Source organism: Zea mays, chromosome 9, assembly GCF_902167145.1.
Source record: "Zea mays cultivar B73 chromosome 9, Zm-B73-REFERENCE-NAM-5.0, whole genome shotgun sequence".
Taxonomy (NCBI): domain Eukaryota; kingdom Viridiplantae; phylum Streptophyta; class Magnoliopsida; order Poales; family Poaceae; genus Zea; species Zea mays.
Window position 1 is genome coordinate 105,664,229 of NC_050104.1, and position 72,089 is coordinate 105,736,317.

The following is a 72,089-nucleotide window of genomic DNA, read 5'->3' on the forward strand; positions in this document are numbered from 1 at the left end:
GTTGGAGTCCTCTGGTGCACCGGACATGTCCGGTGCGCCAGACCAGAGGTGCCTTCGGTTGGCCCTTTGCTCTTTTGTTGAACCCAACTCTTGGTCTTTTTATTGGCTAAGTGTGAACCTTTAGCACCTGTATAACTTATACACTAGAGCAAACTAGTTAGTCCAAAGATTTGTGTTGGGCAATTCAACCACCAAAATTATATAGGAACTAGGTGTAAGCCTAATTCCCTTTCACCCGGCATACCGAGGTATGTCGTCGAGCACTCACTGGACATCCGAGTCGGTGCCCGACCCGTGAAGCAGCACCTGCGCCATTTTGATGAAGAAAAGCGCAGGGCCATAGGCGAGGAGATCCACAAGCTGATGGCTGCAGGGTTCATCAAAGAGGTATTCCATCCCGAATGGTTAGCTAACCCTGTGCTTGTAAAGAAAAAAGGTGGGAAATGGAGGATGTGCGTAGACTACACTGGTCTAAACAAAGCATGTCTAAAGGTTCCCTACCCTCTACCTCGCATCGATCAAATTGTGGACTCCACTGGTGGGTGCGAAACCCTGTCATTCCTCGACGCCTATTCAGGTTATCACCAAATCAAGATGAAAGAGTCTGACCAGCTCGCGACTTCTTTCATCACACCTTTTGGCATGTATTGTTATACTACTATGCCATTTGGCTTGAGGAATGCAGGTGCAACATACCAAAGGTGCATAAACCACGTGTTTGGGGAGCACATCGGCCGAACGGTCGAGGCTTACGTCGATGACATCGTTGTCAAGACGAGGAAAGCCTCCGACCTCCTCTCCGACCTTGAGACGACATTCAAGTGTCTGAGAGCGAAAGGCGTGAAACTCAATCCCGAGAAGTGTGTCTTCGGAGTCCCCCGAGGCATGCTCTTGGGGTTCATCGTGTTCGAGCGGGGCATAGAGGCCAACCCGGAGAAACTCGCGGCCATCACCAACATGGGGCCTATCAAAGATCTGAAAGGAGTACAAAGTGTCATGGGATGCCTTGCGGCTCTGAGCCGCTTCATCTCGCGCCTCGGCGAGAAAGGATTCCCCTTGTACCGCCTCTTAAGGAAGGCCGAGCGCTTCACTTGGACCCCCGAGGCCGAGGAAGCCCTCGGAAATTTAAAGGCGCTCCTTACTAATGCGCCCATCTTGGTGCCCCCCGCTGCGGGAGAAGCCCTCTTGATCTACGTAGCCGCAACCACTCAGGTGGTCAGCGCCACGATCGTAGTCGAGAGACGAGAAAAAGGGCATGCACTACTCGTCCAGAGGCCGGTCTACTTCATCAGTGAGGTGTTATCCGAGACCAAGATCTGCTACCCACAAATCCAGAAGCTACTGTATGCAGTAATTTTGACGCGGCGAAAATTGCGACACTACTTCGAGTCTCATCCGGTGACTGTGGTGTCATACTTCCCCCTGGGGGAGATCATCCAGTGCCGAGAGGCCTCGGGTAGGATAGCAAAGTGGGCAGTGGAACTCATGGGCAAAACGATTCCATTCGCTCCTCGGAAGGCCATAAAATCTCAAGCCTTGGCGGACTTCCTGGCTGAATGGGTCGACACCCAATTGCCGACAGCTCCAATCCAAGCCGAACTTTGGACCATGTACTTCGATGGGTCGCTGATGAAAACAGGAGCAGGTGGTGGCCTGCTCTTCATCTCACCCCTCGGGAAACATGTGCGCTATGTGATGCGCCTCCATTTTCTGGCATCAAACAACGTGGCCGAGTACGAGGCTTTGGTTAACGGGTTGTGCATCGCCGGCGAGCTAGGGGTTCGGCGCCTCGACGCTCGGGGCGACTCGCAGCTTGTCATCGACCAAGTCATGAAGAACTCCCACTACCGCGATCTAAAAATAGAGGCCTATTGCGACGAAGTTCGGCGCTTGGAGGATAAGTTCCACGGGCTGGAACTCAACCATGTTGCTCGACGGTACAACGAGACTGCGGATGAGCTGGCTAAAATAGCCTCGAGGCGGACGACGGTTCCCTCGAACGTCTTCTCCAGAGACATATATCAACCATCCATGAAACTCGATGACGCGCCCGAGCCCGACGAGACCTCGACCCAGCCCAAGGTACCCTCGGCCGCTGAGGGTGAAGCCCTACGCGTCGAGGGGGAGCGGAATGGGGTCACGCCAAACTCGAACTGGCAGACCCCGTACCTAGAATATCTCCTCCCATGAGAGCTACCCCTCGACAAGGTCGAAGCTCGGCGACTGGCTCGGCGTGCCAAGTCGTTCGTTTTACTGGGTGATGAAAAGGAGCTCTACCACCGCAGCCCCTCAGGCATTCTCCAACGATGCATATCCATCGCCGAAGGACAAGAGCTGTTGCAAGAGATACACTCGGGGGCTTGCGGTCACCACGCAACACCTCGAGCCCTCATGGGGAACGCCTTCCGACAAGGTTTCTACTGGCCGACCGCGGTGGTCGACGCCACTAGGATTGTACGCTCCTGCCAAGGGTGTCAATTCTACGCGAGACAGACGCACCTACCCGCTCAGGCCCTGCAGACAATACCCATCACCTGGTCATTTGCCATGTGGGGTCTGGACCTCGTCGGTCCCTTGCAGAAGGCACCCGGGGGCTTCTCGCACCTGCTGGTCGCCATCAACAAATTCTCCAAGTGGATCAAGGTCCAACCCTTAACCAGCATCAGGTCCGAGCAGGCAGTGGTGTTCTTCACAAACATCATCCATCACTTTGGGGTCCCGAACTCTATCATCACCGACAATGGCACGTAGTTCACTGGGAAGAAGTTCCTGGACTTCTGCGAGGACCACCACATCCGTGTGGACTGGGCCGCCGTAGCTCACCCCATGACGAATGGGCAGGTGGAGCGTGCCAACAGTATGATTTTGCAGGGACTAAAACCAAGGATCTACAACGACCTCAACAAGTTTGGCAAGCGGTGGATGAAAGAGCTACCCTCGGTGGTCTGGAGTCTGAGGACGACGCCGAGCCGGTCCACGGGTTTGTCGTCGTTCTTTCTAGTCTATGAGGTCGAGGCCGTCCTACCCACGGACCTAGAATACGGTTCCCCGAGGACAAAGGCGTATGACGACCGAAGCAACCAGACCAGCCGAGAAGATTCATTGGACCAGCTGGAAGAGGCTCGGGATGTGGCCTTACTACACTCGGTGCGGTATCAGCAGTCCCTGCGACACTACCACACCCGAAGGGTTCGGCCCCGAGGCTTCTAGGTGGGAGACCTGGTACTTCGGTTGCGACAAGACGCCCGAGGGCGCCACAAGCTTACTCCTCCCTAAGAAGGGCCGTTCATCATCGCCAAGATTTTGAAGCCCGGAACATACAAGCTGGCCAACGATCAAGGCGAGGTCTACAGCAACGCTTGGAACATCCAACAGCTACGTCGCTTCTACCCTTAAGATGTTTCAAGTCGTTCATATACCTCGTTTTCTTTACATACATAAATAAAGTCTAACCGTCAAGGAAGGATCAGCCTTGCCTCGGCAAAGCCCGACCCTCCCTCGGGGGCTAGAAGGGGGGAACCCCCTATGCGTAAAAATTTTCCTCGAAAAAGTTTTCTACCAAAGGAAATGTTTTCTACCAAAACAACTTTCGACTATATCGATAACGGAACCCTAAAAACGAGCGAGAGAGCACGTAAGCGGTAAGGCCGACCGAGCCGAGGGACTCCTACGCCTCTGGGATACGGATACCTCACTCATCACCTTCCGCGAAAAGTGACTCACGCTCGGATAAGCGGTTCTGTTATCAAACAAGTCCTAAACGCTCGGGTAGAAAACGACTTCCGTGCTTTCGAGTATATCGATAGCAGGGTCCTAAAAACGACGAGAGTACACGTAAGCGGCAAGGTCGACCGAGCCAAGGGATTCCTATGCCTCCGGGATACGGATACCTCACTCATCACCTTCCGTGAAAAGTAACTCACGCTCGGATAAGCGATTCTGCTACCGAACAAGTCCTAACGCTCGGGTAGAAAACGACTTTCGTGCCTTCTCGACTATATCGATAACAGAATCTTGCAAACAAGTGAGAGTGCACGTAAGCGGCAAGGTCGACCGAGCCAAGGGACTCCTACGCCTCCGGGATATGGATACCTCACTCATCACCTTCCGCGAAAAGTAACTCTCGCTCGGATAAGTGGTTCTGCTACCGACGAACAAGTCCTGATACTCGAAACAAGAGGAAAGAAAACCCAGCTTTATAATACGACGATAAAAATGTTTAGGCCTCAACGGCCGCGAAAAACATACACGTGCTTCAGACAAACTGTTCCTGCAGGTTCAGACATCGGCAGGGGGAGGAGCAGCACCCTCGGCGTCATTTCCACCCTTGGCGGAATCTGGCCCGGCCTCAGACAGTGACACGGGCGGAAGGATATCCACCTCGAAGGAGAACGCCAGCACCGCGCTTGGGCCCTCACAGCCAGGCTCTCCGCAAGGGCCCCGGCCCGAGCGGACGCCTCGGCTGGCCGCTCCGTAGCCTCAGTCAGCTGTCCCCCGAGGACCTCAGCCCGGCTCATGGCCTCGGCAGCGTGACTCTGGGGTTGGTCCCACTCACGGATGACCCGGCCAAGCTCCAGCCGCCGCTGCTGCACCTCCTCGGCCTGGGAAGCCACCCGCTCCCGGGCCGACGAAGCCTCTATTCGAGCTGACGCTGCCTCCGTCCACGCCGACACCGCTGCCTCCGGCTTCAGCTCATCACAGAGCGGCCGAAGGTTCTAAAACTGAGCAAGAGAGGCCTTGAGCGGCAAGGTCGACCGAGCCGAGGGACTCCTACGCCTCCGGGATACGGATACCTCACTCGTCACCTTCCGCGCAAGGCAACTCATGCTCGGTTAAGTGGTTCAGCTAGCCGACAGGCGAGTCCTAGTGCTCGAAATGAAGAAGAAACACGACATTACGCTCAAATACCCAAATATTCAGGCCTCAGCAGCCGCAAAGAACAAACACCCATACTCAGGGTACCATCACAAACAGGACTCCGGTTCCACTCCTGCGGGTATGAACAACCTCCACACCAGAGGGCCTGCGGGACAACAAACTCCAGGTGGCTCGCCGGTGACCCCTGCACCAGCAGCGCGACAACGACCTCCGCCTCAGGTGGCTAGACAGCAACAGCGATGGCCTTAGGGCGAACGCTACCGCTGGAAGGCCCTCGTTCACGTCGCCTCACGGGGGACGAGAACCAGCCATTAAAGCCAAAGAGCCGGAGGCCTGGAGCGCAGGTGGCACTGATGGCCTCGTCGGCGGAGGCAACCGCTTCGGCAGAGGCAGCCTCACCTATGGCGACCACCACCTTAGCACCGACGACAGCGGCCACCTGCCCACCAACACCGCACCAGCGAGCGGCGGCCGCCCCAAAGCGCACCGGCAGGTCCTCACTCCCGTTCTCGCCACAAGAACGAGAACGGGACCGTCCCAGAACACGAGTATGACGTGTTGTGCGACCTCCCAGTACAGCCAACAGCGCAAGGAGGACCTGGACGTGGTCGGCCCGCGCGCGGCACGACCGTTGCCCGGGTGGAGGACGGACAGCTGCACCCTGTCTAGGCAGCAGCAGTTTGCCTTCCCCCGCATGGCTGGAGGACGCCTCCTCCGCAGAGCTGCCAGCGCCACAGGCGGCGAACGCCCTTCTCCCCCGATCACTGAGGGAAGGAGCGGGCCGCTACCCATGCGGAGGCAGGCCCCGGCTCGGCTCGCCCTCCGCCACAGTGAGGATGATGAACATCCTTGAAGCTGAGGGCAGGAGGGAGGCCGCAGCCCGGCTTGCTCTCCCCCACCGCGAAGCTGGTGGTCATCATCTTGGATGACCATTGGTGAGGGACTGCAGCCGGGCTGCATGATGAAAATCCTTGAAGCCGAGCGGTGGATGAGGAGCACCAACCCCCACGAGGTCGCGCTCCTCCAACAATAGCAAGAAGAAGGCAACACGGGTGCACCCCATCTGGGGGCTCGGAAGGTGGAAGGGCGCAATGCATGCGAGAAGTGTGAAGGCATGGCTACTGCCCAGGGGATCGATCCCTTTTTAAAGGCGGCTCTCCCCACTCGCATTCCAAGCATCACGGGCAAAGTCTCCACCGACGAGCTCCAGAGTTCCCACCCTCCGACGCGGGGGCTGGGTCCCACATGTCATGCGAGCGGACCGGAAACAGAAGAAGCCAAACCGCTGCACGCGAAGCAGGTAACCGCCCCGCGGTTATAAGCGTTCCCCCATCCTCGCCGAAACCAGCGGGCGAAAGGGCGGGCCGCTATGCAAGAGGCGTGCAACCGCACCACGGTTGTGCACCCTTTTGGCTTCATTGCATTCGGTGGGCCAGCGTGAAGGCCTGGGCCCGCATGTCATGCAACCGGCGCAACGGTTACTGCGTGCAAAGAAACCGCACCGCCACTTGCGCTAATGCCACGTCTTCTCGACTGCAGAACCAGTGCCGCGACTCGAGGCAGCCCTGCGCATGACCCAACAGTGCCAATTGAGTGCAACGATCACGGGTCAGTCAGCCGCGGGAGGAGGCGCGGCGGTTGATATGGCCAAAAGTGGGCCGGCAGTAATTGCAGCAGCAGACGGGCGGAAGCAGCGGTCAAATCGCCTGCAGGCTCGCGTCCCCTCCTGAAGCGGCAGGAGAGCCCTCTCCCACGACATAAAGACGATGTGCCCGTGTTCCGTTCCTCGAACGGCTCACGCACGCGCAACAGACGCCCCGCGAATCGCCCGTCCTGTCGCATTGACTCCTTGGCAGGGCAGGCGACACCTCCGGCAGGAGAATCGGGCGACGTCTCGCCTCCGCCATGATGACCGCGTCAAAAAAGGTGCGCCGCCTTATTTAAATTCATGTCCTTTCTCTTTCCCTCTCTCTCTCTCTCTCTTGCCACAGGGACCGGAAAAGGGGGTATTTCGAGAAAGGATCCTTCCCAGCGAAGGAAATGGGCCCCGAGCCCTCCTACTGATCAGGGGTTCGAAGGTTGCGCCCTCCGGGGTTCGGCGATCGCCCCAGAGCACTCGGGCTCCGTGCCCTTTACTGATCAGGGGTTCGAAGGCTGGCCCCTCAGAAGGGTTCGATAGCCGCCCCAGAGCACGCAGAGTGAGGGATGACTCTGGGTACGTCCGTTACATGGCCGAGGCTCGGGCTATGCTCCCGAGGTACCCTAGGACATTTCCGAGACCAGCAGGAGCGATTTTGTAACGGAATCCAACCAGAGGGAGGCATCGAGCCCTCGGACCCTATCGAATGGGTTCGGGTCCGGCAAATCACCTGCAGGTACTTTTGGAGCGCGCCTCTGGGCCACTAGCTGACCCTTATCGAACGGGGCTCGGGCGTCCACTCGGATTACCCGTTAGCAACTCACCGGAAACACCATGTCCGGCGCCCTCCGAGGGCAACATGGCGCTTTCCCCCCTTCCTCCTTGCGGAAAGGCGACGAAGGGGCATATAACAAAAGTCGAGACGGTCCTTGATCGTCCTCTCGCTCCGTGTAGAGGCTCGGGGGCTGCTCTCGCACCAGGCTACGGCCAAACTGTTGACAGCGTCAACAAACCAGCCTAAAAACTCGGAACCTGACCATGCACCCGGGCTACGACCAAGCCACATGAGGGAACAACTAGGCCGGCTGAGGCATCACGAAAAGCATTAAGACCTTAGAGGAGTCAAACCACTCCTCCGAGGCCTCGGGGGCTACACCCGGCGGGTGCGCTCGCGCGCACCCACCGGAACAAAATATAACCGAGAAAGGCCGGTCCCCTCACAAAAAATGCGGCAAAGCCTCCAAGCGAGTACCAACACTCCCTTCGAGGCTCGGGGGCTACTGTCGGGTACCATAATTAGGGGTACCCTCAACACTCCTAAACACGGCTGGTAACCACCCTCAGCACAAACCGCAAAGACTGATGGGCATGGTTCAGGTCAAGGCCTCGTCTCCCAAGGGACACGATCTCACCCGAGCCCAGCCTCGAGCGGGAACTGTAGTCCCATACGAATTCATGCCTCGCCTGAGGGCCTCCTCAGGCAGTGGGCGCACCCTCGGCTCGCCCGAGGCCTAGCTCGGGCAGGCTTCGTTGAGAAGCAACCTTGGCCAAATCGCCTTACCAACCGACCGTATCGCAGGCGCATTCAATGCGAAGATCGCCTGGCACCTTATCCTGACACGCGTGCCGTAGTCGGCAAGGTCGAAGTGACCGTAGTCACTTCACCCCTTCACTGACCGATCTGACAGGAAAACAGCGCCGCTCGCCCCGCTCCGACTGCTGTGCCAACCACCCGAGTAAGGCTGACAACAGCCGAGTTCAGCCTCGGGCGCAACAGGAAGCTCCGCCTTGCCCGACCTTAGGCCTCAGCCTCGGGAGGAAGTCTCCGCCTTGCTCGACCTTGGGACTCAGCCTCAGCCTCGGCCTCGGGAGGAATCGCGTCCTCGCCCGACCCCAGCCTCGGCCTCAGGAGAAGTCTCCGCCTCGCCCGACCTTGGGCTCGGACTGACCGCGCCACAGGGGATACATCATTACCCTACCCCTAGCTAGCTCAGGCTACGAGGGAACAAGACCGGCGTCCCATCTGGCTCGCCCCGGTAACAGGTAATGATGGTTCCCCGCGTGCGTCCATGACGTCGGTGGTTCTCAGCCCCCTACGGAAGCAAGGAGACGTCAGCAGGATCCCAGCCGCACCGCTAGCTGTGCTTCTACAGGGTTCAGGCACTTCTCCGACGGCCACGTTATCACGTACACAGGGCTCAAGCACTTCTCCAACAACCACGTTGGCATGTACACAGGGCTCAGGCACTTCTCTGCCAGACACGTTAGCGCATAGCTACACCCCCACTGTACATCTGGACCCTCTCCTTGCATCTATAAAAGGGAGGTCCAGGGCCTTCCTGCGGGAGGGTGGCACGGGGGACGAGCAAACAAACAGGCTCACTCTCTCTCGTGACGCTTGTAACCCCTACTACGAGCACCCCCGGTGCGAGATAATACAAGCCGCATTTCCCCTTGTGTTCCATCTTGCGCCAACCCATCTGGGCAGGGGCACGCAACGATAAATTCACTGGTCGGCTCGGTTGAGGGTCCCCCGGGTCCGAAACGCCGACAGACACGTCGCTGACCGCTGTGTCGTCCACCTCGCCGAGTCGAACCCAAGGTATTGCTCATCACGAGAAGGCTCTATGGTTCGTTGCTGTTTAGTCTCAAATAGGTGGTAGGCACCATAGAGGTGTTGTCCACCTTCATGATAACCATCTTAGGTACATCAAGTAATCATCCCCTTGACTCTAAGGCTTTCTTTCAAGACCACATTCAAGATAGTATTATTTGTCTTACATCTTATTTACTATATCGCTCCCCAAGGTCTTGATCCTCCATGGGCAAAACCTAGGGATCATCCCCAAGGTCCAAACTCACTGTGAGGACGACATAGGGATCACTAGTGTTTGGTACAAAAAGACGTCGACACTTATATGGCCTTAAGACACTTAATAGTGTTAAGTGAGAGGTAAAATTACTATTTTATCTAATACGAAAAGTGGTTAAAGTGCAGAGTTTAGTTTGCTTTAGGTTTTGAGTAGACCCGATTATGGGCCACTCGACCCAACCAACCCGGCCCCATCCGACCAATGCAATGGGCGGGTAAGGATTGTAATCTTTGACCCGCAACAATCCACGAGGTGGATATAGGCCATCATTTTGACCCAGAACCCGACCCAACCCGAAAAAACCCGACCCAAAGTGAAAAAAACTCGAGCCGAAAAAACTCGACCAGACACGTCAAATAGGGAGGCATGGGCCAATCCGACCCGACAGTAGGCACATGTCGGGTACGGCAGTACTAAATGGTAGGGGTGGGCGTTCGGGTTACCCGAAAATTTTGGGTCGGGTAATTCGGGTATTTGAAATTTCGGGTTTTGAGAATCGATACCCGAAATTACAACGGTTTTACAATACCCGAAACTTCGGGTACCCGGAATTTCGGGTTCGGGTTTGGGTATTTCCGAACTACTCGAACTGTTGTCTCAACTTCATAAAACACATGCACCCTATTAAATTAGTATAAAAATATAGTTTGAATAATGATATACATGAACATAAAAAACACAAACATTCTACAATCACAAGTTATGCACAGTTATACATAATTATAGATGTACAAACTAATAATTAAGAATGACATGAGTACATCACACATGAAAGTTCGGGTAATTCGGGTATTTCGGGTACCCGATTATGATACCTGAATTACCCGAAATAAATTCGGGTTTTGCAAGTTACTACCCGAAATTCTTAAACCAAATTCGGGTTTCGGGTATTTCGGGTTACGAGTTTTTTTTCCACCCCTACTAAATGGCCCACGACTCGACCTTGACCCGACCCGACGTTTGAACAGACCTAATTTTGAGTAATATTGTGCATGTTTAAAGTTTCTTATAATTGCATAAAACTAAAAAAATATTTAAAAATAAACTAATATATTATTGCAAAAATATACATTATATTTAAATTAAATATATTATTGTCAAAGTATCGCTTTATATTTAGAATATTATATTTAAAAAATTATGCAGTTATGGAAACTTCAAACCATATGTAATATTGCTCCAAATCTAACATAGACCAACTAAACTTTGCGCTTCAATCATTTGTTTAGGGATAATGATCATTTTACTTCAATACTCCTCACTTAACAATGTTAAATGTCCAAACTAATGGAAAGGTCATACAGATAACTGAAATTAGTTTTTAGTTTTTTAGCCTCGTTGAAAACTTTCAAAAGGACTATAAAATGAAGCTGAATTTTTTATGGCCTCAGATACTCCTCACTTAGCACTTCCTCATAAATCCAAAGTCATAGACGACACCAAACAAAATCGCATGAGGATCTCGGGCTAGAGTTAATACTAGGGAAATGGAAACTGAGTGTTCTCAAAACAAATGGTCCAAAGAGATGTGTGGCAGAACCTCCCAAGTTATTGGACCCACATGCACATGTCCTTGTCTCAAAGACCTCAGACTGCTATGCATGTGCACCAGATAACTTAACAGGATCCGTCCGATTGCCCTAAGGACATCGGATAAACCACTTACAATCAGAATCGCGGGATTAAGTAACACAAATCACACACACCAATATTGTTGCAGCGGAAATCTTACTACCAAATTTTACAGGTTACAAAAATTTTACATTAGTTTATCAGAGTGATTACAAAAGTATAAGTTGGAAATATATGCTAGCTCAAGGGATCATCCTCAATAAGAAGTATAGAAGGGTTACTTAGACTTATAAGAAGGCCGAGCCCACCGGCACTTAACACCATCAACAACAGCACAAAGTTAGAACCTGAAAAACAACAGGGAATAAAACCCTGAGTATGGAATTACTCAGCAAGTCTTACCCGACTAAGGAAAAGACTCTCAAGGGTATGCTGGATAAATAGGAATCAAGGAGAGGCTTTAGCAAAAATCAACTTAGATACTTTTGCAGAAATAGCTTACTAAAGTGAGTCCTTACTTTCAATATTTTAACGCCATGTTAAGTATTAATAGACTCTATTTGCATCTAGTCTAATTTCACCATCTCATCAATACAACATCATGTTGATCCATAGTGTTCACATCCTGACTTAGGTTGTAGAAAAGTGACCAAGTCTTCATAACCGCGAAGGTACGGCGATCCGAATCGATTATACTCAGCTGAGGATCTCCAATCACACGACATATGTAGCACTTAACCCTTGCATATGTCAACCCGCCACCGGGGTTCTTAAGACCAGATCAGGTTCACGCAAACCGAGAGCACAGATACACCACCGTCCAGCCTCTTGCCACGGAGGGTACACGCTACTCTCGCCACCGCTCCACGCCCATTTCGTGTTATCTTATTCTGGCCTTAGTCTGCCCGAGGCAAGGCTTACCCATGACGAGGCATGTGACCAGTTAAAGGGTCCTCGGTCAGCACGCCTACATACGCATTAATCCTTAACCAACCTGGGTAGAACATCACCTGTTCCTAACCCAAGTCTCAATTTAAGTATTTCCATCCTTAGGATTGTGTCTATTCCTTGGGATGAAAGAGCATCATAGGGAACTTTGCAGTAAGATCCCACTATTGCTCCAAATGAAAATATTCTTGCAGGTAGAAGCCATCCTCTCCCGGGTTAGACTGAGGACAACCTCTATCCACAAGATCTAAGCAAGGCTAAGCATTTTTGTAAATCATATTTTGATACTTCACAGAAGTATCTATAAAGGTATGGATATCAAGGAAAGCAATGCATCAAAGGGTTTCAAGCAATTCCTATGAACCTAATGCACATTTCACTAGACTTAAGTGTGCGAAAAGTATTTAAAAACACAAGGAAAGGGGTTGCATGCACCGGGGCTTGCCTGGGTAACACTAGGTTAGTGTTGTTAGACGACGTCCACTTGATGATTATCCTTGTTGTGATACTTGTTTCATCTATCCGTCTTCAGATTAGTTCATCCGCTTTATCCTGCGGATTAGCCCGCGCTTGGGGTCGACTTGGGTCGTCTTCCGCATCACGCGAGTAATTATCGTACCTAATTGAAATGCACGATGCACATGAATGCATAGCACTGACTTCACTGTACAACTAAAATTCTTCGCAAGAAATACCGATAGTGCCTACCGGCAAGGCACTAAAATTACTAAGCGAATAAATTTAGCTTACCAGCATCAAACGTGACTCACTACTCGCGAGAATGCTGATAAGTCCTGGTTCGGGCTTGTCATCGAACATCATACAGGGTAAGTCCGATGCAGCGCTGCGTGGTGGAGATTGACAGCCGGGTGCCGACGAGTGCGCAGAGTTTTATAGAACCATGATGCTGAAGATGGCGTGGTAACGAGCGAACACATGGTCGAGTGTCGACAAGGTGTCCAAATCCTGTGAGGCATTGACGTGGTTGAAGAAGACAACCAATATCATGCGATATCGATGGCAGGGCTTCCATCGACGGCGACTAGGAAAGGGAACCTGGCCACACAGCTTAAGCGAGCACTTGGGATTGAGCTCAACTAGAGGAGAGCAGGGACGCATGGGTGGAGATAACCGGCGGCAGGCGCACCAGGGGCACGATCAGAGGCGAGGACGATGATGAGGCAGAGGTCTCGCGAGCTCACCACAGTAGTTGGCTAGAGAATAGTGTCCCAGCGAGCACGACCAGGGAGGTGAGCAAGGGACATAGGGTATTGATGTCCTTCGACCAGAGACCGAAGCACATAGCACGGCGGATGGACTTAGCCGCGGCGAGGTGGACCGACGAGGGAAACAAGGAACACGACGGTCAGCCGATTGACGATCGGAGCATGACGCGATAGACTGGGGATGTCGTGACGGCCGGCGAACACTGATGGCCAAGCACACGGAACAACGGCACCCGCGAGCTGAGGAACGACGGCGAGGTCGCGGCCGGGGTGAGCGCAGGATCCGGTGGTCTGAAGAGCAGCCGGATGCAGAGTACCATGGCAGACAACCTCCACGGCGAGCTGAGCGACGGCACAGGGGCGAGCAGAGCCGAGCCAGGGGCGTGACGGCTAGGTACCATGACCAAGCAGGGGATGGCTGGGTGCCGAACAGGAAGGAATTCCAAGGGAAATCACCATGGGCAACAGGGGCAGCGACGACAGAACGCCGTAGCCGATGGAGGCTCTGCGCGGTCATGGCAGGGGACCGAGCAGGAGCAAGGAGAAGGGGGCGAGCTCGGAGGGAGCTAGGGGCGCGCTCCCGCGGCACCAGAGAGCTCGACCACCATAGAAGCAGGGAATAAGCGCTGGAGTCGAGCAGGACGCAGTGGCGGACGCGCGCAGGAAACTGGAGCTTGCAGGGAGAAACGACTGAGGGAGAGAGAGGAGGGGCCGCGCGGTACAGAGACTGGGCGTGAGCAGAGAGAAACGCAGCAGCCATGGAGCTCCACGAGCGAGAGAGATGAGCGTGCAGTGGAGCAGAGAGGGAGCGCCCAGGAGCTCGCACAGGGAACGGGGCGCGGCACCGGAAATGCCCTGCGGTCAGCAGAGAAGCTTCAACGGGCGCTGAGCAGCTGGAAGACGGCGCGCGCAGAGGAGCTGGGGGTCGCGAGCTGCAACAGGAAGGGGCCGGGGCGAGTTCGGCCGGGCAGAGGGAAATCCCACGGCGAGGGAGCACGGCTTGCAATGGCGAGCAGAGGATGGAAGCCGCGGGGAAGAGAGAAGCAGGGAGGATTGCCGACGAACAAAAGCTGGAGGAAGCGCTGCGGAGGATAGAGATAAGGAGGAGTCACGCGACGATAACGCTGAGCGGAAGAAATATCAGAGCATACAGCGGCTGAGCGGTCGGGCGGCAAGATTTCTTCTCCAAGCACGGCGGCGTGGCGTGGAAGAATAACAGGGGAGGCTGCGAGAGGGATAAGAACGACGACACAGGAAGAGATAGGAACGATTCAAGAGAAGAAAAATCTATGAAGATATTTTCATTTCTTCCCCTTTTTTAAATAAAATTACAGATATTTTGAATTGGTATTTTTAGCGATGATTAAAGGGTCGAATAATTAGGATTGACAACAACAATTGGGTAGGATTTGATTTGGCGAATTTTCCGGAATCAATTGAGTTTTCACCCGTGATTTATATCCGGAGATTCAGATCGAGACGAGAACACACCGACCGAACTACACTGGTTTCAGCTTTGGTATTTTAATTTACGATTGATTTCGTTGAAGTTAAACCGATTAGAAATTATTTGAGTCCGGCTCTAATTCCCTTTATCTGTTTTAATCGATTTATTACCAAATATTCCTGATTATTAATCTCACGCATAATTTCTCTCGGATGATGCGCGATTCGAATTATTTTGCTCCGAACATTTTAGTCGTTGAGTGCGAATTAATTTACTTGGGATAAAATGCGTAAAAGCACATCGAGCTTCCGAATTTGTATTCGTGCGAGCGATGAATAATCACCGAACGCACCGATTTTCGGAATAACTAGGTTCCGAACATCACGAAAATTCAGGAAGAGCCCAAATAAATAAAAACGATGTCGAACTCGCGACAAACGGAACAGATGCGATATTAAAATCGCGATAGGCGAAGATAAGTGAAATTTTGCATCCGTTTTATCCACTGATTACGTGCTTATATCCGTACTCGCTGTCGAGCGGAATATAAACACCTGGGGTGTTACAAGATGGTTGCACACAATAGCCCTCACATCTATTTATAGGGGTTATTTTACTAGTCTAAGCTACCCCTAGATACATAGATCGAGCTTATCCACTTAATCGAGTATTAAATGGACCAACTCCTAGGTTTTACATGTGACGTCCATGCACGCTTCATGAAGTTGTTTTGCCTTGACACATCCTTCGTGATAATGCCACGTGCCACCTTCGATTCCTGCTAGAATCGCACCACCGGGTTTTGAGGCCCAAACACATTAAAAACAGGTGAACTGAAACAATGGGTGGTTTTCAGGCTCAACCACTGAAACCGCCGCGAGCAGCGCACCACATGCGCATCCCTAGGGATGAAAACGGTCGGAAACGGTTCGGTAAACACAAACCATTACCGTTTTCATTTTTTTATCGGAAACAAAATCGAAATCGGTTACTCCGGAAACGGAAACGATATCGGTATTTCGGAAACATCGGAAACGAAAGTTTGGTGCGGAAAATACACCGGTAACGGTCGAAATCTAAAATACGACCGGTAAACATATCAAACTTCACAATACAACAAAGTTGACAAAAGATCACAAAGACCACAATTTCACAATTCGTGATATAACAAGTTCACAATATAACAAGTTCACAAGGATCACAAATTTATAATATAAAAAGTTTACAAAGATCACAAGTTCACAATATAACAAGTTCACAGTATAACAAGTTTATAAAGATCACAAGTTCACAGACTAAAAGTTCACAATTCAGAATATCCACTCAATCTAGCTGACATGGCATGCTTACTTGTGAAATATTTTTTCCTCACATAAAGAGTTTTTCACAACTGAAAGGATCACGATGCCCAAGAGGGGGGTGAATTGGGCTTTTCTAAAAATCAACACTAATTAAAACCTAAGCAAGAGCCCAACTTCACCCCAACAACTAGCACTAAGAGAATAATACTAGAAATACAATAATGCTAAGACAATACTTCAAATACTTGCTAAACAAATAAACAATGCAAAATTCTTGAATTAAGTGCGGGATGTAAAGCAAGGTTTAGAAGACTCCTCCAATTTTTCTCGAGGTATCAAAGAGTCGACACTCTCCTCTAGTCCTCGTTGGAGCACCCGCGCAAGGGTATCGCTCCCCCTTGGTCCTCGCAAGAACCAAGTGCTCACTACGAGATGATCCTTTGCCACTCCAGCGCGGTGGATCCCCTCACGACCGCTTACAAACTTGAGTCGGGTCACCAACAAGATCTTCACGGTGATCACCGAGCTCCCAACGCCACCAAGCCATCTAGGTGATGCCGATCACCAAGAGTAACAAGATGTAGACTTTCACTTGACCAAGAGAAGCCTAATGCATGCGGTGTGTGCTCTAGGTGGCTCTCCCTAGCGCTAAGAGGTCCAAATGCGGGATTAAGATTCTCAAATCACCTCACTAGGCTTTGTGGTGCTTGCAATGCTCTACCATTGTGTAGGAGTAAATGTGGACAGCAAGACAACGAATATGGTGGGTGGAGGGGGTATACATAGCCCTCACCCACCAACTTGCCGTTACTAGAAAGCTGCTGCGCATGGGCGCACCGATGCGCCACCGGTGCGCCAACGGTCGACACCAATGGCTAGTTCTGACAGCTAGCCATTGGGCAGATGGCACACCGGACAGTGAACAGTCACTGTCCGGTGCGCACCGGACAGTCCGGTGCGCTGTCCGGTGTGCCACTATAATTCAACTTCCAAACCCTGCGCTCTCGGGTCTCTACGAGGGGGAAGAGCTTCCCCGGGCCAACCTGGTCCCACCTGACAGAGGACGCACCGGACAGTCCGGTGCACATCGGACAGTCCGGTGCTCCACAAACAGAAACCCTGATTTCTATTTTCTGCTGTTTTTCAAATCGGTTTTCGTTCTAACTCGTGAGTATGTTCTAGAGTGACACCTAGCACTATATGTGAGTGTGAATATGCACCAACACTACACTAGAACTCTCTTGGTCAAACTACTCATCGACAACCCCTCTTTATAGTACGGCTAAAACAAAATAAAAGACCTAACTATATCACGAGTGTCCGCAACTCCTTGACACTCGGAATACGAAGACCTTCACTTTTTGTTTCGTCGCTTTTAGCCGTCGCTTCAAGTTCTTATCTCCGGGATTGTTTTCACCGTTGTAGTACATCTACCTGTAATGCGACCTAACTTACCATTTGCCTCTGCAAAACACATGTTAGTCACATATAATATTACGTTGTCATTAATCACTAAAACCAACCAGGGGCCTAGATGCTTTCAATCTCCCCCTTTTTGGTGATTGATGACAACCCTACAAGATTGTGAGAGTAGTTTGTTTTGAAATTTTTGTCAATAGAGAAGATGGTTAGTTGTACTCAATACTTTTTGACAGAAAGAGTGTGTAACATAATAATAAGAGTGAGCGCATACACATTGTAAGTTTCTTGTTCATATAAAAGTAAAATCAAATCGATGAACAAAGACTGGTGATAACATATAAGGTAAAACACAATACACACACAGTCAACATAAGCATCGAGAGTATATAATAGAGTTTGTGAGCCAAAATCGCCATACAAAAGTGGAGCTAGTACAGAGAGTATCAAGCACATATATTACATCAAACTGACTCTCTACTAACTCCCTAACTCCCCCTAACTCTCACAACTCTCATATCTCTCCCCCTTCGGTGTCAAACACCAAAAGGGAACCCGAACCTACAGACTAGAAGAGGAAGGAGGTGGCGGGGGCGCATCCGGTCGTGGTCGTGGCAGAAGAGCAAACGCCAGCTGAGGGACAGAGTCAGTCTCGGATCCAGGATCTGCCATAAAAGCTGGAGCTAGTACTGACTCGGACGGAGGCTGCGCAGCAGGAGCTGCCGGAGCTGAAGAGGTCACAGACACCACCACAATAGCAGTGGTAATAGTAGGAGCTAGTGGCACTATCGGCTGAGCGCTGACAGAGCTCATGACTGGCGACGAGAAAACCAGGGTGACCGACCGGAGCGGAGAGGAAGAAGGACCAACCAAAGGAAGAGGGGGTCCTGCCTGAATGAATGGCACAACAGCTGCCTGAAGAGCTGGAGGGGTGCAGACTGAACTAGAGGGATCTAAACACCGGTATGCTGAAGAATGTGAGTCATGAAGGCCTGGTGCTCAGCCCTATCTGCCAAAAACTGCTGTTGCAGAGTGTCCTGCATGTTCTGAATAGTCTGAAATAGTGAAAGCATTCGCTCGGACATCTGCTGCTGGACCGCTTCCTGACGAGCCTGCTCGGCTGCCTGTCGAGCCTGCTTGGATGCCAGTCGAGCCTGCTTGGATGCCATAAGAGTCTGCTGTTGTGTAAGAGCCTGAAGGATCGCAGGAGGGGCAGCAGGAACAACACTGGAACTTTCGGCCTCATGATCATGTGAGCGGGGAGGCAGAGGCGAAGGCGGAGGCGGAATCCCAAAATCATCATCATCATCGTCATCATCATCATCATCATCATCATCATCATCATCATCATCATCATCATCGTCAGGAACTGCTGTGCCCTGAGTCTCGAACTGATGAAAGGTCGTATCCTCTGCCTGAGTGTCTGTCACGGGATCAGGTGCCGGCACTAGGTCCTCAGGGGTTGGACGGTAGGAGCCAAAGAGGAGGCGAGAGGCCTCAAGAGTGCCCTGGAACTACGGTGACCGGATCAGCTGTGCGAAGATGTGGCAAAGATAGTGAGCATATGGCAGCTGTCGCCGGGCACGAAGTCCATCCAATATCGTGTCCTCTATCTCACAGATAAGGAAGTCAACAACATCAAACTCTGAGTGAGAGATCAGGGCACCAAGTAGCCAGAGCTGGATATGAGTGGCAGCCTCTCTATAACCCATCCACTGCCAACTCATTGTTGAAATCATTGTTCTCAATGGCAACCTTTCCTCTAGTAGTTGCATCAGTCAAGTATCTCTTCAATTTTTTATTGTCTAAAGTCAAGACTTCAACTTTTTCGGTCAGTTCATCATGTAGACTAGTTTGATCATATTGACTCAAATCATCACATGAGGTTGCTACATCAATCTTAACAACATGGTTAATAGCCTCATGTGTTTTTGCAAGATAAAAGTTCATTTTCAACAAGAAGATTATCATGATCAAATTTAATCTTAGTATAATCTTCCTTAATTTTTACTAGTCTATCTTTCAACTCCCTATTAGCTTCACTTAACTTGTCACATTTATCCTTAGCATCTTTTAGGGAGGATGTAAGCTCATTTACAGTGGATGACATAGTTTTATTTTCCTCTTTCATTTCATCACTAGCTTTCATAACTATGTCATATTTTGCATTTAAAAATTCATTTTCATCCTTCAACTTATCACATTTAGCTTTTGACTTCCTAATGATTTGAGTGTATTCTTTAAGCAAGTCAGCTAGTTCATCATAGGAAGGTGAAGCAAATTCATCATCACTATCATCAATAATATCATTATCATTTTGTAGCTTCCGTTCACCTCTAGCCATGAGGCATAGGTGAGAAGTCGATGATGGTGATGGTGGTGGTGAAGAGAAGTCCCCAGCGATGGCAGCAACTTTTTCATCATTTTCTTCTTCACTTGAAGAAGATCCACTTGATGACTCAATGTCAGTGAGCCATTCGCCAACAATGTATGTCTTTCCATTTTTCTTTTTGTGGAACCTCTTATGCTTCCCATCCTTCCTCTTGAAGAATCTCTTTTCCTTTTTCTCATCATCACTATCAACTTCTTTCTTGCCCTTGAACTAGTAACACTATAAAAATCACCAAATAAAAATAATACAGTTAGTTTATTAATGATGTTTATGGTAATGAATTTTCTTTTAAGAGTGTGTCATTTATTTGGTTTTGGAATAATTTTTGATTTCACATGATTGGTTTTTGAATATTTAGTAGCATTTCTTCTTAAATGAAAATCCTAGTAAATAATAATAATATAATTATTGGTCCAAAAATAAAAATATTTAGGAAACCATTTATTTTGATATGGTTAATCATTTTGTATATAAGTATTTGCAAAAATCTCTCTTTTATTGTTTTATTGTGACACACGCTTGATTTAAATAGAATTTATTCGAAAATTATGTATTTTATTTATAAACTATTATTTTTGGATTTATTATAATTCTTAGAGAGTATATATATATATATTTGTTACACTAAAAAGGAAATTCGAAAAAGAAAAAAACAAAACAACACCTAAACCTAACGGCCCATTTGGCCCATGAAGCCAACTAGGAGCCACCGCTCTTACCCTAACCCTAGCCGCGCCTCCCACTACCCTGCTCCCTGTCTCCCAGCCGCAATTCCTCCTTCTCTCTCTCCCACACCCTTCCCTCTCCCTCCTCTGCTGCGCATCGCACCAGGTCGCCGAGCAGCCCGCGACCGCGCCCAGCACGCGACCCAACCCTGCTCCAGCCGCCGACCGCGCGCCACCCCACGCCAGGAGCAACCGCAAGGGCCGAGCCACGACGCTCCTGCTTCCCCGCGTCCCCGACCACACGCGCCATGGACCGAAGACGATCGCCCCTGCCCCAACCTCGTGCCCGCGCCGAGCCGCGCCCAGCGCGCGACGCAGCTGCAGACCGACGCCAGCGACCCCGAGCCCCCGCGCCAGGAACGACCGGCACTTCTGACCCGCGCCGAGCCCCTGCACCCGACCGAGGACCGTGCCAGGAACACGTCGTGCCCAAGGACCGAAGCCCAACCTCGCGCCGTCCGTTTCCTCACCGAGTTAATGGAGTTCATTACGTCTGCTTTCCTCCCCCATTACCTCTCCCCATTGATGGACGCCATCAATAGCAGCCTTAAGCCATGGCCGGCCCTTACTCTCCCCTCCCTCTCTCTATAAAACCCCAGCCGAGCTCCTCTCTTCCTACCCCAAGCTCGCTCCCTCCTCTCGGTTCTCTCTCCCTCGCCGTTCACCGTCGTGAAGTTCGTCGCCGGACCGTCCGCGCAGCACCTCGCCGGAGACGTGCCCGAACCCCGTCCAACCCTTCGCCTAGACACGCGCTCGAGCCCGTTCGCCGTCGTCCGTTCATCTCTGTACATGAGCGAACTCAAGGTTGAAGACAACCCCAACCCGTTAATTTATTGTCTAAATCATGTGTTGAATTAATTTATGAATTTGTGAATTATTGTTGTAATATTGATGCGATTTGGCGATTTGTGTATGATTTTAGAGATTCGATATATACGTGTAACCAAAATCGAACCCCGATTTTAAATATACGTACGATTTTATAATTTTAAAAATGAACACGATCACTATTCACTAACTTAGTTATTTTCATACTAGAAATGATTATAATTAACTTCGTTTTAGTGCGTGGAGCGATAATCGGTTAGTATTGATATAAGTGATATAAGAAATTGAAATAGGTATTGAGCCACGTATTTCCGGTCAAATGAAAATATAGATTTCACTATTCATGATAAATGTATTCATAAGTATAGCACTTAATTACTTAGAATTAGTAAGATATTTATCTATGTCATAACAACCATGAATATATTATTAAAAGTCCCGTTTAGTAATATACAATTAATTCTTAGAATATTAATGTTAGAAGAATTAAATAAACAATTTTTAGTTATACGTATAAATTCTATTTAGAAAATAAAGGAGAAAACCGAAAGGATAGAATTTATAATAATGTTAAAATAACCTAATTGGACGCTCATACTTTTCTAATAAAGAAAATGATAGTACGTTGATAAACATAGGTTTCTTTCTAATGAAGTAGATAATTTGTTTCTAGTTTAAAATAACCTTTTAATAGATATCATATTTAACAAGGTTCGTTATAGATGTTTAAGTATAGCCGTCTTAAATAGAAACTTAAAAGAATATATAGACCATATGTTTATTAATAAAAATAGAAGATAAATATATGTCCAATTAATAGATTATTATAATTTCTTAATTAAAAGATAACATGGGTCATTGCTTTTATAAACTAAAATGATAGTTTATACATAATTTTCTTTCTAATGAATTAGATCATTTGTTCCTACAATAGAATTAAAGATAATTAATAGATTAATTATCCTTTATCATAATTTATTAATCAAATTGATAGTCAATTTGTTCTTAACTAGATTTATGGCATGATTAATGATTTCATAGAATTTAGTCCACATTATATACAAATCACTTAGCTTTTCCTAAAGGATAAAATAAAGTAATAAGAGTTTAAGTTCCTTTATAACTTAAAATGTTATTTAATATTGACTTCAAATATAATAATATAGGGTATGTGTTTTCTAATGAAAATAAAAGATTGTTATTTGTTTATTATTTTTTGCATGAAAATCCACTTAAGGCCCATAACCTAACTCGTCTTAAATAGGTGAATAATAATATAACTATGATCTTTTCACATAAAAAGTTGTTTAAGCTATCTATGAGCTTGTTATAAAAGTAATGTTTAATAATGTGTTTTATAACTCATTAACCTTAGATATATAACATAAAATTTTCTCTAAAAAGTTAAAAGGTTTAATATTGTTATTACGTGTTTTATCATCTTATAAACCCTTTATCTTAGACGTATCACGTATGACGTTTTATAGAAGATTAAAATTGATGAACCTAATATTTGTATATTTTAATTAAGATATTTTTAAGCTCATGTCTTGTTTTATAAAGTATAGATCACACTTTTTTTGAAAAGAATACCCTCTTATTATAACCATTACTTGCGATGTTCTTTAAAAGCGAACGCTCTTTTCGTTAGGCTTTATTTTAGCTTTACGTATGGTGAATGTGGTATGTTATTGAGTGGTGTTTGTTCTTCTTGTTTGTTTGTGTGATATTCAGTGGTTGATCTAGTAGTTAAGAATCAAGATCTATTCCTATCCATGGAAGAACCTCAAGTTTTCAATAAGCAAGGCAAGTGGACTTCTCCCTCTGCATACTCTATTTGATCCCAAACAATACATTTAATAAAGTTTATTCTTCTATGAATATATGCATAATTTTATGAGTTACCTATTTAGATACCCCTAACCTTTCCAACCTTACTCCTTGTTTAACCTGGGATTATGATCTAATCAAGTAGCTATGCTATTGCTACAACTTTAAATTTATGTAGTCACTCCCGCTTATGATATTAATGTTCCAAATGGTAAGTTTACATTATTGTTGTTAACCCGATGGTTAAACAAGATTATTGCATATTAATTGGAACATGGAGTGACCACCCGGGAAAACAGTGCTACCATGAGAACTATCATGGCTCTAGTCTTGGCTAAATAACTAGGGAAGTCTTATGTTGGGTGTTGGTCATGGTTGACAGGAACGGGGGCACCTGACAAGCTCTTATAGTTCCGGCTCAGGCAGATTGGATACGGGCATAGTTCCCAAAGCTTTACCCTGCAGTCTAGGCTATAAGTTGGTTACGTTAGGTGTGCTTTATGCAGTTTGACCATTTCCAGCATTTGTGTAATGAGGACTCTAGGGAGAAGCCTCGTAGTGAGACCCTGGCCATTCACCTCGGAAGTGAATACGGGTCTAGCTAACCCGGGATAGAAGGGAATTGCGACTCATGGGTAAAGATGTGCCACCTCTGCAGAGTGTAAAACTGATATATCAGTCGTGCTCACGGTTATGAGCAGCCTGGACTGCTCACATGATAATTGAACTTGAAGATGGAAATAAATCGAGATCCGATGATCTACCAATGGTTTGCTTAAGTGGTTTCACTTAAGTGTTTTTGATATACTCTTATATCTTTGTTTAAAGGGAATACTTGGGATTCACACTTATTAGTAAGACATGTGTTGTTAATAAAATGTTGACCAACTAAAATGCTTACTGCTCAACCTTAGCCTCACCTTGTTAAACTTGCATTAGTTTTTCCCCCACTTGCTGAGCCCCGACCATAAGTGAGCTCACCCTTGCTTAATTTTGATCAGAAGTTTGTAGATGAAGATATGATGTTGAACTCCATGGATGCTAGTCTAGCGATACCCTCGATCATCTTCCTGTGGATGGATGTCCTTGTTTCGCTGTACTTTGATGAATAAAGGTTAAGACATTATGTCTGTTCGAAGTGTAATATGTTAATATAATCGTTATTTACGCTTTTATGCATTGTTCTTTTGATATATTACACTTGTGACGTCAACATATGTGTGGAAATAGATCCTGGCACAGATATGCTATGCACCCGGCTCTGCCCCTTAGAAACGGGTGTGACAGAAGTGGTATCAAAGCAATGTGACCGTAGGTCGCTAGATTAGTTAGAAATGGATAACCCAGTCAGTCGTTCAAAACTTGACTTAATTGTCTCCATAAAAACTTACGTTATATCAAAACTCGTCTCTTTTATCTTCAACCCTTCCTGTCTGATTCTTCATCTATCAGAAGGTTCTAATGAGAAGCATTGCAAGATGATCAAGCTAGGATTGCGGAACTTGAAGCGAAGTTTGCCAGAAGAAACCTTTTCGAAGCTATCAACGATGCCCTATTATCTATCTTATCCCCACTCCGTAAGAAGTTTTGTTATGGATCCCCTAGATCTATTATTTGACTTCTTGGCTAAGGTGATAGGATTGTTCTTTAGTATTAAGATTTTCGACTAGATCGGTAATGGCGATATTATATTATATTATAAGTGGTTTTCTAATCCCTAATATTGCTATATAACCCTTGACTTCTTATACTTTTGTTTTCTTACCATTGTATTGCCACCCTTGCGCAATACCTACCTTGATACATTAAAACTATTGCCTCTCTACTTTTCTCATTGATAACGCTTTCTCCCTAACTCACTTCATATCCTTGGTTGTATCATTTATCCTCACTTTAAAAGTTCATGGTTATCTTATTTCACTTGGCCACCAACAAATATGTCTTGTCTACTTACTTGCTATTTCTTACCCAACTCCCTAATGTTATAATATCTTGCTTATCCCAAACCTTGTCTCACCTTTTGTTTTGGTTGATTGAGTAGAATTGGATTGTGTTGTGCTGGTATGCTTGAGTTCATTGTCCTTTGTGTTCATGTTTGATTTGCTTCTTTGAAATGATTGTTGGTGTATTGTGTGACTTTTGTCCACAATGACATCAGTTAGCTAGGTAAAATCTTAGATACATGGGTTTTCTCTGCTCCCTACAATCTATCTTTACTCAACCCTTTCATCCCTTCCATTCTTCCATACCCATACAGATGTCAGACCTTGGAATGTCAACTACAAGTGATGTCACTAAATGCAAAGAATGTGGTGTGTTGGCAAGTCAAAACAACACTATAAATCAAACAACTGATGAACAGACATTCAATACACAAAAGGATGCACAACTAAACCAACAGACAAGTGACCTTGGAACATGTTGTTGTTGTGAGTACTATGGAATTCCTTGTCGCCAAATCAATGCAAACGAAAGTGAAACTACAAAACAGAAGAATCAGATTTTATTTTCTGGCATAAACAGACAAATGTCTCCCCAAGAACAACTAATAGCAGATTCTCTCATACCTAATGCACTGTCAGTTGATGAATTACAAAGTATTCCAAAAAAGGAAACATCACAAGGATGCCCAACCCCAAGAAGAAACACAGGAGTGTTACATTGATGGATGGACTATTACTTGCACACAATTTCAGCCTTGTCGTCGCATCAGGTCCAAGAAACGAAAAGGGAAACATGGAAAAAGTCAAGAAATAACTTCAAGAAAAGCTTGCTATCAATGTGGACGTGAAGGTCATTACTTCCGTAACTGTCTTGAGAAGAGTTCACTACAAATCACCTCCGAGATGAAGCTATCTCAGTCTTTAGACATGGAATATGAACAAAAATGCACGGAAACTTCTACCAACACCGTAAAGACAACTCCACCATGTAACTTATCAAGTCGTGCTTGCTTTGGCTGTGGTAATACCGGCCATCTTGTTAATAGTTGTCCTAAGAAAGATGTGGAGATCAATAAGGTCCAAAAGAAAAGACAACACCCTCAAACTCATGCATCAACAAAGAATAAACAACGGAAAGAGACCACCAGAAGGATAAGTTATGCAGTGACAGGAACTATTCCATATGATAATGCAGTGATTTTTGGAACACTAGTCATTCACACAACCATCGCCACCGTGTTGTATGATCCTCATACAACACATTCTTTTATCAGTGCCGAGTTTGCAACAAAGTATGGTATCTTTAAGTGTCCCTTGAGATCAAGTAAGACCATCAGTGCACCCGAAGGAAAAATGTTAGTAAACTACATATGTCCAAATGTAAGTGTTAAAATCAATGGGATAGATTTTCCAGCTGGTCTTATAGTGATAGAAACAATGGGAAAGGATATGATTCTTGGAAAGAATTGGTTACAAAGAACTAAGGCAGAAATCCAACATACTGAGAGAACCATGTGTTTGGAAACCCCATCTGGAGAAAAAAATAGTAGTTGAAGACAACCGACCTCCAGCTTTGATTGGTGCATCTGACAAGGAAGAATCATATATCATTTAGCTAGAAGGAGTATGTCTCACAAAAAAAATGTCAAAGTGTTCCCCCTTTCAAGATTTGTAATTGTGCTAAGTGATATATGAATAAATTTGGAGAATCTCTCGCACCTATTGTGTTTTGCCTCTTTATAAAGAGAATAAAGTGTGGTGTCATCTGCTATATGCAAACAATGTGATGCTCTATTCTAGTTGCCCTAAAAGTCCCGCTCAAGTCTTTCTCTCAATTTGTCCTCAAAGAAATACTCTTGGATCAGAAAGATGATTTGGATATCATGCTCTAAAATCTATAAAGTTCAAAAGATCTTTGTTAAGGGATATAACACCTGTAAACTCTTGTAGTATGATGAAGCTAGGCGGAATCAGAAATCATCCTTAATTAATCTTATATTGGAAATCGAAACGTTGTGTTAGCTCTTTATCTTAATGTCATGCAAGCCTCTTATGCAGTTTGTCTCACTAACTCTTTTACCCTCTGACTAGATGATGAACCCCAATGGAAATGAAGTAAATGATTCCAACGACAATATTCCTACCTTAACAACTATGAACGAGAAAAACGAGTCACAGAAATATTCGATGAATGGAATGAAGAACAACAAAAGGAATAGAAAAATGTTTGGATACATGATTAGTCCACCTCAATCACAAGCAAAAGCCCCGAAACACATGGATACCCAAACAGAAGAATCAAGTCAGGCTCAGCTATATGAGATACAGACACCTAATCAACCCTCACCCCATGTTGGTCAAGCAAAGTTGACTCGCAAAGAACTCAAAGCAAGAGGTGCTTGCTACTACTGCAAAAATGAAGGACATATTATTCGCCAATGCCCCAAGAAGCGTCTAGACCGACTAGAGAAGAAAGCTGCCAAGCATGACCTAAGCAATAGTTCAGAAGACCCACCATTTTATAAGTATGATGATGAAGGTCGCCTGATTAGTATTCATTACGAAGCAAAGAAGTAAGGAAGTTACTTAATATTAGAAGAGTTCAATGAAAACTAAGAACCTACAATAACCATGTATCTCCTTTGCTTTCGTGCTAGCCTTCCTTAATCTCGAGGACGAGATTCTTTTTAAGAGGGGTAGATTTGTAATACTATAAAAATCACCAAATAAAAATAATACATTTAGTTTATTAATGATGTTTATGGTAATGAATTTTCTTTTAAGAGTGTGTCATTTATTTGCTTTTGGAATAATTTTTGATTTCACATGATTGGTTTTTGAATATTTAGTAGCATTTCTTCTTAAATGAAAATCCTAGTAAATAATAATATAATAATTATTGGTCCAAAAATAAAAATATTTAGGAAACCATTTATTTTGATATGGTTAATCATTTTGTATATAAGTATTTACAAAAATCTCACTTTTATTATTTTATTGTGACACACGTTTGATTTAAATAGAATTTATTCGAAAATTATGTATTTTATTTATAAACTATTATTTTTGGATTTATTATAATTCTTAGAGAGTATATATATATATTTGTTACACTAAAAAGGAAATTCGAAAAAGAAAAAAAAACAAAAAAAAAAAACAAAACAACACCTAAACCTAACGGCCCATTTGGCCCATGAAGCCAACTAGGAGCCCCCGCTCCTACCCTAACCCTAGCCGCGCCTCCCACTACCCTGCTCCTTGTCTCCCAGCCGTCATTCCTCCTTCTCTCTCTCCTCCTCTTCTCTCTCTCCCACGCCCTTCACTCTCCCTCCTCTACTGCGCAACGCACCAGGCCGTCGAGCAGCCCGCGACCGCGCCCAGCACGCGGCCCAACCCCGCTCCAGCCGCCGACCGCGCGCCACCCCGCGCCAGGAGCAACCGCCAGGGCCGAGTCGCGATGCTCCTGCTTCCCCGTGTCCCCGACTGCACGCGCCATGGACCGAAGCCGAGTGCCCCTGCCCCGACCTCGTGCCCGCGCCGAGCCGCGCCCAGTGCGTGACGCAGCTGTAGACCGACGCCAGCGACCCCGAGCGCCCGCGCCAGGAACGACCGGCACTTCCGACCCGTGCCGCGCCTAGCCCCTGCACCCGACCGAGGACCGCGCTAGGAACACGCCGTGCCCAAGGACCGAAGCCCGACCTCGCACCGTCCGTTTCCTCACCGAGTTAATGGAGTTAATTACGTCCGCTTTCCTCCCCCATTACCTCTCCCCATTGATGGATGCCATCAATGGCAGCCTTAAGCCATGGCCGGCCACCTCCCCGAGCGTCTCTTACTCTCCCCTCCCTCTCTCTATAAAACCCTGAAAGTCCCCTAGAGGGGGGGGGTGAATAGGGCGAATCTAAAATTTACAAACTTAATCACAACTACAAGCCGGGTTAGCGTTAGAAATATAAAAACGAGTCCGAGAGAGGGCGCAAAACAAATCGTAAGCGAATGGGAAGTGTGACACAAGGATTTGTTTTACCGAGGTTCGGTTCTCGCAAACCTACTCCCCGTTGAGGTGGTCACAAAGACCGGGTCTGTTTCAACCCTTTCCCTCTCTCAAACGGTCCCTCGGACCGAGTGAGCTTCTCTTCTCAAATCAATTGGGAATCAAACTTCCCGCAAGGACCACCACACAATTGGTGTCTCTTGCCTTGCTTACAAATGAGATGATCGCAAGAAAGAATGAAAGAAGTAAGCAATCCAAGCGCAAGAGCTCAAAAGAACACAACAAATCTCTCTCACTTATCACTAAAGCTTTGTGTGGAATTGGGAGAGGATTTGATCACTTGGGTGTGTCTAGAATTGAATGCTAGAGCTCTTGTAAGTAGTTGGAAGGTGGAAAACTTGGATGACTTGAATGTGGGGTGGTTGGGGGTATTTATAACCCCAACCACCAAACTAGCCGTTTGGTGGAGGCTGCAGTCGCATGGCGCACCGGACAGTCCGGTGCGCCAGCCACGTCACCTGGTTGTTGGGTTCCAACCGTTGGAGCTCTGACATGTGGGCCCGCCTTGCTGTCCGGTGTGCCACCCGTGCGTGCTCTGACATCTGCGCGCGCAGGAGCGCATTTAATGCGATGCAATCGACCGTTGCGCGCGAAGTAGCCGTTGCTCCGCTGGCTCACCGGACAGTCCGGTGTGCACCGGACATGTCTGGTGAATTATAGCGGAGCGAATTCCCGAAGCTGGCACACTTCGGTTATCCCTTGCTCTCTTTGTTGAACCCATTTCTTGGTCTTTTTATTGGATTAGTGTGAACCTTTGGCACCTGTATAACTTATAGATAGAGCAAACTAGTTAGTCCAATTATTTGTGTTGGGCAATTCAACCACCAAAATCAATTAGGAAATAGGTGTAAGCCTAATTCCCTTTCAATCTCCCCCTTTTTGGTGATTGATGCCAACACAAACCAAAGCAAGTATATAAGTGTGTAATTGAACTAGTTTGCATAATGTAAGTGCAAAGGTTACTTGAAATTGAGCCAATATAAATACTTATAAGATACGCATGGATTGTTTCTTTATTTTTAACATTTTGGACCACGCTTGCACCACATGTTTTGTTTTTGCAAACTCTTTTGTAAATCCTTTTCAAAGTCCTTTTGCAAATAGTCAAAGGTAGATGAATAAGATTTTGCGAAGCATTTTCAAGATTTGAAATTTTCTCCCCCTGTTTCAAATGCTCTTCCTTTGACTAAACAAAACTCCCCCTCAATGAAATCTCCTCTTAGTGTTCAAGAGGGTTTTAAGATATTGATTTTGAAAATACTACTCTCTCCCCCTTTTGAATACAATGAGATACCAATTTGAAAATCATACCATTTGAAAAACTCTTTTTAAAATAAGTGGTGGTCCTTTTGCTTTGGGCTCATGCTCTCTCCCCCTTTGGCAAAAATCGCCAAAAACAGAATTATTAGAGCCCTTTCCTAACTACTTTCTCCCCTTGGGCAAATAAGACATGAGTGAAGATTATACCAAAGATGGAGAGTTGCTCGGAGCGACGACGAAGGATGAGTTACGGAGTGGAAGCCTTTGTCTTCGCCGAAGACTCCAATTCCCTTTCAATACACCTATGACTTGTTTTTGAAATGTACTTGAAAACACATTAGTCATAGTATATGGAAGAGACATGATCAAAGGTATATTAATGAGCTATGAGTGTAAGATATTAAAAGAAATTCCTAGAATCAAGAATATTTAGCTCATGCCTAAGTTTGTTAAAAGTTTGTTCATCAAGTGGCTTGGTAAATATATCGGTCAATTGTTCCTTAGTGTTAATATATGCAATCTCGATATCTCCCTTTTGTTGGTGATCCCTTAAGAAGTGATACTGAATGGCTATGTGTTTAGTGCGGCTATGTTCAACGGGATTATCCGCCATGCGGATTGCACTCTCATTATCACATAGAAGAAGAACTTTGGTTAATTTGTAACCATAGTCCCTAAGGGTTTGCCTCATCCAAAGTAGTTGCGCGCAACAATGACCTGCGGCAATATACTCGGCTTCGGCGGTAGAAAGAGCTACAGAATTTTGCTTCTTTGAAGCCCAAGACACCAAGGATCTTCCCAAGAACTGGCAAGTCCCCGATGTGCTCTTTCTATTAATCTTACACCCCGCCCAATCGGCATCGGAATAACCAATTAAATCAAAAGTGGATCCCCTAGGATACCAAAGCCCAAACTTAGGAGTATAAACTAAATATCTCAAGATTCGTTTTACGGTCGTAAGGTGAGCTTCCTTAGAGTCGGCTTGGAATCTTGCGCACATGCATACGGAAAGCATAATATCCGGTCGAGATGCACATAAGTAGAGTAAAGAACCTATCATCGACTGGTATACCTTTTGATCGACGGATTTACCTTCCGTGTCGAGGTCAAGATGCCCATTGGTTCCCATGGGTGTCTTGATGGGCTTGGCATCCTTCATCCCAAACTTGCTTAGAATATCTTGAGTATACTTTGTTTGGCTAATGAAGATGCCTTCTTGGAGTTGCTTTACTTGAAATCCCAAGAAGTACTTCAACTCCCCCATCATAGACATCTCGAATTTCTGTGTCATGATCCTACTAAATTCTTCACATGTAGATTCGTTAGTAGACCCAAATATAATATCATCGACATAAATTTGGCATACAAACAAATCATTGTCAAGAGTTTTAGTAAATAAAGTAGGATCGCCTTTCCGACTTTGAAGCCATTAGTGATAAGGAAATCTCTAAGGCATTCATACCATGCTCTTGGGGCTTGCTTGAGCCCATAAAGCGCCTTAGAGAGTTTATACACAGGTTAGGGTACTCACTATCTTCAAAGTCGGGAGGTTGCTCAACATAGACCTCTTCCTTGATCGGTCCATTGAGGAAGGCACTCTTCACGTCCATTTGATAAAGCTTGAAGCCATGGTAAGTAGCATAGGCCAATAATATACGAATTGATTCAAGCCTAGCTACGGGTGCATAGGTTTCACCGAAATCCAAACCTTCGACTTGGGAGTATCCCTTGGCCACAAGTCGAGCTTTGTTCCTTGTCACCACACCATGCTCATCTTGCTTGTTGCGAAAAACCCACTTGGTACCTACAACATTTTGATTAGGACGTGGAACCAAATGCCATACCTTGTTTCTAGTGAAGTTGTTGAGCTCCTCTTGCATCGCCACCACCCAATCTGAATCTTGTAGTGCTTCCTCTACCCTGTGTGGCTCAATAGAGGAAACAAAAGAGTAATGCTCACAAAAATGTGCAACATGAGATCTAGTGGTTACCCCCTTATGGATGTCGCCGAGAATGGTGTCGACGGGGTGATCTCGTTGGATTGCTTGGTGGACTCTTGGGTGTGGCGGCCTTGGTCCTTCATCCTCCTTGTCTTGATCATTTTTATCTCCCCCTTGATCATTGCCGTCATCTTGAGGTGGCTCATTTTCTTGATCTTTTCCTTCATCAACTTGAGCCTCATCCTCATTTTGAGTTGGTGGAGATGCTTGCGTGGAGGAGGATGGTTGATCTTGTGCATTTGGAGGCTCTTCGGATTCCTTAGGACACACATCCCTAATGGACATGTTCCTTAGCGCGATGCACGGAGCCTCTTCATTACCTATCTCATCAAGATCAACTTGCTCTACTTGAGAGCCGTTAGTCTCATCAAACACAACGTCACAAGAAACTTCAACTTGTCCAGAGGACTTGTTAAAGACTCTATATGCCCTTGTGTTTGAATCATATCCTAGTAAAAAGCCTTCTACAGTCTTAGGAGCAAATTTAGATTTTCTACCTCTTTTAACAAGAATAAAGCATTTGCTACCAAAGACTCTAAAATATGAAATATTGGGCTTTTTACCGGTTAGGAGTTCGTATGATGTCTTCTTGAGGATTCGGTGTAGATACAACCGGTTGATGGCGTAGCAGGCGGTGTTGACCGCCTCGGCCCAAAACCGATCCGACGTCTTGTACTCATCAAGCATGGTTCTTGCCATGTCCAATAGAGTTCTATTCTTCCTCTCCACTACACCATTTTGTTGTGGTGTGTAGGGAGAAGAGAACTCATGCTTGATTCCCTCCTCCTCAAGGAAGCCTTCAATTTGTGAGTTCTTGAACTCCGTCCCATTGTCGCTTCTAATTTTCTTGATCGTTAAGCCGAACTCATTTTGAGCCCGTCTTAAGAATCCCTTTAAGGTCTCTTGGGTATGAGATTTTTCCTGCAAAAAGAATACCCAAGTGAAGCGAGAATAATCATCCACAATAACTAGATAGTACTTACTCCCGCCGATGCTTATGTAAGCTATCGGGCCGAATAGGTCCATGTGTAGGAGCTCCAGTGGCCTGTCAGTCGTCATGATGTTCTTATGTGGATGATGAGCACCAACCTGCTTCCCTGCTTGGCATGCGCTATAAATCCTGTCTTTCTCAAAATGAACATTTGTTAATCCTAAAATGTGCTCTCCCTTTAGAAGCTTATGAAGATTCTTCATCCCAACATGGGCTAGTCGGCGGTGCCATAGCCAACCCATGTTAGTCTTAGCAATTAAGCAAGTGTCGAGTTCAGCTCTATCAAAATCTACCAAGTATAGCTGACCCTCTAACACTCCCTTAAATGCTATTGAATCATCACTTCTTCTAAAGACAGTGACACCTACATCAGTAAAAAGACAGTTGTAGCCCATTTGACATAATTGCGAAACGGAAAGCAAATTGTAATCTAAGGAATCTACAAGAAAAACATTGGAAATTGAATGGTCAGGAGATATAGCAATTTTACCTAATCCTTTGACCAAACCTTGGTTTCTATCCCCGAATGTGATAGCTCGTTGGGGATCTTGGTTTTTCTCATAGGAGGAGAACATCTTCTTCTCCCCTGTCATGTGGTTTGTGCACCCGCTGTCGATGATCCAACTTGAGCCCCCGGATGCATAAACCTACAAAACAAGTTTAGTTCTTGACTTTAGGTACCCAAATGGTTTTGGGTCCTTTGGCATTAGACACAAGAACTTTGGGTACCCAAACACAAGTTTTTGACCCCTTGTGCTTGCCCCCAACATACTTGGCAACTATCTTGTCGGATTTGTTAGTTAACACATAAGATGCATCAAAGGTTTTAAATGAGATGCTATGTTCATTTAATGCACTAGGAGTTTTCTTCTTAGGCAACTTAGCACGGGTTGGTTGCCTAGAACTAGATGTCTCACCCTTATACATAAAAGCATGGTTAGGGCCAGAGTGAGACTTCCTAGAATGAATTCTCCTAATTTTGCTCTCGGGATAACCGGCAGGGTACAAAATGTAACCCTCGTTATCCTGAGGCATGGGAGCTTTGCCCTTAATAAAGTTGGACAATTTCTTAGGAGGGGCATTAAGTTTGACATTGCCTTCCTGTTGGAAACCAATGCCATCCTTAATGCCAGGGTGTCTCCCATTATAAAGAATACTACGAGCAAACTTAAAATTTTCATTTTCTAGTTCATGCTCGACAATTTTAGCATCTAATTTAGCAATATGATCATTTTGTTGTTTAATTAAAGCCATGTGATCATGAATAGCATTAACATCAACATCTCTACATCTAGTGCAAATAGTGACATGCTCAGTGGTAGATGTAGAGGGTTTGCAAGAATTAAGTTCAACAATCTTAGCATGCAATATATCATTTTTATCTCTAAGATCGGAAATTGTAACATTGCAAACATTTAGTTCTTTAGCCTTAGCAAGCAATTTTCATTCTCAATCCTAAGGCTAGCAAGAGAAATGTTTAATTCTTCAACCTTAGCAAGCAAATCATCATTATCATTTCTAAGATTGGGAATTGAAACATCACAAACTTTTGAATCAACCTTAGCTAACAAATTAGCATTCTCATTTCTAAGGTTATCAATAGTCTCATGGCAAGTGCTTAGCTCACTAGATAGTTTTTCACATTTTTCTACTTCTAGAGCATAAGCATTTTTCACCTTAACATGCTTTTTGTTTTCCTTGATAAGGAAGTCCTCTTGGGTGTCCAAGAGTTCATCCTTTTCATGGACGGCACTAATTAATTCATTTAATTTATTTTTGTTGCATGTTTAGGTTGGCAAAAAGAGTACGCAAATTATCTTCCTCATCACTAGCATTATCATCGCTAGAGGACTCATATCTAGTGGAGGATTTGGATTTAACCTTCTTCTCCTTTCTTCTCCCCTTCTTGTCGTCGCCCCTGTCATTATCACTAGATAATGGACATTTTGCAATAAAATGACCGGGCTTACCACACTTGTAGCAAACTTTCTTGGAGCGGGGCTTGTAATCTTTCCCCCTCCTTTGCTTGAGGATTTGGTGGAAGCTCTTGATGACGAGCGCCATCTCCTCATTGTCGAGTTTTGAGGCATCGATTGGTTGTCTACTTGATGTAGACTCCTCCTTCTTCTCCTCCGTCGCCTTGAATGCCACCGATTGTGCTTCGGACGTGGAGGGGCCATCAAGCTCGTTGATCTTCTTTGAGCCTTTGATCATCAATTCAAAGCTCACAAAATTCCCGATTACTTCCTCGGGAGTCATTAGTGTATATGTAGGATTGCCACAAATTAATTGAACTTGAGTAGGGTTAAGGAAAACAAGTGATCTTAGAATAACCTTAACCATTTTGTGGTCATCCCATTTTTTGCTCCCGAGGTTGCGCACTTGGTTCACCAAGGTTTTGAGCCGGTTGTACATGTCTTGTGGCTCCTCCCCTTGGCGAAGTCGGAAGCGACCGAGCTCCCCCTTGATCGTTTCCCGCTTGGTGATTTTGGTCACCTCGTCTCCTTCGTGCGCGGTCTTTAGCGTGTCCCAAATCTCCTTAGCACCTTTCAATCCTTGCACCTTATTATACTCCTCTCGACTTAGAGAGGCGAGGAGTATAGTTGAGGCTTGGGAGTTGAAGTGTTGGATTTGGGCCACTTCGTCCTCATCATAATCTTCATCCCCTACGGATGGTACCTGTACACCAAACTCAACAACGTCCCATATACTTTTGTGGAGTGAGGTTAGATGAAATCGCATCAAATCACTCCACCTAGCATAATCTTTACCATCAAAAGTTGGTGGTTTGCCTAACGGCTACGGAAAGTAAAGGTGTATGTTTAGGAATGCGAGGATAGCGTAAGGGGATCTTACTAAACTTCTTGCGCTCATGGCGCTTAGAAGTAATGGATGGCGCGTCGGAGCCGGAGGTGGAAGGTGATGAAGTATCGGTCTCGTAGTAGACCACCTTCCTCATCTTCTTTTTCTTGTCGGCACTCCGATGCGTCTTGTGGGAAGAGGATTTCTTCTCCTTCCCCTTCCCCTTGTTGCGGGACTCTTCCGATGAAGCTTTCCCGTGGCTTGTAGTGGGCTTATCGCCGGTCTCCATCTCCTTCTTGGCGTGATCTCCCGACATCATTTCGAGCGGTTAGGCTCTAATGAAGCACCGGGCTTTGATACCAATTGAAAGTCCCCTAGAGGGGGTGAATAGGGCGAATCTGAAATTTACAAACTTAATCACAACTACAAGCCGGGTTAGCGTTAGAAATATAAAACGAGTCCGAGAGAGGGCGCAAAACAAATCGTAAGCGAATGGGAAGTGTGACACAAGGATTTGTTTTACCGAGGTTCGGTTCTTGCAAACCTACTCCCCGTTGAGGTGGTCACAGTCTCTTTCAACCATTCCCTCTCTCAAACGGTCCCTCGGACCGAGTGAGCTTCTCTTCTCAAATCAATTGGGAATCAAACTTCCCGCAAGGACCACCACACAATTGGTGTCTCTTGCCTTGCTTACAAATGAGATGATCGCAAGAAAGAATGAAAGAAGTAAGCAATTCAAGCGCAAGAGCTCAAAAGAACACAACAAATCTCTCTCACTTATCACTAAAGCTTTGTGTGGAATTGGGAGAGGATTTGATCACTTGGGTGTGTCTAGAATTGAATGCTAGAGCTCTTGTAAGTAGTTGGAAGGTGGAAAACTTGGATGACTTGAATGTGGGGTGGTTGGGGGTATTTATAACCCCAACCACCAAACTAGCCGTTTGATGGAGGCTGCAGTCGCATGGCGCACCGGACAGTCCGGTGCGCCAGCCACGTCACCTAGCCGTTGGTTCCGACCGTTGGAGCTCTGACATGTGGGCCCGCCTGGCTGTCCGGTGGTACACCGGACAGGCCCTGTAGGCTGTCCGGTGTGCCACCCGCGCGTGCTCTGACCTCTGCGCGCGCAGGCGCGCATTTAATGCGTTGCAGTCGACCGTTGCGCGCGAAGTAGCCGTTGCTCCGCTGGCTCATCGGACAGTCCGGTGTGCACCAGACATGTCTGGTGAATTATAGCGGAGCGAATTCCCAAAGCTGGCGAGTTCAGAGCCGCTCTTCCTTGGGGCACCAGACACTGTCCGGTGGTGCACCGGACAGTCCGGTGAATTATAGCGAAGCGCCTCTGAGAATTCCCGAAGGTGAAGAGTTCAGCTTGGAGTCCCCTGGTGCACCGGACACTGTCCGGTGGTGCATCGGACAGTCCGGTGCGCCAGACCAGGGCACACTTCGGTTATCCCTTGCTCTCTTTGTTGAACCCATTTCTTGGTCTTTTATTGGCTTAGTGTGAACCTTTGGCACCTGTATAACTTATAGACTAGAGCAAACTAGTTAGTCCAATTGTTTGTGTTGGGCAATTCAACCACCAAAATCAATTAGGAAATAGGTGTAAGCCTAATTCCCTTTCAAACCCCAGCCGAGCTCTTCTCTCTCCCTACCCCAAGCTCGCTCCCTCCTCTCGGTTCTCTCTCCCTCGTCGTTCGCCGCCGTGAAGTTCGTCGCTGGACCGTCCGCGCAGCACCTCGCCGGAGACGTGCCCGAACCCCATCCAACCCTTCACCTAGACACGCGCTCGAGCCCGTTCGCCGTCGTCCGTTCATCCCTGCACATGAGCGAACTCAAGGTTGAAGACAACCCCAACCCATTAATTTATTGTCTAAATCATGTGTTGAATTAATTTATGAATTTGTGAATTATTGTTGTAATATTGATGCGATTTGGCGATTCGTGTATGATTTTAGAGATTTGATATATACGTGTAACCAAAATCGAACCCCGCGACAATATTTTAAATATACGTATGATTTTATAATTCTAAAAATGAACACGGTCACTATTCACTAACTTAGTTATTTTCATACTAGAAATGTTTATAATTAACTTCGTTTTAGTGTGTGGAGCGATAATCGGTTAGTATTGATATAAGTGATATAAGAAATTGAAATAGGTATTGAGCCACGTATTTCCGGTCAAATGAAAATATAGATTTCACTATTCATGATAAATGTATTCATAAGTATAGCACTTAATTACTTAGAATTAGTAAGATATTTATCTATGTCATAACAACCATGAATATATTATTAAAAGTCCCGTTTAGTAATATACAATTAATTCTTAGAATCTTAATGTTAGAAGAATTAAATAAACAATTTTTAGTTATACGTATAAATTCTATTTAGAAAAGAAAGGAGAAAACTGAAAGAATAGAATTTATAATAATATTAAAATAACTTAATTGGACACTCATACTTTTCTAATAAAGAAAATGATAGTATGTTGATAAACATAGGTTTCTTTCTAATGAAGTAGATAATTTGTTTCTAGTTTAAAATAACCTTTTAATAGATATCATATTTAACAAGGTTCGTTATAGATGTTTAAGTATAGCCGTATTAAATAGAAACTTAAAAGAATATGTAGACCATATGTTTATTAATAAAAATAGAAGATAAATATATGTCCAATTAATAGATTATTATCTTTTTCTTAATTAAAAGATAACATGGGTCATTGCTTTTATAAACTAAAATGATAGTTTATACATAATTTCCTTTCTAATGAATTAGATCATTTATTCCTACAATAGAATTAAAGATAATTAATAGATTAATTATCCTTTATCATAATTTATTAATCAAACCAATAGTCAATTTGTTCTTAACTAGATTTATGGCATGTTTAATGATTTCATAGAATTTAGTCCACATTATATACAAATCACTTAGCTTTTTCTAAAGGATAAAATAAAGTAATAAGAGTTTAAGTTCCTTTATAACTTAAAATATTATTTAATATTGACTTCAAATATAATAATATAGGATATGTGTTTTCTAATGAAAATAAAAGATAGTTATTTGTTTATTATCTTTTGCATGAAAATCCACTTAAGGCTCATAACCTAACTCGTCTTAAATAGGTGATTAATATTATAACTATGATCTTTTCACATAAAAAGTTGTTTAAGCTATCTATGAGCTTGTTATAAAAGTAATATTTAATAATGTGTTTTATAACTCATTAACCTTAGATATATAACATAAATTTTCTCTAAAAAGTTAAAAAGGTTTAATATTGTTATTACGTGTTTTATAATCTTATAAACCCTTTATCTTAGACGTATCACGTATGACATTTTATAAAAGATTAAAATTGATGAACCCAATATTTGTATATTTTAATTAAGATATTTTTAAGCTCATGTCTTGTTTTATAAAGTATAGATCACACATTTTTTGAAAAGAATACCCTCTTATTATAACCATTACTTGCGATGTTCTTTAAAAGCGAACGCTCTTTTCGTTAGGCTTTCTTTTAGCTTTACGTATGGTGAATGTGGTATGTTACTGAGTGGTGTTTGTTCTTCTTGTTTGTTTGTGTGATATTCAGTGGTTGATATAGTAGTTAAGAATCAAAATCTATTCCTATCCGTGGAAGAACCTCAAGTTTTCAATAAGCAAGGCAAGTGGACTTCTCCCTCTGCATACTCTGTTTGATCCCAAACAATACATTTAATAAAGTTTATTCTTCGATGAATATATGCATAATTTGATGGGTTACCTATTTAGATACCCCTAACCTTTCCAACCTTACTCCTTGTTTAACCCGGGATTATGATCTAATCAAGTAGCTATGCTATTGCTACAACTTTAAATTTATGCAGTCACTCCCGCTTATGATATTAATGTTACATTATTGTTGTTAACCCGATGGTTAAACAAGATAATTGCATATTAATTGGAACATGGAGTGACCACCCGGGAAAACAGCGCTACCATGAGAACTATCATGGCTCTGGTCTTGGCTAAATAACTAGGAAAGTCTTATGTTGGGTGCTGGTCGTGGTTGACAGGAACGGAGGCACCTGGCAAGCTCTTATAGTTCCGGCTCAAGCAGATTGGATACAAGCATAGTTCCCAAAGCTTTACCCTGCAGTCTGGGCTATAAGTTGGTTACGTTAGGTGTGCTTTATGCAGTTTGACCATTTCCAGCATTTGCGTAATGAGGACTCTAGGGAGAAGTCTCGTAGTGAGACACTAGCCATTCACCTCGGAAGTGAATACGGGTCTAGCTAACCCGAGCTAGAAGGGAATCGCGACTCATGGGTAAAGATGCACCACCTCTGCAGAGTGTAAAACTGATATATCAGCCGTGCTCACGATTATAAGCAGCCTGAACTCCTCACATGATAATTGAACTTGAAGATGGAAATAAATCGAGATCCGATGATCTACCAATGGTTTGCTTAAGTGGTTTCACTTAAGTGTTTTTGATATTGTCGGCGTTTCGACCCCGGGGGGTCCCTGGACCGACGAGTAAATTGTCGCCGTGTGTCCCAGCCCAGATGGGTCGGCGCGAGACGGAGCACGAAGGGGGGCAAAAAGGGGAGACAGGCAGAAGGGGAAACCCGCGGCCTTCGTGTTGCCCTGCGCCCAGGTCGGGTGCGCTTGCAGTAGGGGGTTACAAGCGTCCGAGTGGGAGAGAGCGAGAGACTTTACACGTCGTCCCGTTCCCCCGCGCGGCCAGCCTTCTCGTACGAGAGCCCTGGACCTTCCTTTTATAGGCGTAAGGAGAGGGCCCAGGTGTACAATAGGAGATGTAGCAGTGTGCTAACGTGTCTAGCAGAGAGGAGCTAGTGCCCTAGGTACATGCCGTCGTGGCAGCCGGAGAGGTTTTGGCACCCTGTTCATGTGATGTCGTGGCCGTCGGAGGAGCGCTGGAGCCTTGTAGAAGGACAGCTGTCAGGGCTGTTGAGTCCTTGCTGACGTCTCCTTGCTTCCGTAAGGGGCTGAGAGTCGCCGTCGTCATGGAAAACGTGGGGCGCCATCATTATTTGTTTACCGGGTCGAGCCAGATGGGACGCCAGTCTTGTTCCCGTAGCCTGAGCTAGCTAGGGGGTAGGGTAATGATGGCCCCCCTGTGACGTGGTCGGTCCGAGCCCTGGGTCGGGCGAGGCGGTGGCTCCTCCGAGGTCGAGGTCGAGTCTGTCTTCCGAGGTCGAGGTCGAGTCCGAGCCCCGGGTCGGGCGAGACGGAGACCATCGTCTGAGGCCAAGGCTGAGTCCGAGCCCTGGGGTCTGGCGAGGTGGAGTTTGTCGTCTTCCGGAGCCGAGGCTGAGTCCGAGCCCTAGGGTCGGGCGAGGCAGAGTTCGTCGTCTTCCGGAGCCGAGGCCGAGTCCGAGCCGTGGGTCGGGCGAGGCGGAGTTCGTCGTCTTCCGGAGCCGAGGCCGAGTCCGAGCCCTGGGTCGGGCGAGGCGGAGTTCGTCGTCTTCCGGAGCCGAGACGGGGGCCGAGCCCTGGGGTCGGGCGAGGCGGAGATCGTCGTCTTCCAGAGCCGAGACGGGGGCCGAGCCCTGGGGTCGAGCGAGGCGGAGTTCGTCGTCTTCTGGAGCCGAGGCCGAGTCCGAGCCCTGGGTCGGGCGAGGCGGAGTTCGTCATCTTCTGGAGCCGAGGTCGAGTCCGAGCCCTGGGTCGGGTGAGGCAGAGTTCGTCGTCTTCCGGAGCCGAGACGGGAGCCGAGCCCTGGGGTCGGGCGAGGCGGAGTTCGTCGTCTTCTGGAGCCGAGACGGGGGCCGAGCCCTAGGGTCAGGCGAGGCGGAGCTTCCTATGGCGCCCGAAGCCGGACTTGGCTGCTGTTAGCCTCACTCTGTCGAGTGGCACAGCAGTGGGAGCGACGCAGGCGGCGCTATCCTCTTGTCAGGCCGGTCAGTGGAGCGGCGAAGTGACTGCGGTCACTTCGGCTCTGTCGACTGAAGGGCGCGCATCAGGATAAGGTGTCAGGCCATCCTTGCATTAAATGCTTCTACGATACGGTCGGTCGGTGTGGCGATCTGCCCAAGGTTGCTTCTTGGCGAAGACTGGGCCTTGGGCGAGCCGAAGGTGTGTCCGTTGCTTGAGGGGGCCTCGGGCGAGACGTGAATCCTCCGGGGTCGGCTGCCCTTGTCCGAGGCTGGGCTCGGGCGAGGCGAGATCGTGTCCCTTGAGTGGACCGAGCCTTGACTTAATCGCACCCATCAGGCCTTTGCAGCTTTGTGCTGATGGGGGTTACCAGCTGAGATTAGGAGTCTTGGAGGTACCCCTAATTATGGTCCCCGACAGTAGCCCTCGAGCCTCAAAGGGAGTGTTAATACTCGCTTGGAGGCTTTTGTCGCACTTTTTTGCAAGGGGACCGGCCTTTCTCGGTTGCGTTTCGTTCCGGTGGGTGCGCGCGAGCGCACCCGCCGGGTGTAGCCCCCGAGGCCTCGGAGGAGTGGTTTGACTCCTTCGAGGTCTTAGCGCGTTTCGTAATGCTTTGGCCGGTCTGGTTGTTCCCTCATGCGAACTGGCCATAGCCCGGGTGCACAGTCGAGTCCCAAGTTCTCGGGCTGGTATGTTGACGCTGTCAACGGTTTGGCCGGAGCCGGGTTTGCGAGAGCAGCCCCTGAGCCTCCGCACAGAGCGAGAGGATGGCCAAAGACAGACTCGGCTTTTTACATATGCCCCTGCGTCGCCTTTCCGCAAGGAGGAGGGGGGAAAGCGCCATGTTGCCCTCGGAGGGCGCCGAACATGGTGTCTCCAGTGAGTTGCTAACGGGTAATCCGAGTGGACGCCCGTGCCCCATTTGTTAGGGGTCGGCTAGTGGCCCGGAGGCGCGCTCCAAAGTACCTGCGGGTGATTTGCCGGACCCGGTCCCCTTTTGACGGGGTCCGAGGGCTCGATGCCTCCCTCTGGTGGGATTACGTTACAAGATCGTTCCCGTTGGTCTCGGAAATGTCCTAGGGTACCTCGGGAGCGTAGCCCGAGCCTTGGTTATGTATCGAACGTACCCAGGGTCATCCCTCGCTCTGCGTCTGAGGCGGCTGTCGAACCCTTCGGGGGCCAGCCTACGAACCCCTGATCAGTAGTGGGCGCGGAGCCCGAGTGGCCTGAGGCGGCCGTTGAACCCTTCTGAGGGGCCGACCTTCGAACCTCTGACCAGTAGTGGGCGCGGAGCCCGAGTGCTCTGAGGCAGCTGTTGAACCCTTCCGAGGGGCCAGCCTTTGAACCTCTGATCAGTAGGGGGGCTCGGGGCCCGGTTCCTTCGCGGAGAAGGATCCCTTTCGGAGTATCCCCTTTCCGGGTCCCTGTTGTAAGAGAGAGAAAGAGGAAGAGGAAAAGGACACGAAATCGAACGACGTGGCGCACCTTTTTTGACGCGGTCATTATGGCGGAAGCGAAGCGTCGCCTGCTTCGCCTGCCAAAGGTGCCGCCTGTCCTGCCGCAGAGTTAATGCGACGGGACGAGTGGCTCGCGGGGCGGCCGTCGTGCGTGCGCGAGCCGTTCGAGGAACGGAACACGGGCGCGTCGTCTTCACGCCGTGGGAGAGGGTTCTCTCGTTGTCCCAGGAGGGGACGTGAGCTTGCTGACGACTTGACCGCTGCTTCCGCCCGCCTACCACCGCCGTTACTGCCGGCCCATTTCTGGCCGTATTGACCGTCGCGCCTTCTCCCGCGGCTGACTGACCCGTGACCGATGTGCTCGGTTGGCACTGTTGGGCCGTGCGCAGGGTCGCCTCGAGTCGCGGCACTGGTTCCACAGTCGAGGAGGCACGGTACTGGCGCAAGTGGCGGTGCAGTTTCTCGCACGTAGTAAGCGGCGCACCGGTTACATGACGTGTGGGCCTGGGCCTCCATGCTGGACGCGTCGAAGTCGAAAGGGTGCGCCCCCTTGGTGCGGTTGCATGTCGCCTGCATGGTGGTCCGCCCTTTCACCCGCTGGTCTGGGCGAAAGTGGAGGAATGCTCGTAACCGCTGGGCAGTTGCGCGCATCGCGCGCGGCGGTTTTGGCTCCTTCTGTCCTGGGCCAGCTTGCACGATGCGTGGGACCCAGCCCCCGTGTCGTAGGGGGAGGACCTTGGAGCATGTTGGAGAAGACTCAGTCCGCGACGGCTGAGGACGCAAGTGGGGAGAGTTGCCTTTAAAAGGAGGGTGACCCCCTTGAAAGGCAACCATGACTTCGCGCTCCCCTCATGCATCGCGTCTTTCCATCTTCTGAGCCCCCGGATGGGGGGCGCCCGCAGTTCTTTCGCCTTGTCGTCGTTGGAGGAACGCAACTTCGCGGAAGTTGGTGCCTTTCAGCCATCGTTCGGCTTCAAGGATTTTCATCAGACAGCCCGGTCGCATCCCCTCGCCGGTGGTCACCCAAGATGGTGACCACCAGTTCGATGGTGGGGAGAAGCGAGTCGGGCTGCGGCCTCTGCCCCGCCCTCAGCTTCAAGGATCTTCATCATCCTTGTTGGGGCGGAGAGCGAGGTGAGCCGGGGCTCTACCTCCCGCACGGGTCGGCTGGCCACCTCTTCTTCCAGCTTCTGGTGGTGGAAACCATCCTCCAACTCTACAGAGGAGGCGTCCTCTAGCCATGCCGGGGAAGGCGAACCGTTGCTGCCCAGCTAGGATGCAACATTCCGTCCTCTGTCCTCGCTTTCGTGGCGAGGATGGGAGCGAGGACCTGCCGGTGCGCTTTGGAGCGGCCTGCGCTCGCTGGTGCGGCGTTGGTGGACAGGCGGACGCCGCCATCGGTGCTGACGTGGTGGCAGCTGGAGAAAGCTTCTCCGTCGTCGAGGCCGTCAGCGCCGCTTACGGACCGACCTCCGGCTCTTTGGCTTTAATGTCTGGTTCGCGTCCCTTGAGTGGGGACGCGAACGAGAGCCTTTCGGTGGCTGTGTCCGTCCTGGGACCATGGCTGCTGCTGCAGAGGTCGCTGGCGAGTCGCCCGGAGCTTGTCGCCCCGCAGGCTCCCCGGTGTGGAGGTTGTTCATACCCGTGGGGACGGAACCGGAGTTCCGTTTGTAATGGCACCTTGAGTGCCGGTGTCTGTTCATTATGGCTGTCGGGGCCTGAACACGTATGTATTTTTGGCACGGAGCCGTGTTTTTTTTCTCATTTCGAGCACTAGGACTCGCCTGTCGGCTAACTGAACCGCTTCACCAAGCGTGAGTTGCCTCGTGCGAAGGTGACGAGTGAGGTATCCGTATCCCGGAGGCGTAGGAGTCCCTCGGCTCAGTCGGCCTTGCCGCCCGAGGCTTCTCTTGCTTAGTTAAGGGAAACCCTCGGCCGCTCTTCGATGAGCCGAAGCCGGAGGCAGCGGTGTTAGCATGGACAGAGGCAGAGTTGGCTCGAAAAGAAGATTTCGTCGGCCGGAGCCTGGCCAGGCCGTCCACCGGCGGGATCGACGCCGGAGTCGAGCTGCCGAAGCCACGAGCCGGGCTGGTGTCCTCGGAGGACAGCTGGCTGAGGCTTCGGGGCGGCCGGCCGAGCCGTCTGCTCGGGCCGGATTCCTGGAGGAGACCTCGGTGGCGATGGCCCGGGCGTGGTGCTGACGTCGTTCTTCGGAGTGGAGACCCTCCGACCGTGTTCCGTTCGAGGCTCGGTCGGTCTTCGCCGAAGGTGGAGTTGACGCCGAGGGTGCTGCTGCTCCCTTCCGTCGACATCTGAGCCTGCAGGATCGGTTCATCTTGTAGTGTGCGTATGTTTTCTGCGGCCGCCGAGGCCCAAACATACTGTCGTCGTGTTGTAAAGCTGCGTTTCTTTTCCTCTTGTTTCGAGTATCTGGACTTATTTGTCGGTAACAGAATTGTTTGTCCGAGCAAGAGTTACTTTTCACGGAAGGTGATGAGCGAGGTATCCGTATCCCAGAGGCGTAGGAGTCCCTCGGCTCAGTCGGCCTTGCCGCTTACGTGTACTGTTACTCGTCCGTAGGATTCTGCTATCGATATAGTCGAGAAGGCACGGAAAATCATTTCGGCGGAAGAGTTTTCGAGCGTTAAGACTTGTTCGGTCCGCGGAATCGCTTATCCGAGCGTGAGTTACTTATTGCAGAAGGTGATGAGTGAGGTATCCGTATCCCGGAGGCGTAGGAGTACCTCGGCTCGGTCAGCCTTGGCTGCTTACGTGTACTCCGTCATTTTCAGGATCCCACTTTCGAAGTAGTCGAAAAGCACGAAAGGCGTTCTGGCAGAAAATACCTTTTCCGAGGAAAATTTTGACGCAGAGGGGGTTCCCCCCTTCTAGCCCCCGAGGGAGGGTCGGGTTTTGCCGAGGCAAGGCTGACCCTTCCTTGATGGTTAGACTTTATGTGTGAATGAGGTGTATGAACAACTTGAAAGCATCTTAAGGGTAGAAGCGACGTAGCTGTCGGATGTTCCAAGCGTTGCTGTAGACCTCGCCTTGACTATTGGCCAGCTTGTATGTCCCGGGCTTCAGAACCTTGGCGATGACGAATGGCCCTTCCCAAGGAGGCGTGAGCTTGTGCCGCCCTCAGGCGTCTTGTCGCAGCCGAAGCACTAAGTCGCGCACCTGGAGGTCTCGGGACCGAGCCCCTCGGGCGTGGTAGCGTCGTAGGGACTGCTGATACCGCGCCGAGTGTAGTAAGGCCATGTCCCGAGCCTCTTCCAGCTGGTCCAGTGAGTCTTCTCGGTTTGTTCGATTGCTTTGGTCGTTGTAGGCCCCCGCCCTCGGGGAACCATATTCTAAGTCTGTGGGCAAGATGGCCTCGGCCCCATAGACTAGAAAGAACGGTGTGAAGCCCGTGGCTCGGCTCGGCGTCGTCCTCAGACTCTAGACCACCGATGGGAGCTTTTTCATCCATCGCTTGCCAAACTTGTTGAGGTCGTTGTAGATCCGTGGCTTGAGTCCTTGCAGAATCATGTCATTGGCACGCTCTACTTGCCCATTCATCATGGGGTGAGCCACGACAGCCCAGTCCACCCGGATGTGGTGATCCTCGCAGAAGTCCAGGAACTTTCTGCCGGTGAACTGGGTGCCGTTGTCGGTGATGATGGAGTTCGGGACCCCAAAGCGATGGATGATATTGGTGAAGAACGCCACCGCCTGTTCGGACCTGATGCTGTTTAGGGGTCGGACCTCGATCCACTTGGAGAATTTGTCGATGGCGACCAGCAGGTGCGTGTAGCCCCCGGGTGTCTTCTGCAAGGGACCGACGAGGTCCAGACCCCACACAGCAAACGACCAGGTGATGGGTATTGTCTGTAGAGCCTGAGTGGGCAGGTGGGTCTGCCTTGCGTAGAATTGACACCCTTGGCAGGTGCGGACAATTCTAGTGGCGTCGGCCATCGCGGTCGGCCAGTAGAAACCTTGTCGGAAGGCGTTTCCAACAAGGGCTCGAGGCGCTGCGTGATGACCGCAAACCCCCGAGTGTATTTCTTGTAAGAGCTCCTGGCCTTCGGCGATGGATATGCATTGCTGGATGATGCCTGAGGGGCTGCGGTGGTAGAGCTCCTTCCCGTCCTCCAGCAAGACGAACGACTTGGCGCGTCGCGCCAGTCGCCAAGCTTCGACTCGGTCGAGGGGCAGCTCTCCTCGGTGGAGATATTGCAGGTACAGGGTCTGCCAGTTTAGATTAGGCGTGACCCCGCTCCGCTCTTCCTCGACGCGCAGTGCCTCACCCTTGGGGGCCGAGGGTGCCTCTGGCTGAGCCGAGGGTTTCTCGGGCTGGGCCGAGGCCTTCTCGGGCTCGGGCGTGTCATCGGTCTTGACTGAGGGTTGATGTAGGTCTCGGGAGAAGACGTCTGGGGGAACCGTTGTTCGCCCTGAGGCTATCTTAGCCAGCTCGTCTGCAGTCTCGTTGTATCGTCGGGCGACGTGGTTGAGGTCGAGTCCGTAGAACTTGTCTTCCAGGCGCCAAACCTCGTCGCAGTAGGCTTCCATCTTCGGGTCACGGCAGTGGGAGTTCTTCATGACTTGGTCGATGACAAGCTGCGAGTCACCGCGAGCGTCGAGGCGTCGGACCCCTAGCTCGATTGCGATGCGCAACCCGTTGACCAGAGCCTCGTACTCAGCCACGTTGTTGGACACCGGGAAATGGAGGCGCAGCACGTAGCGGAGGTGCTTCCCGAGGGGCGAGATGAAGAGCAGGCCCGCGCCTGCCCCTGTTTTCATCAGCGACCCGTCGAAAAACATGGTCCAGAGTTCCAGTTGGATCGGAGCCGCCGGGAGCTGGGTGTCGACCCATTCAACCACAAAGTCCGCCAAGACTTGGGACTTGATGGCCTTCTGAGGAGCGAACGAGATTGTCTCGCCCATGATTTCCACCGCCCACTTTGCAATCCTACCCGAGGCCTCTCGGCACTGGATGATCTCCCCCAGGGTGAAGGATGACACCATAGTCACCGGATGAGACTCGAAGTTGTGTCGCAACTTCCGCCGCGTCAAAATCACCGCGTACAACAGCTTCTGAATTTGTGGATAGCGGATCTTGGTCTCGGACAGTACCTCACTGATGAAGTAGACCGGCCTCTGGATAGGCAATGTATGCCCTCCTTCTCGTCTCTCAACCACGATCGCGGCGCTGACCACCTGAGTGGTAGCAGCGACGTAGATCAAGAGGGCTTATCCGGCAGCGGGGGGCACCAAGATGGGCGCGTTCGTGAGGAGCGCCTTCAGGTTCCCGAGGGCTTCCTCGGCCTCAGGGGTCCAAGTGAAGCACTCAGCCTTTCTTAAGAGGCGGTACAGAGGTAGGCCTCTTTCACCGAGGCGCGAGATGAAGCGGCTCAGAGCCGCAAGGCATCCCATGACCCTCTGTACGCCTTTCAAGTCCTTGATGGGGCCCATGTTGGTGATGGCCGCAATTTTCTCCGGGTTGGCCTCGATGCCCCACTCGGAGACGATGAACCCCAAGAGCATGCCTCGGGGTACTTCGAAGACGCACTTCTCGGGATTGAGTTTTACGCCTTTCGCCTTGAGACACCGGAATGTCGTTTCAAGGTCGGAAAGGAGGTCGGAGGCTTTCTTTGTCTTGACTACGATGTCGTCGACGTAAGCCTCGACCGTTCGACCAATGTGTTGGCCGAACACGTGGTTCATGCACCTTTGATATGTCGCACCCTCATTCCTCAAACCAAACGGCATAGTAACATAGCAGTACATGCCAAAAGGCGTGATGAAAGAAGTCGCGAGCTAGTAGGACTCTTTCATCCTGATTCGGTGGTACCCTGAGTAGGCATCGAGGAAAGACAGGGTTTCGCACCCAGCAGTGGAATCCATGATTTGATCGATGCGAGGCAGAGGGTAGGGAACCTTCGGACATGCTTTGTTTAGACCAGTGTAGTCTACACACATCCGCCATTTCCCTCCTTTCTTTCTCACAAGCACAGGGTTGGCAAGCCATTCGGGATGGAATACCTCTTTGATGAACCCTGCAGCCATCAGCTTGTGGATCTCCTCGCCTATGGCTCTGCGCTTTTCTTCGTCGAATCGGCGCAGAGGCTGCTTCACGGGTCGGGCTCTAGCTCGGATATCCAGCGAGAGCTCGACGACCTCCCTCGGTATGCCAAGCATGTCCGAGGGACTCCACGCAAAGACTTCGGCGTTTGCGCAGAGAAAGTCGACGAGCATTGCTTCCTATTTGGGGTCGAGCTCGGAGCCGATCCGGATCTGCTTGGAGGCGTCGTTGCTGGGGTCGAGAGGGACGGACTTAACCGTCTCTGCTGGCTCGAAGTTGCCGGCATGGCGCTTCACGTCTGGCGCCTCCTTGGAGAGGCTCTCCAGGTCGGCGATGAGGGCCTTGGATTCGGCGAGGACCTCGGCGTACTCCATGCACTCCACGTCGCATTCGTATGCGTGTCGGTACGTGGGGCCGACGGTGATGACCCCGTTGGGACCCGACATCTTGAGCTTGAGGTAGGTGTAGTTGGGGACAGCCATGAACTTGGCGTAGCATGGCCTCCCCAGCACTGCGTGGTAGGTTCCTCGGAACCCGACCACCTCGAACGTGAGGGTTTCCCTTCTGAAGTTGGAGGGAGTCCCGAAGCAGACGGGTAGATCGAGGTGTCCAAGGGGCTGGACGCGTTTCCCGGGAATGATCCTGTGAAAAGGCGTCGCGCCTGCCCAGACCGAGGACATATCGATCCGCAGGAGCCCGAGGGTTTCGGCGTAGATGATGTTGAGGTTGCTGCCTCCGTCCATGAGGACCTTGGTGAGCCTGACGTTGCCGATGACGGGGTCAACAACGAGCGGATATTTCCCCGGGCTCGGCACGCGGTCGGGGTGGTCGCCCTGGTCGAAGGTGATGGGCTTGTCGGACCAGTCTAGGTAGACTGGCGCCGCCACCTTTACCGAGCAGACCTCCCGACGCTCTTGCTTGCGATGCCGAGCCGAGGCGTTTGCCGCTGGCCCACCGTAGATCATGAAGCAGCCGTGGACCTCGGGGAACTCCTCTGCCTTGTGATCCTCCTTCTTGTCATTGTTGTGGGCCCTGCCACCTTCCGCAGGTGGCCCGGCTTTGTGAAAGTGGCGCCGAAGCATGACGCACTCCTCGAGGGTGTGCTTGACGGGCCCCTGATGATAGGGGCACGACTCCTTGAGCATCTTGTCGAAGAGATTGGCACCTCCGGGAGGTTTCCGAGGGTTCTTGTACTCAGCGACGGCGACAAGGTCCGCGTCGGCGGCGTCGCGTTTCGCTTGCGACTTCTTCTTGCCTTTCTTCTTGGTGCCACGCTGAGTGGACGCCTCGAGGACATCTTCCGGCTGGCGGCCCTGGGGCTACTTGTCCTTCCGGAAGATGGCCTCAACCGCCTCCTGGCCAGAGGCGAACTTGGTGGCGATGTCCATCAGCTCGCTCGCCCTGGTGGGGGTCTTGCGACCTAGCTTGCTTACCAGGTCGGGGCAGGTGGTGCCGGCAAGGAACGCGCCGATGACATCCGAGTCGGTGACGTTGGGCAGCTCGGTGCGCTGCTTCGAGAATCGCCGGATGTAGTCCCGGAGAGACTCTCCCGGCTGCTGGAGGTAGCTTCGGAGATCCCAGGAGTTCCTAGGGCGCACGTATGTGCCCTAGATGTTGTCGGCGAAGGCTTGGACCAGGTCGTCCCAGTTGGAGATCTGCCCCGGAGGCAGGTGCTCCAGCCAGGCTCGAGCGGTGTCGGAGAGGAATAGGGGGTGGTTGCGGATGATGAGGTTGTCATCGTCCGTTCCACCCAGTTGGTAGGCCAGCTGGTAGTCCGTGAGCCACAGTTCCGGCCTCGTCTCCCCCGAGTACTTTGTGATAGTAGTCGGGGTTCGGAACCGGGTCGAGAACGGCGCCCGTCGTATGGCCCGGCTGAAAGCCTGCGGACCGGGTGGTTCAGGCGAGGGACTCCGATCCTCCCCGTTGTCGTAGCGTCCCCCACACCTGGGGTGGTAGCCTCGGTGCACCCTCTCGTCGAGGTGGGTTCGACGGTTGCGGTGGTGGTGCTCGTTGCCGAGGCGACCTGGGGCCGCAGGCGCTGTGTTGCGCGTGCGCCCGGTGTGGACCAAGGCTTCCCGCATGAATCGGGAAGTCGCGGCGCGATGCTCCGAGGGGTATCCCTGCCTTCGGGAGGCAGAGCTTTCGGCTCGTTGGACCGCGGCATCCTCCTGGAGATTCTTGAGCTCTCCCTAGATTCGCCGCCCTTCGGTGGTCGATGGTTCCGACATTGCGCGAAGTAGTATCGCTGCCGCAGCCAGGTTTTGGCCGACCCCACTAGAAGCCGGTGGCGGCCTTGCCTTGACGTCGTCGGCAATGCGGTGCTGGATGCCCTGGGGTAGATGATGCGCTTCTCCGGCCGGAGCTTGGTCTACCCATTCCTGCCCGATGTTCCGCCGGAACGGCTCAAGTGTTCCTGCTCCCTCGTCGAGCCTGGCCTGCATCTCGCGGATTTGCTCGAGCTGTGCGTCCTGACCCCCCGCAGGGACTGGGACCACAGCTAGCTCCCGAAGGATGTCAACGTGAGGCGCAGGCCTAGGGGGATCACCGTTTTCCGGTATACCAAGATGGTTGCCTTCGCTGGGACCCCCTAGATCGACGTGGAAACATTCACGACTTGGGCCGCAGTCCTCGTCGCCGAAGCTGCGGCTACCATTGGAACAATCAGAAAGGCAGTAGTCGCATGCGGTCATGAAGTCCCGCATGGCACTGGGGTTACCGAGTCTGGAGAAATCCCAACAAAAGTCGGGCTCGTCTTCTTCTTCGGAACCCGAGGGTCCGTAGGTCGAGACGGCCGTCAGCCGGTCCCAGGGTGACCGCATACCGTACCCCGGAGGGTTTGGACATGCCTCTATGAAGGCTTCCACTGAAGCAAAGTTGCTTGGTGGGTCGAGGCTGAATCCAAAAGGCACGAGATGGGAATCGGTCGGTACCTCTTGGTCGACGGGCGGTGACGAAGTCACGTCAGGGGCAGACTGCATCGTCGTCTCAGGTACGAGGGTGACGCCCAGCAAGTCCCTTGCGAGCGTGCTGGCGTCGTCCGTCCGCTTGGAGTTGGCGTGTTGCGGGGAAACGGGGCTCGTCTTCGTCTCAGACGCGATGTCGACGCCCGACGTGTCCCCCGGTGGGGCGTCGGCGCCGTCGACTCGCTCGACAGCCGACGAGGTGTCGCCTCCTGCTTGGCCTTGGTTGCCCCGCCTCCTCCTCCGTCAATGGGGGAGGCGACGGGACAAACCCGAATGTTGTTCTTCCGCCGCGTGGGGAAGACGTCGTTGATTCCGCCGCCGGCAGGCGGGTTGTCGGCCGCCATTGTCGCTGTCGCGCGGCGGAGGAAGGAGTATCATGTCGTAGCTGCCGTCGAGGGACATGAACTCAAGACTCCCGAAACGGAGCACCGTCCCGGGCTGGAAAGGTTGCTGGAGACTACCCATCTGGAGCTTGATGGGAAGCTGTTCGTCAACACGCAGTAGGCCCCTACCTGGCGCGCCAACTGTCGGCGTTTCAACCCCGGGGGGTCCCTGGACCGACGAGTAAATTGTCGTCGCGTGTCCCAGCCCAGATGGGTCGGCGCGAGACGGAGCACGAAAGGGGGCAAAAAGGGGAGACAGGCAGAAGGGGAAACCCGCGGCCTTCGTGTTGCCCTGCGCCCAGGTCGGGTGCGATTGCAGTAGGGGGTTACAAGCGTCCGCGTGGGAGAGAGCGAGAGACTTTACGCGTCGTCCCGTTCCCCCGCGCAGCCAACCTTCTCGTACGAGAGCCCTGGACCTTCCTTTTATAGGCGTAAGGAGAGGGCCCAGGTGTACAATAGGAGATGTAGCAGTGTGCTAACGTGTCTAGCAGAAAGGAGCTAGTGCCCTAGGTACATGCCGTCGTGGCAGCCGGAGAGGTTTTGGCACCCTGTTCATGTGATGTCGTGGCCGTCGGAGGAGCGCTGGAGCCTTGCGAAAGGACAGCTGTCGGGGCTGTCGAGTCCTTGCTGACGTCTCCTTGCTTCCGTAAGGGGCTGAGAGCCGCCGTCGTCATGGAGCACACGGGGCGCCATCATTATTTGTTTACCGGGTCGAGCCAGATGGGACGCCGGTCTTGTTCCCCGTAGCCTGAGCTAGCTAGGGGTAGGGTAATGATGGCCCCCCCTGTGACGTGGTCGGTCCGAACCCTGGGTCGGGCGAGGCGGTGGCTCCTCCGAGGTCGAGGTCGAGTCTGTCTTCCGAGGTCGAGGTCGAGTCCGAGCCCTGGGTCGAGCGAGGCGGAGACCATCGTCTGAGACCAAGGCTGAGTCCGAGCCCTGGGGTCGGGCGAGAAGGAGTTCGTCGTCTTCCGGAGCCGAGGCTGAGTCCGAGCCCTGGGGTCGGGCGAGGCGGAGTTCGTCGTCTTCCGGAGCCGAGGCCGAGTCCGAGCCCTGGGTCGGGCGAGGTGGAGTTCGTTGTCTTCCGGAGCCGAGGCCGAGTCCGAGCCCTGGGTCGGGCGAGGCGGAGTTCGTTGCCTTCCGGAGCTGAGACGGGGGTCGAGCCCTGGGGTCGGGCGAGGCGGAGTTCATCGTCTTCCGGAGCCGAGACGGGGGCCGAGCCCTGGGGTCGGGCAAGGCAGAGTTCGTCATCTTCCGGAGCCGAGGCCGAGTCCGACCCCTGGGTCGGGCGAGGCGGAGTTCATCGTCTTCTGGAGCCGAGGCCGAGTCCGAGCCCTGGGTTGGGCGAGGCGGAGTTCGTCGTCTTTCGGAGCCGAGACGGGGGCCGAGCCCTGGGGTCGGGCGAGGCGGAGATCGTCGTCTTCCGGAGCTGAGACGGGGGCCGAGCCCTGGGGTCGGGCGAGGCAGAGCTTCCTATGGCGCCCGAAGCCGGACTTGGCTGCTGTCAGCCTCACTCTGTCGAGTGGCACAACAGTCGGAGCGACGCAGGCGGCGTTGTCCTCTTGTCAGGCCGGTCAGTGGAGCGGCGAAGTGACTGCGGTCACTTTGGCTCTATCGACTGAAGGGCGCGCGTCAGGATAAGGTGTCAGGCCATCCTTGCATTAAATGCTTCTGCGATACGGTCGGTCAGTGTGGCGATCTGGCCAAGGTTGCTTCTTGGCGAAGACTGGGCCTCGGGCGAGCCGAAGGTGTGTCCGTTGCTTGAGGGGGCCTCGGGCGAGACGTAAATCCTCCAGGGTCAGCTGCCCTTGTCCGAGGCTGGGCTCGGGCGAGGCGAGATCGTGTCCCTTGAGTGGACCGAGCCTTGACTTAATCGCACCCATCAGGCCTTTGCAACTTTGTGTTGATGGGGGTTACCAGCTAAGATTAGGAGTCTTGGGGGTACCCCTAATTATGGTCCCTGACAGATATACTCTTATATCTTTGTTTAAAGGGAATACTTGGGATTCACACTTATTAGTAAGACAGGTGTTGTTAATAAAATGTTGACCAACTAAAATGCTTACTGCTCAACCTTAGCCTCACCTTGTTAAACTTGCATTAGTTTTTCCCCACTTGCTGAGCCTTGACCATAAGTGAGCTCACCCTTGCTTAATTTTGATCAGAAGTTTGCAAATGAAGGTATTGAAAGTCGCCTAGAGGGGGGTGAATAGGCAAATCTGAAATTTATAAACTTTAAGCACAACTACAAGCCGGGGTTAGCGTTAGAAATAAAGTCGAGTCCGAAAGAGAGGGTGAAAACAAATCACATTCAAATAAGAGCGGATGACACGGTGATTTGTTTTACCGAGGTTCGGTTCTTGCAAACCTACTCCCCGTTGAGGTGGTCACAAAGACCGGGTCTCTTTCAACCCTTTCCCTCTCTCAAACGGTCACTTAGACCGAGTGAGCTTCCTTCCTTGATTTCCCGGGTCACTTAGACCCCGCAAGGACCACCACACAATTGGTGTCTCTTGCTTTGCTTACAAGGCTTTGAGAGTAAGAATGAGAGAAAGAAGAAAGCCAACCAAGCAACAAGAACAACAAAAGAACACAAGTCGATCTTCTCACAAGTCCTAAAAACTAGAGTTGAATTGTGGACTTTGATTTGATCAGAGGCTTTGATTTGTGTCTTGGAGTGTTGTGTATTGCTCTTGTATTGAATGAGGAGTAGTGAATGCTTGGGTGTCTTGAAGAGTGGTGGTTGGGGGTATTTATAGCCCCAACCACCAAAATGGCCGTTGGGGAACCCTGCTATCGACGAGCGCACCGGACAGTCCGGTGCACCACCGGACACTGTCCGATGCGCCAGCCACGTCACCCAACTGTTAGGGTTCGACCATTGGAGCTTCTGACATGTGGGCCACCAGACAGTCCGGTGGTGCACCGGACAGTCACTGTTCACTGTCCGGTGCGCCTTCTGGCGCCTGCTCTGACTCTGCACGCGCAGTCGGCACTGTTCACTGTTCACTTTTGCAGTCGATCGTTGGCGCATTTAGCTGTTGCTCCGCTGGCACACCGGACAGTCCGGTGAATTATAGCATAGAGGCAATCCAAATTCTCGAAGGTGGCAAGTTTGGAGTTGGTCTCCCTGGTGCACCGGACACTGTCCGGTGCGCCAGACCAGGGTTGCCTTCGATTGTCTTTTGCTCTTTTTATTTGAACCCTTTCTTGGACTTTTTATTGGTTTGTGTTGAACCTTTGGCACCTGTAGAACTTATAATCTAGAGCAAACTAGTTAGTCCAATTATTTGTGTTGGGCAATTCAACCACCAAAATCATTTAGGAAAAGGTTTGACCCTATTTCCCTTTCAATCTCCCCTTTTTGGTGATTGATGCCAAGCAAATATATAAGTGCATAATTGAACTAGTTTGCATAAGGTAACTGCAAAAGGTTACTTGGAATTAAACCAATTTATACATTCATAGGATATGCATGGATTGCTTTATTCATATTTATCATTTTGGACCACGCTTGCACCACTTGTTTTGTTTTTGCAAATTCTTTTGGAAATTCTTTTCAAAATCTTATTGCAAATAGTCAAAGGTATATGGATAAGATTTCGAGAAGCATTTTAAGATTTGAAATTTTCTCCCCCTGTTTCAAATGCTTTTCCTTTGGCTAAACAAAACTCCCCCTTAATGAAATTCTCCTCTTAGTGTTCAAGAGGGTTTTAGATATTAATTTTGAAGGAGGTTAAACCAATTTGAAATTATATCAAAAATAAGATACCAATTGAAAAACTTCTTTTAATACAAATTGAAAGACTACATTTTTGAAATTGGTGGTGGTGCGGTGCGGTCCTTTTGCTTTGGGCTAATACTTTCTCCCCCTTTGGCATGAATCGCCAAAAACGGATACTCGTGGTGAGTGAAATATAAGCCCTTTACTTTCTCTCCCTTTTGGCAAACAATATATGAGTGAAGATTATACCAAATTGGAGAGCGGTGCGGAGTGACGGCGAAGGATGAATAATTCGATGGAGTGGAGTGGAAGCCTTGTCTTCACCGAAGAAGTCCATTTCCTTTCAATCTATGACTTAGCATGAAATACACTTGAAAACCACATTAGTCATAGCACATGAAAGAGGGATGATCAAAGGTATATAAATGAGCTATGTGTGCAAAATATCAATCAAAATTCCTAGAATCAAGAATGTTTAGCTCATGCCTAAGTTTGGTAAAGGTTTTCTCATCTAGTGGTTTGGTAAAGATATTGGCTAATTGTTCTTTGGTGCTAACATAAGCAATCTCGATATCCCCCCTTTGTTGATGATCCCTCAAAAAGTGATACCGAATGGCTATGTGCTTAGTGCGGTTGTGCTCAACAGGATTGTCCGCCATGCGGATTGCACTCTCATTATCACATAGGAGAGGAACTTAGGTTAATTTGTAACCATAGTCCCTAAGGGTTTGCCTCATCCAAAGCAATTGCATGCAACAATGGCCTACGGCAATATACTCGGCTTCGGCGGTAGAAAGAGTTACAGAATTTTGCTTCTTTGAAGCCCAAGACACCATTGATCTTCCCAAGAACTGACAAGTCTCTGATGTGCTCTTTCTATCAATCTTACATCCTGCCCAATCAGCATCTGAATATCCAATTAAATCAAAAGTGGATCCCTTGGGGTACCAAAGGCCAAACTTAGGGGTATGAACTAAATATCTCAAGATTCATTTCATGGCCCTAAGGTGAACTTCCTTAGGATCGGCTTGGAATCTTGCACACATGCATACGGAAAGCATAATATCCGGTCGAGAAGCACATAAATAGAGTAGAGAACCTATCATCGACCGATATACCTTTTGATCTACGGATTTACCTCCTATGTCGAGGTCGAGATGCCCATTGGTTCCCATGGGTGTCTTGATGGGCTTGGCATCCTTCATCCCAAACTTGGTGAGTATGTCTTGAATGTACTTTGTTTGGCTAATCAAGGTGCCTTCTTGGAGTTGCTTGACTTGAAAGCCTAGAAAATACTTCAACTCCCCCATCATAGACATCTCGAATTTTTGAACCATTATCCTACTAAACTCTTCACAAGTGGATTTGTTAGTAGACCCAAATATGATATCATCAACATAAATTTGGCATACAAACAAATCATTTGCAATTGTTTTAGTAAAGAGAGTAGGATCGGCTTTGCCAACTTTGAAGCCATTAGCGATAAGAAAATCTCTTAGGCATTCATACCATGCTCTTGGGGCTTGCTTGAGCCCATAAAGCGCCTTAGAGAGTTTATAGACATGGTTAGGGTACTCACTATCTTCAAAGCCAGGAGGTTGCTCAACATAGACTTCCTCCTTGATTGGTCCATTGAGGAAGGCACTTTTCATGTCCATTTGATAGAGCTTAAAGCCATGGTAAGTAGCATAGGCAAGTAATATACGAATTGACTCAAGCCTAGCTATGGGTGCATAGGTTTCACTGAAATCCAAACCTTTGACTTGTGAATATCCCTTGGCCACAAGTCAGGCTTTGTTCCTTGTCACCACACCATGCTCATCTTGCTTGTTGCAGAAGACCCACTTGGTTCCTACAACATTTTGATTAGGACGTGGAACTAAATGCCATACCTCATTCCTTGTGAAGTTGTTGAGTTCCTCTTGCATCGCCAACACCCAATCCGAATCTCTTAATGTGTCTTCCACCCTATACGGCTCAATAGAAGACACAAAGGAGTAATGTTCACAAAAATGAGCAACACGAGATCGAGTGGTTACCCCCTTTTGAATATCGCCGAGGATGGTGTTCACGGGGTGATCTTGTTGTATTGCTTGGTGAACTCTTGGGTGCGGCGGTCTTGGACCCTCATCATCTTCCTTGTCTTGATCATTAGCATCTCCCCCTTGATCATTGTCCTCCTCTTGAGGTGGCTCCTCTTGATCTTCATTTTCATCATCTTGAGCTTGATCCTCATCTTGAGTTGGTGGAGATGCTTGCATGGAGGAAGCTTGTTGATCTTGTGCATGTGGAGGCTCTTCGGATTCCTTAGGACACACATCCCCAATGGACATGTTCCTTAGCGCGACGCATGGAGCCTCTTCATCATCTAACTCATCAAGATCAACTTGCTCTACTTGAGAGCCATTAGTCTCATCAAACACAATGTCACAAGAAACTTCAACTAGTCTAGTGGACTTGTTAAAGACTCTATATGCCCTTGTGTTTGAATCATAACCAAGTAAAAAGCCTTCTACAACCTTAGGAGCAATTTTTGATTTTCTACCTCTTTTAACAAGAATAAAACATTTGCTACCAAAGACTCTAAAATATGAAACATTGGGCTTTTTACCGGTTAGTAGTTCATATGATGTCTTCTTGAGGATTCGGTGAAGATAGAGACGGTTGATGGCGTAGCAAGCGGTGTTGATTGCTTCCGCCCAAAACCGGTCCAAAGTCTTGTACTCATCAAGCATGGTCCTCGCCATGTCAAGTAGAGTTCTATTCTTCCTCTCCACTACACCATTTTGTTGTGGAGTGTAGGGAGAAGAGAACTCATGCTTGATGCCCTCATCCTCAAGGAAGCCTTCTATTTGTGAGTTCTTGAACTCCGTCCCGTTGTCGCTTCTAATCTTTTTGATCCTTAGTCTGAACTCATTTTGAGCCCATCTCAAGAATCCCTTTAAGGTCTCTTGGGTTTGAGATTTATCCTGCAAAAAGAACACCCAAGTGAAGCGAGAATAATCATCCACAATAACAAGACAATACTTACTCCCGCTGATGCTTATGTAAGCAATCGGGGCGAATAGATCCATGTGGAGTAGCTCAAGCGGCCTGTCAGTCGTCATGATGTTCTTGTGTGGATGATGAACACCAACTTGCTTTCCTGCTTGACATGCGCTACAAATCTTGTCTTTCTCAAAATGAACATTTGTTAGTCCCAAAATGTGCTCTCCCTTTAGAAGCTTGTGAAGATTCTTCATTCCAACGTGGGCTAGTCGGCGATGCCAGAGCCAACCTATGTTAGTCTTAGCAATTAAGCAAGTGTCGAGTTCAGCTCTATTAAAATAAACTAAGTATAGCTAACCCTCTAACACTCCCTTAAATGCTACTGAATCATCACATCTTCTAAAGACAGTAACACCTATATCCGTAAAAAGACAATTGTAGCCCATTTTGCATAATTGAGAAACTGAAAGCAAGTTATAATCTAAAGAATCTACAAAAAAACATTGGAAATAGAATGGTCAGGTGATATAGCAATTTTACCAAGTCCTTTGACCAAACCTTGATTTCCATCCCCGAATGTGATAGCTCTTTGGGGATCATGGTTTTTCTCATAGGAGGAGAACATCCTTTTCTCCCCAGTCATGTGGTTTGTGCACCCGCTATCATTATCCAACTTGAGCCCCCGGATGCATAAACCTACAAAACAAATTTAGGCCTTGTTCTTAGGTACCCAAATGGTCTCGGGTCCTTTGACATTAGAAACAAGCACCTTGGGTACCCAAACACAAGTCTTTGACCCCTTGTGTTTGCCCCCAACATATTTGGCAACTATTTTGCCTGATTTGTTAGTTAAAACATATGATGCATCAAAAGTCTTAAATGAAATGTTATGCTCATTTGATGCAATAGGAGTTTTCTTTTTAGGCAAATTAACATGAGTGGATTGCCTAGAACTAGATGCCTCACTCTTATACATAAAAGCATGATGAGAGCCAGAGTGAGACTTCCTAGAGTGAATTCTCCTAATTTTGTGTTCGGGATAACCGATAGGGTATAAAATGTAACCCTCGTTATCCTGAACCATGGGAGCTTTGCCTTTAACAAAGTTGGACAATTTCTTGGGACATTAATCTTGACATTGTCTCCCTTTTGGAAGCCAATGCCATCCTTAATGCCAGGGCGTCTCCCACTATAGAGCATGCTTCTAGCAAATTTAAATTTTTTATTTTCTAATTCATGCTCGGCAATTTTAGCATCTAATTTTGCTATATGATCATTTTGTTGTTTAATCATGGCAATGTGATCATGGATAGCATCAATATTAACATCTCTACATCTAGTACAAATAGTAACATGCTCAATGGTAGATGTAGAGGGTTTGCAAACATTTAATTTATCAATCTTAGCATGCAACAAAACATTTTCATTTCTAAGATTGGAAATAAAATCATTGCAAACATTTAAATCTTTAGCCTTAGCAATTAATTTTTCATTCTCAATTTTAAGGCTAGAGAGAGATGCATTCAATTTGTCAATCTTACTAATCAAACTAGCATTATCATTTCTAAGACTAACAATTGAATCATCACAAACATCTAACTTCTCAACCTTAGCAATTAATTTAGCATTCTCATCTCTAGGGTTGGAAATAATATCATGGCAAGTGCTTAGCTCACTAGTTAATTTTTCACATTTTTCTACTTCCTGAGCATAAGCATTTTTAACCTTAACATGCCTTTTGTTTTCCTTAATAAGGAAGTCCTCTTGGCTATCCAAGAGTTCATCCTTCTCATGAATAGCTCCTATTAATTCATTTAAATTTTCCTTTTGTTGCATGTTGAGGTTGGCAAAAAGAGCAAGCAAATTATCCTCATCATCACTAGAGTTTTCCTCATCACTAGATGTTGCATATTTAGTGGAGGCTCTAGATTTTACCTTCTTTTTGCTGTCCCTTGCCATGAGGCACTTGTGGCCGACGTTGGGGAAGAGAAGACCCTTGTTGACGGCGATGTTGGCGGCGTCCTCGTCGGAGGAGGAGTCGGTGGAGCTCTCGTCGGAGTCCCAGTCCCGACAAACATGGGCATCGCCGCCCTTCTTTTTGTAGTACTTTTTCTTTTCCTTCTTCTTTCCCCTCTTGTCGTTATCCATGTCACTATCACTAGATAAAGGACATTTAGCGATAAAATGACCGGGCTTACCACATTTGTAGCAAACCTTCTTGGAGCAGGGTTTGTAATCCTTCCCCCTCCTTTGCTTGAGGATTTGGCGGAAGCTCTTGATGATGAGCGCCATCTCCTCGTTGTCGAGCTTGGAGGTGTCGATGGGGAGTCTACTTGATGTAGACTCTTCTTTCTTCTCCTCTGTTGCCTTGAATGCGACGGGTTGCATCTCGGGTGTGGAGGAGGCGCCTTGCTCGATGATTTTCTTAGAGCCTTTGATCATTAATTCAAAGCTCACAAATTTTCTTATAACCTCCTCGGGAGACATTAGCTTGTATCTAGGATCACCACGAATTAATTGAACTTGTGTAGGATTAAGAAATACAAGTGATCTTAGAATAACCTTGACCATTTCATGGTCATCCCATTTGGTGCTCCCGAGGTTGCGCACTTGGTTCACCAAGGTCTTGAGCCGGTTATACATTGCTTGTGGCTCCTCCCCTTGATGAAGCATGAAGCGACCGAGCTCCCCCTCGATCGTTTCCTGCTTGGTGATCTTGGTCACCTCATCTCCTTCGTGCGCGGTCTTGAGTACGTCCCAAATCTCTTTGGCACTCTTCAACCCTTGCACCTTATTATACTCGTCTCGACTTAGAGAGGCGAGGAGTATAGTAGTGGCTTGGGAGTTGAAGTGTCGGATTTGGGCTACTTCGTCCGAGTCATAGCCTTCATCCCCACGGATGATTCCTGCGCACCAAATTCAATAATGTCCCAAATACTAGCGTGGAGTGAGGTTAGATGGTGCCTCATTTTATCACTCCACATATAATAATCTTCACCGTCAAAAACCGGTGGTTTGCCTAGTGGGACGGAAAGTAAAGGAGTGTGTTTGGAAATGCGAGGATAGCGTAAGGGGATCTTACTAAACTTCTTGCGCTCATGGCGCTTAGAAGTGACGGACGGCGTGTCGGAGCCGGAGGTGGAAGGCGACGAAGAATCGGTCTCGTAGTAGACCACTTTCTTCATTTTCTTCTTCTTGTCGCCACTCCGGTGCGACTTGACGCGGGGAGGTGATTCCTCCCTCTTCTTGTTGCCGGACTCCCTCGATGGAGCTTTCCCGTGGCTTGTGGCGGGCTTCTCGCCGGTCACCATCTCCTTCTTGGCGTGAGCTCCCGACATAACTTCGAGCGGTTAGGCTCTAATGAAGTACCGGGCTCCGACACCAATTGAAAGTTGCCTAGATGGGGGGTGAATAGGCAAATCTAAAATTTATAAACTTTAAGCACAACTACAAGTCGGGGTTAGCGTTAGAAATAAAGTCGAGTCCGAAAGAGAGGGTGAAAACAAATCACAAGAAAATAAGAGCGGATGACACGGTGATTTTTTTTATCGAGGTTCGGTTCTTGCAAACCTACTCCCCGTTGAGGTGGTCACAAAGACTGGGTCTCTTTCAACCCTTTCCCTCTCTCAAATGGTCACTTAGACCGAGTGAGCTTCCTTCCTTGATTTCCCAGGTCAGTTAGACCCCGCAAGGACCACCACACAATTGGTGTCTCTTGCTTTGCTTACAAGGCTTTAAGAGTAAGAATGAGAGAAAGAAGAAAGCCAACCAAGCAACAAGAACAACAAAAGAACACAAGTCGATCTTCTCACAAGTCCTACAAACTAGAGTTGAATTGTGGACTTTGATTTGATCGGAGGCTTTGATTTGTGTCTTGGAGTGTTGTGTATTGCTCTTGTATTGAATGAGGAGTAGTGAATGCTTGGGTGTCTTGAAGAGTGGTGGTTGGGGGTATTTATAGCCCCAACCACCAAAATGGCCGTTGGGGAACCCTGCTGTCGACGGGCGCACCGGACAGTCCGGTACACCAGCGGACACTGTCTGGTGCGCCAGCCACGTCACCCAACCGTTAGGGTTCGACCGTTGGAGCTTCTGACATGTGGGCCTTGGTGCACTGGACAGTCACTGTTCACTGTCTGGTGCGCCTTCTGGCGCCTGCTCTGACTCTGCGCTCATACTCGGTACTGTTCACTGTTCACTTTTGCAGTCGACCGTTGGCGCATTTGGCCATTGCTCCGCTGGCACACCAGACAGTCCGGTGCTACACCGGACAGTCCGGTGAATTATAGGGGAGAGGCAATCCAAATTCCCGAAGGTGGCAAGTTTGGAGTTGGTCTCCCTGGTGCACCGGACACTGTCCGGTGGTGCACCGGACAGTCCGGTGCGCCAGACCAGGGTTGCCTTCGGTTGTCTTTTGCTCTTTTTATTTGAACCCTTTCTTGGACTTTTTATTGGTTTGTGTTGAACCTTTGGCACATGTAGAACTTATAATCTAGAGCAAACTAGTTAGTCCAATTATTTGTGTTGGGCAATTCAACCACCAAAATCATTTAGGAAAAGGTTTGACCCTATTTCCCTTTCAGATATGATGCTGAACTCCATGGATGCTAGTCTAGCAATACCCTCGGTCATCTTCCTGTGGATGGATGTCCTTGTTTCGCTGTACTTTGATGAATAAAGGTTAAGACATTATGTCTGTTCAAAGTGTAATATGTTAATATAATCGTTATTTACGCTTTTATGCATTGTTCTTTTGATATATTACACTTGTGACGTCAACATATGTGTGGAAATAGATCCTGGCACACATATGCTATGCACCCGGCTCTGCCCCTTAGAAACAGGTGTGATAGAACTTGTTCTTCTTGGGCTTGTTACATTGATGAGCAAGATGACCAAGCTCTCCACAGTTGTAGCAATCCATTTTAGAAATGGGCTTTCTTTGCTGGAAAAGAATTTCTTATTTCTTGAGTCAAATTTGATGCCTTCTCTGTTGTGCTTCTTTAACATCTTGGTGGTCTTCCTCACCATCAAGGCAATGTTAGCATCAAGATCATTGTGGCAGAACCTCCCAAGTTATTGGGTCCACATGCACCTGTCCTTGTCTCAAAGACCTCAGACTGCTATGCATGTGCACTAGATAACTTAACAGGATCCGTCCGATTGCCCTAAGGACATCGGATAAACCACTTACAACCAGAACCGCGGGATTAAGTAACACAAATCACACACACAACATTTTTGCAGCGGAAATTTTATTACCAAATTTTACAGGTTACAAAAATTTTACATTAATTTATCGGAGTGATTACAAAAGTATATGTTTGAAATATATGCTAGCTCAAACGACCATCCTCAATAAGAAGTATAGAAGGGTTACTTAGACTTATAAGAAGGCCGAGCCCACCGACACTTAACACCATCACAGCAGCACAAGGTTAGAACCTGAAAAACAACAGGGAATAAAACCCTGAGTATGGAATTACTCAGCAAGTCTTACCCGACTAAGGAAAAGACTCTCAAGGGTATGCTGGATAAATAGGAGTCAAGGAGAGGCTTTAGCAAAAATCAACTTATACTTTTGCAGAAGTAGCTTACTAAAGTGAGTCCTTACTTTCAATCTTTTAACGCCATATTAAGTATTAATAGACTCTATTTGCATCTAGTCTAATTTCAACATCTCATCAATACAACATCATTTTTATCCATAGTGTTCACATCCTGACTTTAGGTTGTAGAAAAGTGACCAAGTCTTCATAACCGCGAAGGTACGGCGATCCAAATCGATTATACTCAGCTGAGGATCTCCAATCACACGACATATGTAGCACTTAACCCTTGCATATGTCAACCCGCCACCGGGGTTCTTAAGACCAGATCAGGTTCACGCAAACCGAGAGCACAGATACACCACCGTCCAGCCTCTTGCCACGGAGGGTACACGCTACTCTCGCCACCGCTCCACGCCCATTTCGTGTTATCTTATTCTGGCCTTAGTCTGCCCGAGGCAAGGCTTACCCATGACGAGGCATGTGACCAGTTAAAGGGTCCTCGGTCAGCACGCCTACATACGCATTAATCCTTAACCAACCTGGGTAGAACATCACCTGTTCCTAACCCAAGTCTCAATTTAAGTATTTCCATCCTTAGGATTGTGTCTGTTCCTTAGGATGAAAGAGCATCACAGGGAACTTTGCAGTAAGATCCCACTATTGCTCCAAATGAAAATATTCTTGCAGGTAGAAGCCATCCTCTCCCGGGTTAGACTGAGGACAACCTCTATCCACAAGATCTAAGCAAGGCTAAGCATTTTTGTAAATCATATTTTGATACTTCACAGAAGTATCTATAAAGGTATGGATATCAAGGAAAGCAATGCATCAAAGGGTTTCAAGCAATTCCTATAAACTTAATGCACATTTCACTAGACTTAAAGTGTGCGAAAAGTATTTAAAAACACAAGGAAAGGGGTTGCATGCACCGGGGCTTGCCTGAGTAACACTAGGTTAGTGTTGTTAGGTGACGTCCGCTTGACGAGTATTCTTCGACCGAGCACTTGCTTGATTTAACCATCTTCAGGTTGGTCCATCAGCTTCATCCTGCGGATTAGCCCGCGCTTGGGGTCGACTTGGCTTGTCTTGCGATTAATTAACGTACCTGAATGGAATGCATTATGCACATGAATGCATATCGACGGAAATATTACAAACCTAAATAGCGTTACGCGATAGCGGATTTAAACACCTAGCGATGAGGCGTTGTAAAATTTTATACGAAAATACTAGTTATCGATGTATGACTAAGCGCAATAATTACGCTTCTCGAACCTAACGCAAACATCACGAACAATAAACTATACACATTAAATACAATTAGCCTACACAACTTATTAGCTAATTAATTAAATGCTAATCTTATCCCTCGCTTTATAAATTATACCACTTTGCTTACCAAGAACTAATTTGATTTTATTTCGCACCACACATATTTATTTAATCTATCTAACAATTCGGCTAACAAATTTGCACGCCAATAATAAATTTATCTCAGATTCACTACATTGATTAACGAATACGAATCCGGGTTTTTCATCGATTACATGTTAAATACCGTACTAATATTAAATTACTCGAAACTAATAACCCAAGCAAACCACATAGAACATAATAACTATTGTAAAGCAAGGGATCAACAACATGTACGACTACCGATCAAATCACCGTAAACGACTCAGGCAATGAAATAAATATTATACCTAGTCGACTGGAATAACGAATCAACTTACCATTCCAACAGCTGACTCGAATCCGCGAGATCAGTAATGATTTTCCGATTCAAATAATTTGTCGAGCGTTTGGCAGGGGCCACACGAACTACCATCAAATCTTTGGACATCTTTCTTTGGGATTCTTTTATCCGCGTGATCCCAATTCAGAGACGTCACGTAGGAGCCAGTATCGAGGCGAGACGACGGATCGACGACAAGCACCAAAGAGGGATATTCAATGTTGTTGAAGACCCCGAGAGGAGACGAACGACGACGTCGACGTGTCGGCACGACGATTTCCATTCGACGAAGACGATGGCATGACGATTCGTTTGGGCTTTTTGTCGAGCACTAAGTGAGCATTACGCTGAACTTCACTTTCTTCTTCATCTAATTTTGTCCTTCCACCTCGAGCGCTTGCGACCACGAGCAGGGAGCTGCTGGGATGCGCGGCCAGCGAGCACGGTGAAGCGATGACAACGGGGATCGAGCTCGCGACAGGAAGCGATGATGGCGCGACACGGCATCCATGGACGACGGTGAGGCAGAGGTCCTGCGAGCTCACAATGGATTTGGAGATGCCAGCAGCGCAGCAAGACTCTAGGCCAAAGGAAGATGTCCTTGAAGACAACAGCCATGGAAGTGGACCACGGATGAGCTCTAGCGAATCGAGCAGAGGGCCACGGCGAGGATGGGGAAAAGGAAAGGACACTCGCGGCAGCCATCACCGGCGATGGGAGGTGTAGGGGCGCGGCCGAGTCTGCTCCCAATCAACGGCCACCAGGATGAACTCGAGTCGGACGGCGACGCAATGAAGTAGACGGGATCTGAGCTGGGCGCCGCGAACAGAGAGGGAGCCAGCTGAAGTGTGCGGCTGGGGAATCCATGGAGAAGAAGCCGAGCGCAGGGCGAGCTCGAGGAGCAGGAGCAGGGTGCAGAGGAATAGAAGCCGAGCTCGACGCGCAGAGCACCATGGCTGAGGACGACGGAGCTCAAGCACAGGAAAGAACGGCGCCATGGAGGGGCTTCGACAGGGCGCTGCTGGAGATGGAGGGAGAGAAGCAAGGGGCAGCTGGGCTCTTGGCCGACCGGAGTTGGAGGAGGAAGAAGGGTCGCGTGCAGCAGGAAAGCCAGCAGCGGGCGCGGCAGAGATGACATGTCAGAGTTTTAGTTTACGTAACACCAGGGGTGTTACAGCCTTCCCCCCTAAAAGAAATCTCGTCCCGAGATTTAAAAGTCCAGGCTTAGTAATGGAAAAGGAAATGTGTCACAAACTTATTTCCCAATTTCTCCTACCAAACAGGGGGTGTGCCACTGTTGGTTTAAAATTCGCAAACCCTAAGGTTTTCCAAAAACTTGAAACTTAGGGCAAGGACTTTGTCTTCTAAATATCCCTCTGACCTTGTACATGGCTTCATCTTCTGTGGGGTAGTTCCACTGTACCCCGTAAGACTTGATATCTTTCTGTGTTTTATCCAAGATGATGCATCTAATTTGTTTTGGATAAAGTCTATCCATTTGTCCAAATTCACATGGGAAATTAGGTGGTACCATTTCATCACGGAACACAACTAGAAACTATGGTACCAGCGTGTACCAAGTCATTTACCCACACACATGCATCCACAGGGAATATCCAAAGGAATAGCCATTTTAACTCTTGGGATTCGACAACGGCTATAGATATTAAAAGTTGCTTCTGAAACAGGCAGTCGTTTCTTACACCATAGTCATAGAAAAGCTCACATGTTACATGATCCAGGTGAAACAGGAAAACTCTTTCCAACAAAGTTTAACCTGTTTTTATTACCAAGCAGGTCTATCTTACACCTACCTTACTACATTGATCTACTTCACTACACTCCCAGTTGCCTATTACATCTTCTCTAGCTACACCATCTGCCAGATACTTGTTGTCATTCTTCCAAGGAACCCTTAGTCCGCTGTGCCGGAGTAGGATAAAAGGCAACATTGAGCATATGCACTACTTGCTGCAGATGGTTGACAAGCCGTTGCGCTGCTTGAAATTCCATTGGATGAGCACAATTCAATTCCTTGATCGCCTGATCCTGATGGCTTATGAATCTTAGGGTTTTCTTAAGATCTTCTCTAACAGCAACAGCATACAAGTGAATTTCTTCTTGTTGCTGACTCAGAACTTTTGATTTAGAATGAGCATTAGTTAGCTGATGCTCAAGCTCCTTAATGCGATTCTGATCAGCTTGGTGTTGCGTCTGAAGTTCTGTCACCTGATGCTTTAGTCCAATAACCTGTTCTGCTTGAACCTTTGTTTCCTTCAGTCGTTCTTGTGCCTGGGTACAAGCCCTATTCTTGGCCGTTTCCATCATCTTAAATGCTGCATAACTCCCAGTGTACAACTGCTGCCACTTTTGACGACTGTGCCCTCGAGTAAGTTGCAACTCTAGCACGGCCATCAAAACTCGAGCAGATGCCGATTCAGCAGAATCCTGCCCAATAGGAATGCTTTCCAATAATCGGGCCTGGTGATGATACACCAATGGATCACTTAAGGCAACTACAGGGAACAACCTCATAGATGTGGCTTGTATTTCTTCCCATCTCTGGTAACAAATGGTTGTTAGCGCCTCTAAGGCAGCTACCTGAGCACCTTCCCAAGGAGTCATTCCTTTAGCATGGAACATCCAATGTGGCCAAGATGGCTTTCTAGCACGTTCTGGAATACGCACTACTACCTCATACCATGGTTGTCCTCTAAGAACAGTGCGTGACCACTGGTACTTAGGTGCTTTGGTATATCCAAATTCTTGAAGTAGTCGCCACAGGACCACTGGAACACCAAAATCTCGAAGAAACTCTCCAACTCCTGTAGGAGCTTCTTGTTGATTCATCTTCAGAGAAGAGCAACGGAACACTCTACTTACTAAAAATGTATGAACAAGATAGCTACATAGGGGTTTAATTTAAAGTTTGTATGACATGATGCATGTGTAAATATAGAATCAACCTTAGTTGATTCATCCTTCTATACGTTGCACTCTTCCTATCTGGACTTTAAAATAAACTCTTCAGAATTACTTAGGTAAGAAAGGAAGAAATTTTCTAGGTAAGTTTGTTTAGAAAATCTTTTGAAGATGTCTGATAGTATCTGCAGAGAAGGGCTACGCTCCGATACCAGCTGTGGCAGAACCTCCCAAGTTATTGGGTCCACATGCACCTGTCCTTGTCTCAAAGACCTCAGACTGCTATGCATGTGCACCAGATAACTTAACAGGATCCGTCCGATTGCCCTAAGGACATCGGATAAACCACTTACAACCAGAACCGCGGGATTAAGTAACACAAATCACACACACAACATTTTTGCAGCGGAAATTTTATTACCAAATTTTACAGGTTACAAAAATTTTACATTAATTTATCGGAGTGATTACAAAAGTATATGTTTGAAATATATGCTAGCTCAAATGACCATCCTCAATAAGAAGTATAGAAGGGTTACTTAGACTTATAAGAAGGCCGAGCCCACCGGCACTTAACACCATCACAGCAGCACAAGGTTAGAACCTGAAAAACAACAGGGAATAAAACCCTGAGTATGGAATTACTCAGCAAGTCTTACCCGACTAAGGAAAAGACTCTCAAGGGTATGCTGGATAAATAGGAGTCAAGGAGAGGCTTTAGCAAAAATCAACTTATACTTTTGCAGAAGTAGCTTACTAAAGTGAGTCCTTACTTTCAATCTTTTAACGCCATATTAAGTATTAATAGACTCTATTTGCATCTAGTCTAATTTCAACATCTCATCAATACAACATCATTTTTATCCATAGTGTTCACATCCTGACTTTAGGTTGTAGAAAAGTGACCAAGTCTTCATAACCGCGAAGGTACGGCGATCCGAATCGATTATACTCAGCTGAGGATCTCCAATCACACGACATATGTAGCACTTAACCCTTGCATATGTCAACCCGCCACCGGGGTTCTTAAGACCATATCAGGTTCACGCAAACCGAGAGCACAGATACACCACCGTCCAGCCTCTTGCCACGGAGGGTACACGCTACTCTCGCCACCGCTCCACGCCCATTTCGTGTTATCTTATTTTGGCCTTAGTCTGCCCGAGGCAAGGCTTACCCATGACGAGGCATGTGACCAGTTAAAGGGTCCTCGGTCAGCACGCCTACATACGCATTAATCCTTAACCAACCTGGGTAGAACATCACCTGTTCCTAACCCAAGTCTCAATTTAAGTATTTCCATCCTTAGGATTGTGTCTGTTCCTTAGGATGAAAGAGCATCACAGGGAACTTTGCAGTAAGATCCCACTATTGCTCCAAATGAAAATATTCTTGCAGGTAGAAGCCATCCTCTCCCGGGTTAGACTGAGGACAACCTCTATCCACAAGATCTAAGCAAGGCTAAGCATTTTTGTAAATCATATTTTGATACTTCACAGAAGTATCTATAAAGGTATGGATATCAAGGAAAGCCATGCATCAAAGAGTTTCAAGCAATTCCTATAAACTTAATGCACATTTCACTAGACTTAAAGTGTGCGAAAAGTATTTAAAAACACAAGGAAAGGGGTTGCATGCACCGGGGCTTGCCTGAGTAACACTAGGTTAGTGTTGTTAGGTGACGTCCGCTTGACGAGTATTCTTCGACCGAGCACTTGCTTGATTTAACCATCTTCAGGTTGGTCCATCAGCTTCATCCTGCGGATTAGCCCGCGCTTGGGGTCGACTTGGCTTGTCTTGCGATTAATTAACGTACCTGAATGGAATGCATTATGCACATGAATGCATATCGACGGAAATATTACAAACCTAAATAGCGTTACGCGATAGCGGATTTAAACACCTAGCGACGAGGCGTTGTAAAATTTTATACGAAAATACTAGTTATCGATGTATGACTAAGCGCAATAATTACGCTTCTCGAACCTAACGCAAACATCACGAACAATAAACTATACACATTAAATACAATTAGCCTACACAACTTATTAGCTAATTAATTAAATGCTAATCTTATCCCTCGCTTTATAAATTATACCACTTTGCTTACCAAGAACTAATTTGATTTTATTTCGCACCACACATATTTATTTAATCTATCTAACAATTCGGCTAACAAATTTGCACGCCAATAATAAATTTATCTCAGATTCACTACATTGATTAACGAATACGAATCCGGGTTTTTCATCGATTACATGTTAAATACCGTACTAATATTAAATTAC